Here is a 71,019-nt window from a genome sequence, read left to right on the forward strand (position 1 = left end):
TCTACGTACTACAGCCACAGTTCCTGGATCTGGGATGGTTTATATCTCATTGCTGTCTAGCGGCCACCTCTGCTCTAGAGTGACATAAGGGACTGATCCTGTGAGGTGCTGAGCTCCCTCTTTGAAATATTTTGAACTTTCAACATCCATTGATGTCAGTGGAGTCACTCCTGATTTGCATTGGCAAGTGTTCAGAATCAGGCCTTGTGCCTTTCTCATCTAGGCTGCTGGTTCAAATCTATCCTCAGCCAACAGTGACCAAAAGTCATTACCATTAGATAGCTAGTTGGTGTCTTCTGGAAGATCAGATGGAGATCCCAGTCCAGTTTCAGTGGGAAGTTGATCATACCGCCCTCCAAATACCACTCTAGCTGGCGCTGGAGTGGGGCCCATGTCGGGGTGTGCCTATGGCACCAGGCAGCTCTAATCTGGCACTGCAACACACATCCCTGTGCAAAGGAAGAAACCGATGGTGGAACTGCCACCAGCTGCTGGGAAGCAGTCCTGCTTGGGAGTAAGAACAATGAAGAGAGTGGGGGCAATGCTGAGTCTACTGCAGTCTTGCTGCAAAAGAAATGTCAATGTAAAAATAGACTAATTCAGAAATAACCATCTTCCCTTGACTAGATCTCATGGCAGCAAAAGTCCCAAAGCAGAACAACGCCCGGAGCCAGGGGTTACTTCGAAACCACTTGTAATTCGTGGAAACCAATTTGCAAAATTTTGGGTGGTTTGGGAATAAGAAAAATCACTTTACAAATCATCGTCCACTGCAGGAAAAGCAATTGTCCTAGCCCCAGATTAAAAAAACATGCCGTGGGGCTTTTTAAGCCTCCAGTCATGTGACAAATTAGAGGGACACCAAATAACATAATTTCAACACAGTCAAGCCGTGCACGCTCTGCCGGCGTGGCGATTATCCTCTCAGTTTACACAGATCTTTGCACTCCTGCGGTGCTTTAATAACATCACTTTCAAACCCTGACATTTTGGTAACAGGAGGAGCAGCGAGTGCTCACTGCACCTACAGCAATAAGTCACCGTCAGTTCCCGTCGCTGAGGTTTCTTTGCTTTCTAACTATGAAGCTGTCTGTGCAGCTTCCACTCCTTTCTCTGATACTGAATATTTCACATGGCCTGAAAGAATAACTCAAAGGGTCATTAGCGACAGCACTTGCCTGCTTGAAGCTGTGGGGGCCTTTGCAGATTATCTTGTAAGAGAGAGGTTTGCATTTAAACCCATGAACCGGGGAGAGCAGCCCCCTAAGGGTGGTCATATCTCTACCGTATTGTTTGCATTACAGTAGTGCCTAGAAGACCCCATTGAGGCTGGGGTTAAGTGCTGGATAGTAAGAGACAGCCACTGCTTACAGATATCTTAACTTACAGATAGTAAGAGACAGCCACTGCTCTGAAGAGTTCACAATCCAAACAGGCAAGGTGGGCAAAGGGGAAAAAAGGAGGATTATTATCCTCAATTTAGAGATGGGAAATGAGGCAGGAAGAAGTTAAGAGACTTGCCCAGGGAATGCATTAGCAGAGTGGGTAACTGTACCCAGCTTCCCTGAATCTTTGTGCAGGGCCTTCACCCAGGACTCTCTCTCCATGCAGCCGGGGGTGCCTTGATTATAGAGGTGTGAATCAGGAGTGACACTCCTGACGTAAGCAGGGTTACTCAGCTGGAAATCAGCGTGAGTGTAGAACCAGGCTCCAGTTCTGATCCCTGCTTCAACCTGGATCACACAGGGGCAAGAACATAAAAAGAATGAGAGGTGAGGGGATAAATAACGGAGCATTTTTAAATCTTCAGAGAAGTGGTTCAGTTTAAGTTTAGGATGACATTTGGGGGCCTTATTTTTTTTAGACCTGACTGCCCATCCCTACTGCCTATCTAACCAGCCCGCCTGGGTTCCTGATTGTATCCAGCTGGGTGCTGACTCCCACTGAAATCAGTGGTCCAGCTACCACTAATGCCAATTACAGCACTTGTGTGTGATGGTGTGTCTACCGGGGGGGACATGGGACAGATTCTGCTCTCTGTTACTCCAGTGTAAGAGCTACTGAGCCTGATTCTGATCTCAGTCATACTGGTGTAAATCAGGAGTAACTCCACTGAAGTCAGTGAAGTGACACCAATGTAAAACCAGTGTAAGTGTGATGAGACATAGAATCATAGAATATCAGGGTTGGAAGAGACCTCAGGAAGTATCTAGTCCAACCCCCTGCTCAAAGCAGGACCAATCCCCAACTAAATCATCCCAGCCAGGGCTTTGTCAAGCCGGGCCTTAAAAACCTCTAAGGAAGGAGATTCCACCACCTCCCTAAGTAACCCATTCCAGTGCTTCACCACCCTCCTAGTGAAATAGTGTTTCCTAATATCCAACCTAGACCTCCCCCACTGCAACTTGAGACCATTGCTCCTTGTTCTGTCATCTGCCACCACTGAGAACAGCCGAGCTCCATCCTCTTTGGAACCCCCTTCAGGTAGTTGAAGGCTGCTATCAAATCCCACCTCGCTCTTCTCTTCTGCAGACTAAACAAGCCCCCCAGTTCCCTCAGCCTCTCCTCGTAAGTCATGTGCTCCAGCCCCCTAATCATTTTTGTTGCCCTCCGCTGGACTCTCTCCAATTTGTCCACATCCTTTCTGTAGTAGGGGGCCCAAAACTGGACGCAATACTCCAGGTGTGGCCTCACCAGTGCCGAATAGAGGGGAATAATCACTTCCCTCAATCTGGTGGCAATACTCCTACTAATGCAGCCCAATGTGCCATTGGACTTCTTGGCAACAAGGGCACACTGCTGACTCATATCCAGCTTCTCGTGCAAATGTGCAAATGGCCCCTTCTTGCTCAGCATGCTTCTTCCCATGGGCCTTTAAGGATCAACTCACTTTACAGACCAACGCAAGGTTTCACTCCTGTCAGTCCTGCAGAGCTTATTTAACTATGGAAGCGTGAGCTGGATTCTGTTCTGCCTTGTGCACCAGTGGCAATGTTGTCAGCCAAGTTCTTTTGGAAGAATATCTATCTATCTATCTATCTATCTATCTATCTATCTATCTATCTATCTATCTATCTATCTATCTATCTACAGACACTCCCAATATCTATCTATCTATCCCCATCCACCCCCTCTATCTATCTATCTATCTATCTATCTATCTATCTATCTATCTCCATCCACCCCCTCTATCTATCTATCTATCTATCTATCTATCTATCTATCTATCTATCTAGACACCCCCTCTATCTATCTATCTATCTATCCCCATCCACCCCCTCTATCTATCTATCGATCTATCTATCTATCTATCCCCATCCACCCCATCTATCTATCTATCTATCTATCTATCTTACGAAACACCTAAGAGTCCCAGTTGTGGAGCAGGACCCCTGTGTGCTAGGCGCTGTACAAACAAGAACAACAAGAGAGTCCCTGTCCCAAGCAGCTTACATTCTAAGTATTACTAGTGTGGCTTGATCGATCGTGTAGGTACTTCTATGACACCCAACGCAACTGTATCTGGGTGCAGTAGTATCTAAGATGGGATGGGGGGAATCCTAAACCCCTAGCTGTATTTCCACATCCCAGCTTCCCAGTTTGCATTTGCAAAACTATTGATTAGGAAAATCCATCATCTTCTTGGAAGTCACTGATAGAGAATAAGAAGTGGACCTCACAATGTTATTTTACAGTCATTTTTCTGACTGCAGCTTTGCTTTAATCTAGCAAGGTTCTACTTCTGTTGAGATTCCTGCATTGAGTCCATAAGGGGCCATATGTCAGGTAGCATCTACACTACCATATTGCATGACAAGATGCAGTTTAAGGGCCTGGCCCTGCAGTCCTTCCTGATATGTGGATTCTTTACTTACATGAATTGTTCCCTTGACGGCAACTTGCTTGAATAAGGGCTGCGAGATTGGGTACACAATGCTTAGTCAGCATTATCTGCTCTCTGTTTCATTCCAATGGTGGATGGTTGGTTTTAAATATATCTTGGATGCCTAATAATTCCAATAAGAACTTTCTAAAAGAAGATCAGAAAAGCCGTCCGCAGTATTTAAATCACTATGTTAATGCGACTGAGGTCATGCGGCTCAAACATTACAAATCATTTTCAGATGCCGTCAGCGTATTTTTTTGCGCTTGTCTAGGTCTTCCTGTGACCATTGCTTGGAGAGCCATGTACACACCCAGAGGATTTGCTGTTCGGGGAGGGCTCAAATATCAAAGTGGAAAAAAAACACTTTGAAACCAAAAAGCTGACCAGAAAGCCCAGCACATCATTTTCAGCAGCAGAACATTATTGTTACTCTGCTGACAAACTTCTTTTGAGGGCAGCAGAGCTGTCCAGCACCATTTTAGATTTGTCTTGAAGCCGCACGTAACCAAAATAAATATATGGTTACATGAGAAACTCCATTACATTTTTGCGTCTGGGTTCCAAGCCTAATTGTAAAGTAAGCACAACGCTAGTACATCTGCACTTACGGATAATGCAGATCGAGGGCCAGATTCCTCCCCGGTGTAATCCAGTTGACTCACACCTGGGATAACTTTGGCCAAGAGTGTGGAAGGAAGAGGTGTATGCTTCTGGGGCCTTGTGTGAAATGTGCGTTCCTACGTCAGTAAGTGAGCTGATGTGACGAATGAGAGCAGGACAGGTAGACAAATGCACACAAAGGGTGTACTCAGGCAAAGAGCGGCAGAGACAGTGTGAATACTGAACCCTGAGATGTCTGTGTCTTCATGGAAGTGTTACAGGGTTTAAGCAAAGGAAGGTATCTACTGAATTTTAAAGATGTTATATTGTCTTTCGTGTACCACAGCTTGGTTTGAGTAACTGATGCCCAGAGGATTACATTCCCAGTATCAATTATTACTTCTTTAGCTCTATAGTATTCTAGCTGCTGTATTTTATGTAGGCGGAGATGCTAGCAACAACTACGGTTAAGATTGCCTAACACTTCTCATCATAATATCATGTTGTCAGTGGGTTTATAACTTTGCTAAGCTTTAATGGTTTGGGCTGAAATTTTTCATGCCAGGTGTCTGTCTCAGGCTGATTTTCTTTGTTTTGAAAGTTTCAGCAAAACTGGTTCCGCCATTTTGCAGAACAAGGTTAGGGGGAAATATGTTTTCTCCCTGTGGTAAAAAAAAATTGTGCAAGAGTTTCACTGCGAAACTTTAGCAAGCCAGGTCTTTTGGAGCTGGGGGCTTGATGTTTGGCAAGGGGGCCACCCTGGGATCAAGGGAGTGCCTTTTGCCTTCCTCAGGAAAATCCACCAAATCTAGCTAATTTATGAGCTACTGAAAATCTCAGTTCACACAGGTTTAGCAGAGACTTGTTAGGATTGGCCAGCTAAATTATCCCAAAAATGCTACATTCTGGGACTGTGAGGACTGAGCAAGCTTTTCTGGGGGCTGCGGTGATGGTGGGCACAGAAACTCAGATCAGGGTGTCTGGCTCTACTTTGCTGTCCTGGTGCTCAGGCAGTGTGGAGGAGAAACAGCAAACCTCCTGCCTGGAATGCAGAGGCGTGAGGAGCAGGGGGAAGACCACAGGTGGTGGGAGAGCAGCAGAGATCACGCCAGAGACAAGCTGCATGGGAGGACTGGGGCAGTGGCGTAGAGGAGATGTACTTCTGTAGTGGGGGAGGAACAGGGACAGAGGGAGAATGGGGACAAGCTCTGGGGTTTATGAGCCTTACTGATCTAGTCAAGCAAAGACAGTGAGCTCAATACACAAGTAATGAATGAAATTCTGTGGCTTGTGTTATCCAGAAGGTCCGACTAGATGATCTAATGGTCTCATCTGGCCTAAAAATCTTTGACTCTCTGCAAGGGGCAAAGGCAGAAGGGGGCAGGCAGGGGAAGAAGAGTTTATAACCACTAGAATATTTTCCCTTCAAGTGGCAGAGTGTGCTCTGGATCTAAAGGTGCCAACCTTGTTGATGTCGCATGTGCAGCTCATAGAATCATAGAATATCAGAGTTGGAAGGGACCTCAGGAGGTCATCTAGTCCAACCCCCTGCTCAAAGCAGGACCAATTCCCAACTAAATCATCCCAGCCAGGGCTTTGTCAAGCCTGACCTTAAAAACCTCTAAGGAAGGAGATTCCACCACCTCCATAGATAACCCATTCCAGTGCTTCACCACCCTCCTAGTGAAAAAGTGTTTCCTAATATCCAACTTAGATCTCCCCCACTGCAATTCGTGTGGAACTCACTATGGTTACACATGATTACACTTTTTTTTCCAGTGTTTCCTCCCCACCCAAAAAAACCCTTGGAAATTGCACCCAATAAGCCTGCATTGAAAGAACATTTTTAACGTTGCAAAGTCAAGCATTCAAAAATTAGGAAATGCCAGAATTAAGGTTGCCTGCATCCCTTCGTGATTATGCTTTATGACACAGGTTGTAATTACATGATCACATACTATTTTTTCCATGTGACCCCTGCCTCACTCAGTGCACAGAAAGGACCTGCTCTGGGGATGAATCAGGGTTATGCAGAGAAGGGACTCTTGTCTGTAGAATCCCATTTGTTGCTGATGCAGGAAGGTTTGTAGGCAATGAGATAGGGGATTGCTAGAAGAGAATTATCTTGTTTCTTAGTTGACTGGTGCCCTGGTAAATTGGATTCTCTCCCTGCCCCTACCATAGAGTTCCTGTGTGTTGCTGGGCAAATCACTTAACCCAAAATATTCACAGGTGGTCACTAACTGTGTGTGCCTCATTTTCCAGGTGCCTGACTTGAGACCCGGGGTCTGATTTGCAGAAGTGCTGAGCGCTCACAGCTGCAACTGATGTCAACGGGAGCTGTGCTCTGAGCAAATAAAGTGCTCTAATGCGAACTACTCTGAAAAATCAGGCCCTAGGTGTCTCAGATTGGGCACCCCACGTTAGTGGAGACTTTTGACCTTAGTCTCTCTGTGCCTCCCCATCAGGACCGTGGGGATTATGCCACCTCCTCACCTCACATGGGTGTTAAAAGAAATTCATTAATGTTTGGGAACCACTCAGAAACTATAGCAATTAGCACCAGAGACAAGTTCATGGGGAAATGGATATTTCTGTCTTCAGAGCAGAGTTTGAATAGTGTGCAATAAATAAGGCCTGGGGCCACACTTTGAATGATGAGGATAAAAAGAAATATTCTATAGCTAATTACGAGCAGTTAGCACAGGCCATCCTGTGCACTGAAAGAGGCCAGGGCTCTCTGGAAAAAATATGGTGTGATCATGTAACTGAAGACTGTACCATAACATGTGCACGCAAGGGGTTGTATTACAGATGAATGGGCAGCCCTTAATTCCGGCACTTCCTACTTTTGAGAGTTTGACTCTCTCAGCGGGAGAAGGATTGGCCGTCTACGGGATATAAGGTACCATCCATTGTTGGAATTAGGTACTGGTACAGTAGAGACAGTAAAAACAACAAGGAGTCCTTGTGGCACCTTAGAGACTAACACATTTATTTGGGCATAATCTTTTGTGGGCTAAAACCCACTTCATCAGATGCATGGAGTAGAAAATACAGTAGAGAGGTATAAAAATTTTGTTAAAGTTAATGTTTAAATTTAAATATACCCGAGTTAAAAGGCAAGGTACTGTACATCTGCGGTCAGGCTTGGGTTATGGGGGGTTACAGGTATCGTTTGCAAGGATGAAAAGATACATACATATCGCATAACCTGCATAGACCCAGATTGGGGTGCAAGGGTTTTTAAAGTGTCAGTGGATAGGTGGGCTCGGATACGCCACCCATGGAATGAATAAGGAGTCCAAGTCAGTATCGGTGTAGCGGATAAGTACATGGGTGGGGTGCGTCCCTGGGTCCGTCAGGGAAGGAAGTGGGTTATTTCCCTGGTCAGCGGTCTCGGTTACTCAATGTGGTATTAAATACACAAGTTTCAGAGTAACAGCCGTGTTAGTCTGTATCCGCAAAAAGAAGAACAGGAGTACTTGTGGCACCTTAGAGACTAACAAATTTATTTATTAGAGCATTAAATACACAGCATATGAAAAGATGGGCGTTGCCTTACCAAGTGGGGGGTCAGTGCTAAGGAGTCAATTCAATTAAGGTGGAAGTGGGCTATTCTCAACAGTTGACAAGAAGGGGTGGAAATCACTTGTGTAGTGCTAATGAGGTCAATGTAATCAAGGTGGCCCATTTCAAACAGTTGACAAGAAGGTGTGAGTATCAGCAGGGGGGAATTAGTTGTTGTAGTGTAGTGTTCACAATGAGCACTCATTGGGGTTCAAGACAGCTGTTCAGGTCAGTCATGTTCTGCCCCTCTCTATTTACTATTTGTGAACATCCATGACAATAGGATTTTTGTTTGGAAAATGATTGTTCTTTGTGGGTGAAATTCACCCCTATGCAAAGACCCAGCCTAAGGCCTATGTGAAATTTCAATCCCACTTGAGCCCTACAAGTCCTTGTGCTGAACCTCAGCACCGGGATGAATTTTATGATGTACAAATACCCATCTATGCATGCAATTGCTATTGGTTACTTGTCATTCCTCATTCTTTATACTTCTCTTTAAACCTCTGGGCTATGCAACCAGTGAAAAAAAAGAATCTTACATAGCATTGGCTACACTTAAAATGTTGCCAGCATTGTTCTTCCCGTATAGCTACACCAACAAACCCTTCTAATGTAGAGGCAGCTCGTACTGCCAAAAAGGGCCTTTTGCCAGTATAGCTTATGCTGGTTCCCTGAGAGAAATAAGCGATAAGTGCATCCTCACTAGGGCTTTTCTTGTCACTGCTGTGTCAGGAAGAAAACACCAAGCAAAACCCAAATGAAAACAAAACAAAACAAAACCACATCACCCCTAACTGATATGATGATGCCAGCCAAACTTTTAAGTGTAGACCAAGCTTGTGACTTAGGTGTCTAATCACATAACAGAAACAGTATCAGAGGGGTAGCCGTGTTAGTCTGGATCTGTAAAAGCAGCAAAGAGTCCTGTGGCATCTTATAGACTAACCGATGTATTGGAGCATGAGCTTTTGTGGGTGAATACTCACTTCTGCGGATGCATGTAGGGAGATTGAAGTGTTCTTCTACAGGTTTTTGTACATCTCCTACAGGATGTACATCGGCCAAACCGGACAGTCCCTACGTAAAAGAATAAATGGACACAAATCAGATATTAGGAATGGCAATATACAAAAACCTGTAGGAGAACACTTCAATCTCCCTGGACACACAATAGCAGATTTAAAGGTAGCCATCCTGCAGCAGAAAAACTTCAGAGCCAGACTTCAAAGAGAGACTGCTGAGCTTCAGTTCATCTGCAAATTTGACACCATCAGCTCAGGATTAAACAAAGACTGTGAATGGCTATCCAACTACAGAAGCAGTTTCTCCTCCCTTGGTGTTCACACCTCAACTGCTAGAAGAGGGCCTCATCCTCCCTGATTGAACTAACCTCGTTATCTCTAGCCTGACTCACTCTTGCTTGCATATTTATACCTGCCCCTGGAAATTTCCACTACATGCATCCGACGAAGTGGGTATTCACCCACGGAAGCTCATGCTCCAATATGTCTGTTAGTCTATAACGTGCCACGGGACTCTTTGCTGCTATAACAGAAACAATGAACAATTGTAAGGAGCAAATAAATTGATAATGTCCCAATGCTGAAGATAAAAGGTCTCAGTTCATCAGATAATTTCATTTGTAATGAAGATCCAACTGGTGCTAGATAAGATGCAGCTACCTCTGGGGGGAGTTAATTGGCTGATTAATGTTTGCAAAGAAAATTGAAGATGAAGAGCATTATGCAATTTATCATTTTTGTTGTTGCTCTATGTTATAATGCAGCAGCTGGTTAGCAGATTACAACATCACTACACAATGATTTAATTATGATGGGGCATCATCACTGAATGTGTTTCTAGTGGGGTCCCGCGGGGATATGTTCTTGGCCCGACGCTATTGGACAATTTTATTAATGCCCTGAAAGAAAATATAAAATCTTTACTGAAAAAGTTTGCAGATGACACAAAAATTGGAGGAGTAGGAAATAATGAAGAGAACAGGTCATTGATGCACGGCTATCTGGATCACTTGGTAATCTGGGCGCAGGAAAATAATGCACATTTTAATATGGTTAAATGTATAATACATCTAGGAACAAAGAATGTAGACCATACTTACACAATGGGAGACTCTACCCTGGGAAGCAGTGACTCTGAAAACAATTGAAAAAGGGAGCAGATAATCAACTGAACATGAGCTCCCGCTATGGCCAAAAAGGCTAATGTGATCCTTGGCTGCATGAACAGGGGAAACTTGAGTACGAGCAGAGAGGTTATTTTACCTCTGTATTTGACACTGGTGTGAGTGGCTGGAATCCTGTGTCCAGTTCTGGTGCCCACAGTTCAAGAAGGATGTTGATAAATTGCAGAGGGGTCAGAGAAGAGCCACAAGAATGATTAAAGGATTAGAAAACCTGCTTTACAGTGACAGACTTAAAGAGATGAATCTATTTCACTTAATAAAGAGAAGATTAGGGGGTGACTTGATGACAGTCTATAAGAAGCTACACGGGGAACAAATATTTAATAACGGGCTCTTCAGTCTATCAGAGGAAGGTCTAACATGATCCAATGTCTGGAAGTTGAAACTAGACAAACTCAGACTGGAAATTAGGTGTAAATTTCTACCAGGGAGAGTAATTAACCATTGGAACAGCTTACCAAGGGTTGTGGCGGATTCTCCATCACTGACAATTTTTAAATCAAGACGGGATGTTTTTCTAAAGGCCCTGCTCTAGGAATTATGTTGGGGAAGTTCTCGGGCCGGTGCTATGCAGGACGTCAGACTAGATGATCACAATGGTCCCTCCTGACCTTCAAATCTATGAATCTACAGATTAGTAAGTGAAGAAAATGTTGGTGTCCATTTGAAGTAATAGGAATGTTGGAATTTGGCCAGAATACCAGGGTAAACTTATTAAGTGTCATGGGATCTTTAATAATCACAAGTGGCCAAAGGCTTCAATTTTACATCTGAGCTATAAACACCGCAGGTGTGATTTTGAAGTAACTTGTACGGGGTAAATTGGGAGTAACGCTCCTGATCTCAGGGCATTTCTACCAGAGCAAAACTAACATAAATAAGATCAGGTTTCAGAGTAGCAGCCGTGTTAGTCTGTATCCGCAAAAAGAAGAACAGGAGTACTTGTGGCACCTTAGAGACTAACAAATTTATTAGAGCATAAGCTTTCGTGGACTACAGCCCGCTTATGCTCTAATAAATTTGTTAGTCTCTAAGGTGCCACAAGTACTCCTGTTCTTCTTTTTGCGGATACAGACTAACACGGCTGCTACTCTGAAACCTGATCTTATTTATGTTAGTTTTGCTCTGGTAGAAATGCCCTGAGATCAGGAGCGTTACTCCCAATTTACCCCGTACAAGTTACTTCAAAATCACACCTGCGGTGTTTATAGCTCAGATGTAAAATTGAAGCCTTTGGCCACTTGTGATTATTAAAGATCCCATGACACTTAATAAGTTTACCCTGGTATTCTGGCCAAATTCCAACATTCCTATTACTTCAAATGGACACCAANACCTTAGAGACTAACAAATTTATTAGAGCATAAGCTTTCGTGGACTACAGCCCGCTTATGCTCTAATAAATTTGTTAGTCTCTAAGGTGCCACAAGTACTCCTGTTCTTCTTTTTATAAATAAGATCAGAATCAGGCCCCGCAGCCCCAACTCCACAGCACCGTACTGAGGATTGGTTCAATATTGACTAAGAGGGAAGAATGTGGCTTGCTCCTTATTATTATTTATTACTATTATTGTAGTAGTATCTAGAGGCCACCAATCAAGGAACACGGCTCTGTTGTGCTCGGCGCTGTACATACATATATCATAAAAAGATGGTCTCTGGTTCCATTTCCTCCAGCACCAAGCATTGGTTGGAAACTCCCATCCAGGCCATCTGGACTCCCTTTATTAGTAATGATGGGGTCAGAGCCCAGAGTAGGATGACTAAGGGTTATCATGTGCCCCCGCCCTTTTTTGCCAGACCTTTGCCATCACACAATGCCTCATCATAATAAAACTGAAGTGAATTGCACTTTCTTAATTCTGTGGATGTAAATAAAAAGCTGTGAGTGGGTGTAGAAGAGGGTGAGAGCCAAGCCCTGTGAGGAAAGGTACTGCCTGGAACTGCAAAAGCTGTGAGGTCAGTATGGAGCGCTGATGATTTTTTCACATAACCACATATCTTTCATTTTGGCAGGTCTGTGCCACAAAGCTAAACTCTAATCTTGCATTCAATTTCATGCTTCTATAGCCACATTTGTAATTAGCTTTAAGAGTAAAATATGTGTTTCAGTGCAAAGGCATATACTTTGCTACACTTTGGCGGGTCAGTGGCTCCTTAAAAATGTTTGGCTGGATGGATCGAAAAGAGTTTATTTCAGGTAATGAACAACATCAGCACAAATGGCTACACTGGGCAAAAGAGTCAGTGTAAAAAAAAAATGTTTTTTTCCTTACCTAAACCTGGAAGACTAAACTGGTTCAATCCATGTCATCTTATATTTAGTAAGAAACCAATTCACAGTTACATGGCTCAGTGGACTGGGAATAGGCACTACTGCCTTTCGTTTCTAGGTTGCCAGTTTGACTCCACACCAGCTCGGTAGAGACTAAAAATTGCTACCATGTGATGGTTTTTTTGGTGATCTATTTGAAATGAGATGGTGTACTGTCTGTCCAGGCCCTAGAGGACAACTCCCCATATCACAGAAGCCACCATCACAATGGATAAAGCTCTTGGTAGTCTTGGCAGTGGGGCCACGAATTTGGGCATGTAGGATAGACAGTATTTTTCACTCCAAGACATGTCCTCTCCCCTCATAGTTGGGGAGGTAAGAGGAAAGCCTGCCTTGCAATCAACTCTCCTGGATTATTTATTATTATTATTATGGTCCCCCAGGATGCTTGTGATTTGGTTTCTCCCACAAGTACTTAATTTAGACCAAATGGCATTTTAGACATTGGATACTATTAATAAAAAGTCTATCATTCCTACAAAATGTTACTGACTTTGATTTTGTAAATTAACTTCACTTTGTGGGTTTTGCCCTTTCATAATCTGTGTAGCTGCAAGGAGTCATCTTAAGTGGAAGTGACACAACAAAAACCTACTTTTGACAGCTTGCAGGTTTAATAAGAGAGATCCTAGGATGATTCTTTCCTTCTGAAGCAAAATTTATCTTTATTCAGAAAACATGTGTGCACATTGTTAATGCACAGTGTATGCATTACATATTTTTGGCTTTTGTGTGTGTGTGTGTGTGTGTGTGTGTGTGTGTGTGTGTGTGTAAAGATACATTCTTATAGTCAGCTGCTCTCTGGCAATATCCACACACAGGAAAAAAAAAAGAGGTGATTTTAAAAATGATTAGTCCCATTCCATACCAGTTCAGGATCTGAAAGTGTTTCCATTCTTCCGACTTGGATTTCGAGGTTTGATATAACCCAGCCGTACTTACTTGCACTTACTTGCACTTTTGTAACTGAAAACGATAGTGACTAGATTAAAATTTTGCAGCTTCTCTGGTCATGAGTTCACGATGTGGACTTTAAAAAAGACACGAATGGGTAAAACACCATGTTTTACTAAACTGAAGAAGGCACCATACTTTAAACAATCCGAGATGGCTGACACAGCATACAAAGGTGTAATAAAAGCACTATTCAATGTTCCCCTCCAACAACAATAGCATCCTACAATGCTGGGCTAGATTCTGTTCTTAGATACATTTATGTAAATCTGGTGTGATTCCACTCCACTTTGGCATTGCTCTGGCTTTACGTTGTTATAACTGAGATCAGAATCTGGCCAACTGACTTCCGAAGTAACAGAACCACCTGCTAGGCTCTCGGCTGATGTAAATCAAGGCAGTGCCATTAACTTCTGCAGAGCTACAATGATTGATGCCAGTGGAGGATCTCGCCCAAGGTGTTTAGTTCTTTGGCATCACGTATAATAATCCTCAGATCTGCTTGAAATGGAGCTTTTTTTTTTCATGAACATTTTAGAGAAAAACAGAGAGATTTTTGCTTTCATTGGGATTTTTTGTGAAAAATTTCAGTTTTCACCAAAAAAAAAAAAAATTCAGATCATTTTGGTGGGAAAAATCCCACTTTCTCTAACTTTTTTAATTTCCCCCACTTTTTCCCCACTGGAAACCCCTATTTTTGATGGCAGATGTTTTAGCAAACATTGTGAACTAACAACCACAGTGAACTAAATCCTGGTGTTCTTACTCCATCCTTACTCAAGTGGTAGTTCACAGTGATTATGACTGCTAGGAAGCAGAGACTCTGAAAAGATTTGGGAGTCATGGTGGATAACCAGCTGAACATGAGCTCCCAGTGAAATGCTGTGGCCAAAGGGGCTACTGCAGTGTTTCTCAAACAGGGGTCGCCGCTTGTGTAGAGAGAGACCCTGGCAGGCCGGGCTGGGCTGGTTCGTTTACCTGCCCCGTCCGCAGGTCCAGCCGATCGCAGTTCCCACTGGCTGTGGTTCGCTGCTCTGGGCCAATGGGAGCTGCTGGAAGCGGCGCGGGCCGAGGGACGTGCTGGCCACCGCTTCGAGCAGCCCCCATTGGCCCAGAGCAGTGATCCGCGGCCACTGGGAGCCGCGATCGGCCGGACCTGCAGACGGGCAGGTAAACGAACCGGCCCGGCCCGCCAGGGGCTTTCCCTACACAAGCGGCGACCCCTGTTTGAGAAACCCTGGTCTAACCTGATTCACTGGCTGGAAGTTGAAGCTAGACACATTCAGACTGCAAATAAGGTGTAAATTTTAAATGGTGAGCATAATTAACCCTTGGAACAATTTACCAAGGGTTGTGGTGGATTCTCCATCACTGATCATTTTAAAATTTAGATTGGCCTGTGCTCTACATGGGGTCAGACTAGATAATCACATTGGTCCCTTCTGATCTTGCAATCTATGAATCTATGAAAAGCAGGCACTATACAGACTGAGTTATAAACTGCAAACTTTTACAGTTTTGGAGCCATGTCATTCCATGGTGATTTATGCAAAATGCCCATTGACTTTGGTGGAGTTCAATCTGTGGGATGATGGGTGAAGCTCCTTGTTGTAAAGAGGGTGTCTTCCTCTGAGATTGTGCCATGCCTGGGACTCCACTCCTTACTGGAGTCTCTGCCTGCTACTAAACTGCAAACAATAAATCAACATGAATGAATCCCCGGGAGAATATATCATTGGAATTTGCCATGTGATGGACTGAACCACACCGATGTACCCTGTCATCACGTCACAAGCTGGTGATAGCAGGAAGACTGCTTGAATGAAGTTGCCTATTCTGGAGTGCCAGCAATGCCGCAAATGCATCACAGTGGAGAGCTCCATTTTTTCCATGCAGCCGCTCATTCTGATTCTGCAACACTTACTCACCTGGTGAGCCCTTACTCACAGGAGCAGGCCCACTGAAGCCAATTTAAATCAGTGAGTAAATCCGCTTAGAAATCATGTCCCAGTGCTTTGTGTGTAGAGACTAGAATTCTTCTTCAACTTCGACATACTCATGTTTGTTCCAGACAAATGAGCAGAATTCTAGTTACTATTGTTCTTTCCACAGTAACATTGAAGTAATAATAACGTCCCCATAACACAATCAGGCAGCCCCTTTACGAGCAGGTCCTGCGAGCCCGGGCATAATTGGAGAATTGGCCCTTTAAGAGGGGGGCGCACTGGGAAATGTACACTCCAGAAGAGATTGTTGGTGGTCATATGACTGGGGGAGGGGTTAGTTGATTGGCCAAGATGATAATATAACTAGCAGCCTGCTGTTCAGGGGAGCAGGTGGGGGAGTGGAGGTGTTGATCTCAGCTTGGTCTGCCCATGGTAGCAGGCTTGGGAAGACAGAGCAGGAACGAGAAGGGCTGTAGGGACTGGACAGAGAAAGACCCCCAGGAGGGATCAGAAGGAAGTTGCCTGGGTGTTGCATGGTGTTGAAGGGAGATAATGCTTGTACTTATTTCTGGAGCCTGGTGGGGACCTGCAGCCAGGGTAGAGTCGAGTCTCCCTTCTGTGGCCCTGCACTCACAAGGCCAATGGGCTGCTGAGTCTAGGATGGGGCTAGAAGAGGAGCTGGGGTCCAGCGAGGGAGAATATATTTTGTGACCCTGTGAGGCTGCCGCTTGGGCAGGCAGGGGAAGAGCCATGGAGTCTAAGGAGGGAGGGGAGCTATTGTTTCCATTTGGTTTGATTTGTTGAGTCTGGAAGGGGCGGACTCTTGTGTCTTAGCAGATGGGCTAAGGCATCCCAGTGAGCCAACAGCGCTGGGGGCTGGAGGAGCACCAGGAGAAGACTATGGGTCAGTTGGAAGGGGGGTGGCACCTGGGACATGACACAGCAGCTAGCAAGATGATCATGTCACACGACCTACATATAGCTCATAAGATATGAACGGTGCCACCCTGAAACACCCCAAACGAACCCACAAGTCAGGCTGATGAAGGGCTAGACTGCACCACCTCAGGCAGGCGATCCCTAGCATAGTCCCATTTTGAGTAAACTCTCACCAACATGAGCAAGTGTCCGTGGGGACAAAATTCTCCTACAGCCCTGGCTGGTGAAGGCCAGTCATCTTGAAGCAGATTTAATCATTGACTTCAGCTGAGGAAGCTTAAAAACCCAGGATGCGCCAGCTCTTTTAGTAAATGGAAAAGAGGTTTGTGGGATGCTGAGTGACATGCCCGAAGAGAGGGCCAAACCTCCACTGGCAGCACATGGCGGACAATGTTGAATATAAATGCTTACACTATGGAGTAACTTTGCAGCATATTGTTGTATGTGGTATTTAGGGCCCAGTCCAACCCCCTCTGACTTCAAAGAACTTTGATTGGACTCTTGGGCCCCCTATTAACATGAATTCCTGACACACCTTGGTGAAAAGTCACCTCCAGGGATTAATTTTTTGGTTGCCATCAAGTATTAGAAGAAAATAGAACGGCTCAAACCAGTGTCTCTCAATCCTTTCAAGTTGGCAGCCTCTCATTCAAAGTCAAAAAGCTCTGCATCCCCTTTACGTTTCCTATAAAATTAAGAGTAAAAAAAAATGCATCCATGCCGATGGCAAGCCTGTCTCACTAATTTTGTGGGTTTGGAAAGTTTGACAGAAAATACTTGATCCTGAAGGATCAGGGCCTCAGGGGCGTGGGGGAGCCAGATTTTCTTCTCCTCGGATTGCTATGAAGTTTTCAACATCTCATGACCTCCTCTTCCCCATTGCCCCCGAGTTGAGAAACGCTGCATTCAATTGAATTATTTATTTTATTTATTTGCATTTAAGATAAAAGAGGCCGGTCTACGGCTCTAGGTGCTCTAACATAATTATACAGTAATACAATGAGATGAAAGGGCACCAGCATTAAAATCAGCAGTTCCACAGGAGCTCAGTCAGCCAGTCACCTACTCTCTTCATCATCTAGGAAGCGTGCACTCAGCCTTCTCCAGCAGCCCTGTCCAATAGGTGTCGTTTGCAGCATGCCCAGAAAGTCACCAGATTTGGGCTAGGATTTAGTTGGGGATTGGTCCTGCTTTGAGCAGGGGGTTGGACTAGATACCTCCTGAGGTCCCTTCCATCCCTGATAGTCTATGATTCTATGTTGGATCAGTGGGCGTGGGAGGGAGGTTTTGGAGCCTGCAGGGTGAACACCCTGCCAGCCGCTCCCTCTCTTTTATAACAGGGGGATCCAACTTGCGCTGTCTGGGACTGTGGTGGTGTGACCTGGCAAGAGAGGTGGTCCCTAGGTAGGCTGGTGCCAGGGCAGTTAGGGCTTTATAAACCTTAAATTCCACCCGAAGAACCAATGCAGACCCCAGAGCACAGGTGTCAAGATGCTCTGCTCCATAAGTAAGTTGCTGTGTCCTGGGCCAGCTTCACCCTCTGAATGGTTTTGAGATGCAGCGCCCCATGTAGAGCACAGTGCATCGCTTAATCGTAAGGTCACAAAAGCAAGGATAACAGTGGCACACTCCGCATCCGAAAGGAAGGGCTGCAGCTTTGGAACCAGACGTGGATGGGAAGAAAGTTATTTTGCAACAGACATTTCCAGTTGTGTGGTTTATATCAGTTCTGCCACATTTTGCTGTCCTCCTTGCCTTGAGAGGGAGTTATACTTTTTTTCACAGCTGGTTAAAATATTGTCCATTTCTTCTTTTATAATCATCCTCATAAGGGTAGATGGTGATCCAGTAGATTTAGTTCTGGGGCTACCAAGTTTTCAGAACAGTTTTGCAAGCCAAACACATAAGAAGAAGCAACAGAGGGTCCTGGGGCACCTTTGAGACTAACAGAAGTACTGGGAGCATAAGCTTTCGTGGGTCAGAACCTCACTTCTTCAGATGCAAGTAATGGAAATCTCCAGAGGCAGGTATATATCAGTGTGGAGATAACGAGGTTAGTTCAATCAGGGAGGGTGAGGTGCTCTGCTAGCAGTTGAGGTGTGAACACCAAGGGAGGAGAAACTGTTTCTGTAGTTGGATAGCCATTCACAGTCTTTGTTTAATCCTGATCTGATGGTGTCAAATTTGCAGATGAACTGAAGCTCAGCAGTTTCTCTTTGGAGTCTGGTCCTGAAGTTTTTTTGCTGTAAGATGGCTACCTTAACATCTGCTATTGTGTGGCCAGGGAGGTTGAAGTGTTCTCTTACAGGTTTTTGTATATTGCCATTCCTGATATCTGACTTGTGTCCATTTATCCTCTTGCGTAGTGACATAAGAAGAAGTTACTTATAAAATTTCTTCTCGTTACCTACTGAGTTTTGGTAGGGTTATAGCAAAATCCAAGCAACAGCAGTGACAAAAAGACTCTCTATTGGTCAGCTTCCTTTGTCAAATAAACAAGGGGTCTGCAGATGTTCATATCATGGATTCTCCACAAGCAGGAATTTTACGCTTCTTAAAGATTGGGACAAAGAGCACTTTGCCCTGTATGGGCCATTTTGCAAATGGAAGAAGAAGGACAGGCAATAAAGAAGAAGACAGACTGATATTTGCCTGGTATTTCAGGCTACTAAATGGGCACCATGGCTTTGCCTATTAAAAAATGTCCCTCTGCATTCACAGCCAGTACTCTGCTGCTGTTGCGATAATGAAGATAACAGTACATGCCACTGAAAGACCTAAGTCCCTATGACAGATGTACCAAACAGCCTGCCTTTCTATATACACCTAATTTAATTTACAACAGCAATAACCAGCTAATAAAAATGCACTATTTGTATTTTTTCTCTCTAAAGTACATAGTGCCCTTCTACATTCATTCCTGTAGTCCCATGAATTCCTGTTGTTTAAAGACGTTCCAGGACATCATGTTTTCTCTATTATTGGTTGCAATACTAAGAGCTCAGAGGAAAGGTAATGATACCAACGATTATTCCTCTCCCAGGAATGTCTCTGATTCTTTTTTTAAAAAACCTAGACCTTTAATTACAACCTAATCATCTCGATCCGAGCAATAAATATAACAAATGTGAGGCAAGACTGTGTGTGTGTGAGTGAGAGGGAGAGAAAGGTTTAGGGCAAGGATCAGTGGAAAATCTTTAGAAATGATGTAAGTGAAAGCAAAGGCAGGGATTGGAGTTTGGAGCCTACAGCAGAGACTATAAAAACTCTGAAAGAAAACTGAGCTTAGGGATCAGTTAGGGTGGGAGATCCCAGCAAGATCCATCGAAGTTGGGATTGCTTGTCTCCAAGGCAAGGTAAGATAAGCGAGGAACTCGGCTCGGGGGGGGGTCTGGGATTTTTGTGTGTGTCTGCTGCTTTGTTTACAGAAACTCTTTCAATATTTGCTTTATTTGTTAAGCATATGAACACTCAACAGTTTGAAATTAACAAGCAAGCACAAAAGACACACGTGCACATGTCTGATGGGAAAAGTGCAATTCCTCTTTGCATTTCGGGGTATGACAGTAAGAAGCACATCTCCCCGTAATTTGGGTATGGAAATGAACTAATAATAGAAGACAGAAACATATTTCCATTAGCTAACGAGTTAGCATTTAAACAAGAAGTGTCAAACAGCGCATCCCTATTGAAGAGGTTGTTTGCTTTTATGCTTGTGCAGTGCTTGGAAGATGTAAAGTGCTCTCTAGATGCTAGATAATAGTGGTATTTTACTGGTTTTTCCTTGATGTTTCCCTTTTGTGTGTTATGTTCTACTCACAATAAATCAAATGCATTTTATGGCTCTAAAGGAATTAAAGAGCCAATCTAGTTAAATAGCTAGATTCATTGCTTTGCTTTAATAACTAACATATGTTTCGTGACATGTTTCCATGGCTGTTACCTGGAACATGTTTTAAGGCACAAGGTGAAGAAATTAGATCAGGGAAAGCTAAGCCAGCCAACTCTTTATTCTTTTCTTTTTGTAAAGCCTCTAAGTCTACAGAAGAGCCTTAAGGATCAAGGGACGTCCTAATATCAGTGATGGGCCAGATTTGGAGTCACTCAGGTTTGCACTGTTGTAATTGTAGTCTGGCCCAGTGATTGTAATTGCGCTTTCTTTGTACTGGGCTCAAAATCTCACTCTCTCTCTCTCTGCCTCCATAACTGGGGTCACTTAGTGTGTAAATGTAAAGCACTTTCAGGTCTGCACTCTGGAGGCTGCTGAGGGAACAGGGGGAGTTTTCTTGGGGAGCCAACATGGGCTTTGTTCACTGGGGTTCAAATCTCTGCAGTTCTTAAAACACAGGAGCGTGCACTACAGGCTTATTTGGCTGTTCACGTTAGAAGCAGCATCCTCTCTAATGGGGAGAACATAGGGTTGAGAATCAGGAGGATTATTCATGACGCTGGGGCGAGTTCACTTAACTTCTCTGGATCTCAATTTCCCATCTATATGATGGAGATAATCCTGCTGGCTGTTCTTTGTAGAACACTTTGAAGTCTATGGATAAAAAAAACCCACTGTGAAATAAATTATCAAGATTATGTAAGTGCAAAGTATTACTGTTTGGAGCAATGGTGCTTATCAGTACTCATGGTAAAATCCTGCCCTGCTGATTTCAGATGGATCAGGATTTGTATAACTCGAACTTCGTCTAACTGCTAAGTGTATCTCTGAGTTCTAGGACTGTTGTTTTACTGAGCAAGTTCAAAACATGCATCAGCTGTCTACAGATTGCTTGTAATATGATTGTAACTCACCTTTATATTCTTCTGAGTTTGCCCAAAGAAATAGATCACCTACCATTTCAACCTACAATACATCTTCCCCCAGCTATCAATCTTTTCTTCACCAATAATCAGTTTTGATCTTTGTTCAAAAGGGTAATATACGTCTATCATCCATTACATCACATCTAATATTTGAGCCATTTATCTTACCACTGTAATGACATTCTTCTCTTTTTCAGAGCTGATCTTGAGAGCTTTATCTGTGTAATTATGGAAGTGTATTTTAACTGGTTGTAATGGGCACTATTCTCTGCTCAAATAACATAGTCTGCACTTATCTGTATGCAGAACTTCCACTTATGTCCGTCCACTGTTAAGAAAAGAGAAATTTCCTCTGCACGTGTGAATAAAAACCTAGTATCTACCCCTGTACGTTTCACCTCTGTGTAGATTTCCTCTTTCTGATTGTTTTAAAGGTTTATTTTCTTTATTTTTAAATGCTGAAGGCATGCAAGCCTGTGACACTGAAGCGCTGTTAGTTCTTATCCTGAAGAGCAAAGAAAACTTTTTTAAAAAGAAGTCTTAAAATGTAAATGTAACTGTGATTAGAAACATTTAGAAAAGTTGGCCTGCTTATTTGGTAAATATAGAAAAGATTTAGGAGCTGAGCATTTGTTGGCAATGGATAACAGTCTAATGAAGTTTTGTTTTCCATAGTGCATACCAAGAATGCTGTAAAGTTCCTTCAATTATCTTGCTTAGCAAAGGTGGAAATCGGTACTTCTCATTAATGGCTCTTTTCTTGTATGTTGTAAAAAATCTGCTTAGTTAGCACTTTTTCCTTAGCCTTCGAGGTGGATTTTGTCAGAGTCATTTGTGGCTGATACATTTGGTGTCCAAGCATGATTGCCTTCAGACAAAGTGCTTTTCATTTGCTGTTATTAAATGTTTGTTTGTGGTGGGTGATAGTCAGGTACAGATTGTTCTTAGCTTTGCAAGCTGTCCAAATTGTGTAACTTCTGCTAATTCCCAGGAAAACGTTCCCAGAATATCCCGCATGGACTATTTGGGCTGTACAAAATATTCAAATGAGCAAACAGGGACCATGCCTGATTATCCTCTTCCTACTGCTTTTGCATCTGTGTAACTCCATGGACTGCAGCTGAGTTACTCCTGATTTATGCTGGTGCAAGTTCAGATGTTCACACGGGGGTGGGAGGGTCTAATCTCCTCTTAAAAACCCAGGGTATTTTTTTGTAGACATCCTGTAGCACTGATGAGAATTTGACATTCTGAGAGTCAGCCCTTACTCACATGAGTAGCCCTACTGAAGTAAAGCGGCGTCTCTCATTTGTAGACCTGAAGGATCAGGCCCTTTACAAGTCCCCTAGTGAAGAGAAGCAAAGAGAATGCCTGTTGCTATTATAGGAATATCCACAGTGCAGCTGGAAGTGAGCCTTCCAGCCCAGGGAGACTGACACCTGCGAGCTCCACTCAAGCTAGTGCACTAAAAATAACAGGGCTTGTGTTCAGGGGGATAGCTGGGGCCACAAAATCCAGGCTGCTATTTTTGGTGCGCTAGCTTCAGTGGAGCTAGTTCATCTGTCTACCGCGGGCTGAGAGGCTCAGGTCAGCTGCAGGGCAGACATACCCTGGGGGTCCTCACGATGATAGACATACCCTGGGGGTCCTCACGATGATAGACTTCCAGTTGAAGTCAATGAGAGTTTTGCCTGACTAAAGACAGCCAGAGCAACCATCTACATGCACGTGTTCTCACCACATCGCCTTCTTCCCAAAGTTTAAATGCAAGAAAACGTTTAAGCACAACTGAACATTGATCAAAATAGCAGGGAAATAATTGCCAAGATGGCAAGATAACACACGCAATAAGGATAAAGCATTGGCAGCTGTGTTGTTAGAGCGAAGGTATACATCAGAGTCAAGATTTTCAAAAACGATTAATGATTTTGGGTGCTCCTCTTGAGACACCTTGAAGGAGCCTGATTTTCAGCAATTGCTGAGTACTCGCCCTCTGAAAAGCAAGCTCCCCCCCCCCCCGCCCAGATGGACCCCCAACATCGCTCATCACTTTTGGATTCTTGGCCAAAGTTCATCAATTTTAAATATGAGATTTGGAAGATCCTAGCAGATTTAAGTAGACGAAGCCTGCCGTGAGCTATTTACCTACATTCTCAGGGGTCTGAACGGGCATTGCACTAACCAGATTAATAGTAAAAGGCAGTTTGAAATGATCATAGAGAAAAGCTAATTCTGATTGCATCATATATATAATAAAAGACTTGATGTGGATTTCCAAAACTTAGAAATCAAAACCTACCCTCTGTTGTTAATAATGCATTTGCTGAAGTATCTGGCTTTTACTGTTTATAATTTATGGAATGCATTTTCCAGTAAGTCCCATACTTCAATGTCTTTTTATAATGGACTGCTTTCCGCAGCGTGTGTCATATCTCATCTGTGGGATGAGAACAAAAGAGCAATGCTAAACTATTTGTGTGCTGGATTCAGCAGTGGTCTTTTTCCCCTTCCTCGTACATTTTCATGGTATTACTGATCATTCCACTTGCATTTAAGCAAGGCTCCCCAGAACTTTGTGAAATCACTGAGATGGGAGTATCTTGGCTTTTATGGTAATGAATGCACTTGAGGGCACAGTCCTGCTTCTACAGAAATCCCTGTGAGTTTGCCCATTGACCTCAATGGGAGCAGGATTTTCACAGAGCATCCAGTGCATCTGTTAGTAGCTCATATCCTTGTTTCAGATAAAATATTCTGCCATCTGCATCTTAAGAACAATGGGTTAGACCCTCAGTGGAGAGACTCACAAAATGATACATTTAACCGGCACAGGTAGTAACAGACCATTTTTGATGGCCCCTGAGTAATTGCAGACTAGTACAATGAGCGGGTTGTTGAGCGTGCACACCACTGCCCTCTACAGGATGGAATTACAATTGCTGAGGATGATGTCAGAGGCCCTGCACGACTAACGGTAATGGAGATTCTCCTTTACCTCTAATAGTAGAGGCCTATGCTTTCTAGAGCAGGAAGATCTGAGTTTTCATGCTGTTGCCATGAAGAACCTAATGTCTATGATGCGCAGTACGTGACATTCTGTGACCCTGATCCTGCCTCTAAACACCATACATGCACATCCTTGCAAAGCCCCATTGACTTCAGGGCCTGCCTGCTCCAGGTCACTGCAAGAGTAAGGTCTACATTTCTGGAGGAGTGCAGAGATGTTACAATCTTGCTATTAAAATTTGCGTGAGAGAGTAATCAATGCACAACGGCAGGAGAGTGAAAGATTGTGGTGCAGTGTATGAAGTCTTGCCTCAAGTCTGTTGCTAACTGTCAAGCAGGAAAAATAAACCACTTGTGATTTATGCTCAGAGTAATCTTCAGAGTGGTGTGAAATATGATCGTTTGAATCGGAAAGAACAATGATGGCTGTTCACATTTTTGATAGGGAATAGTTTTGAACTCTGCGATGAATTACACTGTCTGGTTTTTGCTCAGCCATCTTGGCTTGGGGATGTCATTTCGCTTTTGTTAAAAGAAAAAAAGAAAAAAGGAAAACATATCTGCAGAGCCCTCGGGTCTGATGTTAGGGAGTGACCATGTTGTGGATGGTCAAGAGTTCTACTTTGTTTTGGCCTCGTGTTGGAAAGGCGCTTCGATGGTACGTGCAGATTTCTGACAAAGGTTGCAGCTGTTTAGCCTGTCTTGAGATGGCAGAAAAATGTTCTTTCTTTTATCTGTTTTAATTGGAACGCCAACAAAGATGATGAATTACACCAGGAATTTAAGCTTTGCTGAATTTTGAGCTAAAATATGGGTGAAACCCATAAATATGTCTAAATTTCAGACTTGCAATTTTATCTGTTGAAAGCTGGACAGTTATTTATTTCAGATAACACAGATTCTGAGACACGCATTCACATGGAGTAGCACCTTACCTCCTCATGTAGACCCAGCGAATTCAGTGGGAGTATTTGTCGAGTAAATGCTACTCAGCATGAGTAAAGCTATTGGAATCTAGCCCCCAACAAGGAGGACAAGTCCTGCCAAGAGCGGTGTTGCTGTCATAAGTTTACTCAGAGCAGTTCAGATCTAACTTCACATCTCTTTTGGAGTGGGGAGGTAGAACAGTAGTGTCCAACACCTACCCGAGATTAAGCTTGAGTCACAATTCAAGTCGAAGGGGAACAGGCATCTACAAAATCCAAGTGACAAAGGAACTGAGTGGAATTGTTCAGGCAACATCGGAATATACAATAGATGAACAACAGAAGAAAGAGAAGTAACTAGTGTAAATAGCTAAACTCCGGGAATATGGTTAAAAGTGGTGGGTCAAAATCATGTCTGACATACACAAATGTAACGCCCCTGACTTTGGTGAGTTCAGCTGAGGCCATCATCAATGGCTTGGACCTTGCTTTCAGTGGCAAAAATGATTTAGGGCCAAATCACTCACAGAAGGGAAAATCCTGCTTCCTTCTCCCACCTCAGCAGGCCCAAAATCCAGGGGAACCAATATCCTTCTCTGCTGCAGGGGAGGACAGCGTTTAGGGGAGCAGCACGCTCATTGTCCTCAGACAGAAGGGTTCAGAAGCAAGGGCTGAGGAGTGGGGGGGGGGTTAATAAGGTCTCAGGCTGGCCCAGATTTTGCTCCCATGTAAGTCAATGAGACCCTACTTTTGCAATTGACTTCAACGAGAGCAGAAGCAGGACCTTAGTCCCTACGATTTCCCCTCCTTCTAATTTTGCCGGAGTTGAGTTCCAGCTGGTTAATCAAATGTCTTTTGTGATGCAGGTGCCGTAGTGTTTATTTTGATTAGTACACCAGATGCCATTTTTAGCTCTTTGGTCTTTGGGATGAATGAATACCAGTGCAGACATTAAACCATATGAAACGGGTGTATTTAACCTCACCATTTATTTTTACTTCCCCATATCCAAATAATCAGGATGTGGTTATCTGCAAGGTGATAGACGGCGACTTTTCATTTCAATGCACAGCCAAGTACAAAAATACACATTATAAAGCACCACAAGGGGGGGGGAGGGGTACCATGGGCCAGATGCTCAAGTGCTGTAAATTGGTGTAGTTCTGTTGGCTTCTGAATCACTGCTCAGAATGTGTGGACACATCAGTCTCACCTTATTCATTCCTTTGTCTCTCTCCTTTGACTCCTCTGGAGTTATTCCGGTTCATATCAGCCAGTTCCTAAACCTTATAGACAAAAGAAAAGGGTATGAAACCAGATAACAAAAGCACATGTAAAAATAATTAAAATTAACACCATTTTTATACCTTCCTCTACAGCGTCTGGTACTAGCAAATGTCAGTACAAGGGTAATAGGCAAGGTGGCTTGTTGTTCTGATCACTTAAGGGAAAGCCCGTGTGAGAAGGAGAGAAATTAGGGTGACCAGATGTCCTGATTTTATAGGGACAGTCCCGATTTTCTTATATAGGCTCCTATTACCCCCCACCCCCTGTCCGGATTTTTCACACTTGCTGTCTGGTCACCCCAAGAGAAATGAAGACACATGTTATAGCTGGACTTTTAAAACAGGAGTCCAAACACTTTGCTTCGTCTCTCTTGTAGTGTGGGAAACAAGAGCAAAGTCAAACATTTCTGCTGGGTATATTCTGCCCGATCTCGTGAGAGATCTGCGAAAGTGAGGATAAAACAACTCTCGTACATCATCAGAATATATTTACACAGCCTTTCTATTTCTGCCGGCTCCAGCAGGAGAGTCAACAGAGAGTGGCAGAGTCAGAGTTGAATTATGCTCTCTGGGGCTGGGCATGGAAAGAAGATTAACGAGCAGATTAGCAGATTTCTTCTGGGGCTGGAGGCCCCAACCCAACTCCCATTCAGATCAATGGCAAGATTCCCAGCCAGGTCGGTGTGAGCTGGGTCAGCACCTAAGCATCAATGAAGGCAGGATCGGGCACTAAGCTATGAGTCAGGGGGTCTTCGTGGCTCTGCTGAGTGACCCTGGGCAAGTCATTTCCCCTCCATGTGTCAGGTCTGTTTGGAGCTGGCTCATCCTTGTCCTTGTAACCGCTCTCTGCTGCCCTTGTCACGTGCCCTTCCTCCTCTGTGCGTGTCGGTGGGGAGTGATTCAATAGGTTGTTCTGCTTTGCAGATGCTGCAGGTTCGGTTTGGGGTGGTGCACTTTATCCTGGCGCTTACTCTGCTGCGGTGGCACATCGGCATTGCTGTCCTCGCTGCGGCAGCTCCACAGGTAAGAGGCTATTCCTGACACTGCCGCATGCACCTTCCCTTCCTGGGGAGCTCGAAGCCAGGGACAGCTGGAGAGGCAGGTATCGCCTTAGGACGGGGCTGAGATGGGCAGCGGGCTCTAAGGGCGGTGTTAGAGTTAGACAGTGATGGAACCACGTGCTGAGTGTAAGGGGTGGCACAGAACTGCGCTGCCCCAGGAGCAGAGGAGAGGATGACGTGTGAACCAGAGTCACCGTGTCTCCCCCGCCACTCACTCGCTGTGGGGAGGAAGAGTAGGGTACTTCATCCCGCCCTGTGGAGTAACTTTCCGCCCCCCCTTGGCACCAGCTATTCTGGCCCGGGATTAGGGGAGGAGGATGCAAGGCTGGCACCCTCTCTGCCCCATCTGTGACCACTTATTCACAGTGGGGAGTATCGGATGGTGATTTGAGGAAGATGGGGATCTGTTTATCAAGAGACAAACAGGTGAAATTCATCAGATAGAAGTTGTGATGATTTACCCAGCTCCATGGAGACCGGGTAAACAGGCAAATACTTTGCTCAAATGATGGATTCCCTGACATCTTTCCAGGATCCCAAGGATTGCACCATGCTGTTCTTTAGCAGGTGCAGCCTGTGCAGGCCAAAAAGCCACATATCATCCTGCTTATTTATTTGAGTGGACTTCAGCTGGGATCAAGAAGGAGCATTGGATGGAGACCTATAGTCCTGCCATTAAAGCTGTGGGATTCTGTGGGCCACACTGTAAAACATGAATGGGGCACATCTGACCCAGAGGCCAGACTTTGGGCATTCTTTAGTAGAGGAATTAAAATACAGTAGGGCTGGTAGGGAAATGTTTTTATTTTCCATAGAAAACCAAATTTTTGGTCCAAAAATCAAAAACTGAAAAAATGAGAGCCAAAACCCAACAGATGTTGATTCAGACATGGCACCCCAGTGCCTCAGGGGAATTGTAGTTTGAGTGCCACTTGCTCTCAGTCTCTTCTGTAGGCTGGACTCCCTGGCCGGACTACATTTCCCATGATGCACCATGATCTGCCCTCTTGCTGTGCCATTGCAATGCAACATGGGAGCTGCAGTCTAGCCGGAAGACCAGCACAGAGGAGAATAGCTTCATGAGACACCCAAACAACTCCCATCAGGCTCTGAAACAGCATTTCTGAATCAATGTGTTCTGTTTTGACAAAATCAAATTTCTCTTCAGAAAGCTAACCCCTTGATAACAAAATTTGTTTAGTCAGAAAAACAATTTTGATGGAAAAATTGCAACCAGCCCTAACAGCCATCAGGAGTTTATAATTTTGAACAGGTCTCAGCTTCTAAGGATTTTGCCTTCATATCTGGCAAGATCTCCTGTTAAAGTGGGTTATATATGAAGGGTTTTAAATGGTTAAAGTTTTCAAGTTTCCTTGAAAGTTTTTAAATCTTCCTTAAAGTCTCATCAGACTAGTATTCACATGTGCAAAAGAGTTTCCTAAATGAACTACTTTTAAACCCTCAAACAACCTAATAAACACATCCTACTTGTGATCTATGTGGAGTGCATACAGTAGCTCTACATCTATATGGACTTGTAGAACTTCCCTGATGGCTTGTTAAGATCAAGGGACACCCGTTCGTTCCAGATTACACACTTTACAAATATTGCGGTGTAATGCAGCAATTCAGGAGCACCCTTTGTATCCTTAGCCGTGGGTTCCATTTCCTCATCCAATCCATGACCATCCAACCTAACGAGATATTTGTAAACTCCATTTCTTTCATGATTTCTGACTGGCTCCCTGAATGCACACAGCGGAAGCACAAAAGGAAGGAGGTTAGGTAATTCATCTGCATTTTTCAAATATAGGCCGCATGAATGTGGGTATTCTTACAGTAACTACAGAAGAAATGCTGCTACTATCTTACCTTTATATCTGAATCTGAATCATTCCTGGGATATCAGGCCATGATATCCCAGGAACCATGAACAAGACTGCCTCAGCCCCATCTTTCAGGCTGTTTGCTGGAATGGCTCCTTTGTTGTGTTTCTAACTTCACTCTTTCACAAGGACAAGTTGTTGGGCTATCACTCAATCCCTGACCTAGGGGACCAATGGCAGCTTTTCTTCTGGTCCCTATCCTTTGAGCTGTACGGCTTGGGTGGCCCTACCAGGAGTTAAAGTTCCCACCAGCATAGCTATCAGCCTTCCCACCGTGTCAAGGTGCTGTCCTCTGAGAAGGAGACATATATTGCCTTTGAAATGCTGCCTCCCTTGGAATTGAGCATAGTCACACAACAGAATAAAACCAGTGTCTAGGTCGGGAACTGAAGAAGAAGACTGTATCCAACTGAAAGTGAATGGGGAATTTGAAGTAGGCAGAGAATAATCACCTACATTATCGTTGAGCAAGACACTGAGGCTAACATCCTTAATCTGCTGAAAAGTGCCACAGACTCTTTAATGACCAAAAGTGGTCAGGGCATCAGCTTTAATATCTGTTTTTAAAAAGACTAACCATGGAGCAATATTTTTTGCCTCCTACAAAGCAGAGCAAATTGTTTCATTGTCTGTTTTTATGTCTTCGGTATTGACAGAGGCCAGTCAGTATTTGTCAGCTACCCAATATGCATAAATATAGTCTAGTAAGGGTGTTAACTCAATGTCATAAGAACATAAGAACGGCCACACTGGGTCAGACGAATGGTCCATCCAGCCTAGTATCTTGTCTTCCGACAGTGGCCAATGCCAGGTGTTTCAAAGGGAATGAACAGAACAGGGCAATCATCAAGTGTCCTAAATGAAGTTCAAAAACCATCCTGCCTATCCAAATTCCCTGTAAGTTTCAAGAGGATACGCTGTTCTTTATTTCCTGTCCTAAACGTGCATAAGGCTGCCATGCCATGTCCTACCTCTGAATTGGTAGCATTTCAGTGCTAGGTGAAATTATTTTGATGTATTCTTTGCATAACAATTTGTCAAACTTGTAAAGTGATTTGGGATGGAAAATACTGTATAGGCATGTATTACAGCTGGTCATAAACCAAAAATCAGTTTCCTGAAAATGTCAGATTTTTGAAGCTTTTTCATTTCAAAAAGTTTGAAAATAAAAATTTAATTTTCCCTCCAAAATTCATAGAATTATTTAATTGAATTTCAAAAAAATATTGAATACATTATTAAAAATATTATTGAAATGATTATGGAAAGTTTTTGTTTACCAAAAACCCAGGTTTCAGTAAATAAAAAATGTTGAGAACCATTTTGAATAACATTTTAGAGAAAATTTCAATGAAAAAGTCATGCAATTTTTTGTGAAAAATGAAGAATTTCAACAATGTCAACAACCTTACATTAAAAAAAATGCCTCTTGGAAAAGTGGCCAATTTTCAATAAGAAATATTCTCATTCAAATGATTTCCTCCAGCGTTAGTATTTGTCGGTTCTAATGTACTTATGGGCTGTACCAACCACTGTGCTCACTGTGCTGATTGAAATTCTTTACCTGAAACAGAAACATCCAGCAAACCCACCCCTCTTCCTTTGCAGCCCTTTGACTCTTCCATAGTAGTAGGCATGGAAGCACATTCCACATCCAGCGAAGAGAAGTCAGCCACTGACCTAGCAGCTAAACTGCTGCTTCTTGATGAGCTAGCGTCTCTTGAAAATGACGTGATTGAGACCAAGAAGAAAAGAAGTTTCCCAGGATTTGGGTCTCCTCTCGACAGGCTTTCGGCTAGCTCGGTCGATCTGAAAGGCAAGCAGAGGTAAGCTGAGTGATCGGATGGTATAGTGATGAGCGCTATAAAGAATATTGTTAGATAGACCTTCCAAATGCAAGCTACTCATTTTCATTAGCTAGCTAGTTCTGTGGTCGGCTGAGGGTAATTCATTTGTCAGTATATTGAAGTCACTGCTCACTACTCATCTTCTCAATGTTGCTGCAAGACTTATAGCTCTTCGGCTATGGTAAGTAATGCACTCTGCCCCTGATCTATCCTTGTAGCCCTAATCAACCTGCAAGAGACATCCAGGTAAACTTAAAAAGAACAGGAGTACTTGTGGCACCTTAGAGACTAATAAATTTATTAGAGCATAAGCTTTTGTGGGCTACAACCCACTTCTTTGGATGCATATAGAGTGAAACATATATTGAGGAGCTATATATACACACATACAGAGAGCATGAACAGGTGGGAGTTGTCTTACCAACTCTGAGAGGCCAATTAAGTCCTCCAGCGCATCCTTTTCCATTCATGTTAATGGCCCTTCCGTTTAAAAGGCTATTTAGGTAGTGAAACCGTTCAAGGAATATATACTGTCTGGGGTTTAAAAGTGAATGGGGGTGGGGGGTAAATGTTTCCAAGAACAGATGGCTGGTGAGAGGGCATCTTACACAGCAAATCTTGACTGAAACTGTAGTGCGCATACAGGTCATGGACAGTCCATGATAGGAATGGCATCTTGAGTAAGGCCTTCAGGGTCCTGGTCTATTGGTTTCACTGAGATTGGGTCTGAGCAAAGCCCTATACAGTCTGAGTCTATTGGTCTCACTGAGATTGGGTCTGAGCAAAGCCCTATCCTACAACGCACCTGTTAATATTCAGGCCTGATATCTTGACTGTTCACCTAAGAGGAGATGGGGCTTTATGTCGGAAGGAGCCAAGGAGATGAGAATTAAGAAGGTAAAGGAGATGCGTGTGGCTGCTGGGCAAGACTTGCAGGGTGTCTGCTGTTCATCGTAACGAAAAGCACTCACTGAGATCTCTCTCTTTCGCCTCCCCTGCTATTTGCTGCTGGTGACCATCTTCCCTCACCTTTCAGCCCCAATCCAGCAAAGCACTTAGTGACGTGCTTAAAGTTAGGCACTCGCTTAAGTGATTTGCTGGAGAGGGGCCTTCGTATGGATGGGTGAACAAAGTTAAGATCAAATAAAACCTGATCCAAGCCTTCACCCAAAACTCACCACAAACCTGGAACCAGAATTTTTACTGAGGTCTGTAAAAGTTTGGCTGACTATGGTTAATTTGGAAGTGAAAAATATTCACTAGAGCTAGCCAACATTTTCCAAAATTGTTTTTTTCAAAGACATTTTTGCAATTAATCAGCTTTAACACTCGCTCTGCACTTCCAGGCTCTGGCCGGTAGGGGGTGAAAGGTGAAATGATTAAAACCTCAGGCAGGGTTTTTTGCCCTTACAGCTCACTAGGAACTCAAAATGGGCCCATTTCTGTGAAAAGAAAATAACTGCGGTAAGTGCGTGGGGTTTATAAGCAAAATTTGGCTGTTTTGGAGAGCAAAAATTAGCCCTTTTTTCAAAAGAAGCCGTGGAAATTCATATTTTAGATGTAAAAATATTGATTTGATCTAAATTACAGAGAAAACAAAATATCTGAGGAAGGGGAAGAGGAAGTTTGAGAAATGGGCCAATATTTCTCATGACATTTCTCAAATCAAAACCAGTTTCATCCAGGTCTAGCTGAACTCAGAAGTGCCAGAGTATCATCAAATATCTCCTTTCATGACGTTTCCAGCCCCGGTTTCATTGCGTGGAGGAGCAGACAAGCTTTTGCTCCTGGATGAACCAAATGTTGAAGCCATTTGAGTTTCTCTGATCACTACGTTTTACACAGCTACTGTTCTACCCAGCATCCTGGGGTCACCCGATACAATGACCACACTAGTGTACAGACCAAGGGAATGCTGTTTGGTCATATAGACCAAATCAGAAATGTTTCTGAGCGTCTAAACGAGGGCAAGGGTAAACCAATGACAGAGTCTCTGCCTTCTCCAGTGGTGGGTCCACGTGGGATGACAGCCTGCTGCTGTTACACCTTTAGCTCAAGGAGGTTTAGAGATCCTGAATGTAATGGCTTGAAAAGCTCTCAGATGCTGAAAAAGACTTTACGCCCTGAATTAATACAGTGCCGTGATATACACTCACATAGAAGAAACTTACAGCGGAGATTGGGTGAAATGCTGCTAGTCCCATTGAAGTCAATGGCAAAGTGGCCCTTCACTTCATCCCGGATTTCACCTATTCTTTGTTAACATTAAGAAGCTTTGGAAAGCACAGTCAAAAGCAAGAAAGGAGGAGCTTTTAGATGAGATTTGAAGCGATGGAGACGCCAGGAAGCGTCACAAAGGCATAAATAATGTTTTTCAACAAAATTCCGTTTGCTTTGCCTGCCCAATACCAAGGCCTGCTTGGTCGACAGGCGAAAATGCACAGAAGCTCCGCAGACAGACACTCTGCAGGATGGGCTGAAAGTCCCTGGCATTGCTGCAGATGGCCACAAGAGGGATCAGCTCAGCCGTAAAACGCTTTAACTTTGTTCCCATGCTTTCGATGGGAAACATCAGACCCAAATTAAAGAATTCTGGGGTCCTGACCACTATGGAAATTGGGGGGCTCCCCAGATTCCTTAAATTGTTACCGCCCCTTATGTATCCAGCCCCATACAGACCCCCTAAATGCCTTGCACCTCACATCTACCCCTCCACCAGCCCCCAGTGATCCCGAGAGCTCCCCCACGCACTTCCCAGCACCCCGATGTACATCCCGCTGATTGCAGGCCCCAACACTGCAGCCCCACCAGCCACACCCCCTAGCATCCCCCATTCATCGCCAAAATCCCAGCCCCCAACCCCACTGCCCCATAGCCCTCACCCACTGCCCCCAGAACCCTCCTGGCCACTCACCGGCACATCCCCACAATTCAGCACTCCACTCCGGGTGACAGTGGCTCCTCCTTATCCCGGCCATCCAGGTCTGCTGGCTCCCATCGCCCACCCTATGCTCACAGGCTTGGCCTGGCCTCTCCTCCGACATGATGGAGGGGCAGCCGGGCCAAATCTGAGTGAGTGCCATTGTGATCTGGGACACCACATCATAGCGCTACTCGGTTTGGGGGGTTTTCTGGGGGCTGGGGGCTCCTCTGAGATAGGTCCCTCTGCAGGTGCACTAAGTTCACGTTGGTTAGGCTGGGTCTGGGGCCCGTGTGACAGTTTGGGTTTTGAGTTCCAGTTTTACAGTGAATTTAGCAATGCTGAAAGGCACCAGATTGACAGTTCTGGAAAAGTAAGTCCTCCTTATACCCAACCAAACACAGACAGGGAGCAGAACTGCACGCTGCCCTGATGCCTCTGATTCCCTCGCAGGGGTGTGTTGTCGTTAGGAAAAAAGGTGTGTTCTTAACTCAAGGTCAAACCCTGGTGAAGGCCAGGGCAATTAGCAATTTTCACATGTTTTAGCAGGATGAGTTAAAGACTTTGGGGGAATCCTATAGAATATCAGGGTTGGAAGGGACCTCAGGAGGTCATCTAGTCCAACCCCCTGCTCAAAGCAGGACCAATTCCCCAGACAGATTTTTACTCCTGTTCCCTAAATGGCCCCCCCTCAAGGATTGAACTCACAAGCCTGGATTTAGCAGGCTAATGCTCAAACCACTGAGCTATCACTCCCCCCTATGGTTCATCTTGATCCACTAACTTTTGTGAAAACTTCAAACTGCCTGATCTTCACTAGGATTTTACTACCTTGAGTTCAGAACATGCCTTGTTTCCTAGTGAAGACAAGGCCGAAGAGAGCAAAGAGAGTTCATTTTCCAGTCCTCCATCTCTTTGTAAAGTTTCTCCAAGGACAAAAATCAGGATTAGTCCCCAGGTGGGAATTCACGAGGTGTTTGCAGAAACACCATGGTTTTTATTGCAAAGTGGCGGTGCTTTTATGGGTGAAATGCAAGTTCCTCCACTCTCAAAACCCGTGCTCAGTTTTTCCTGCAACATTGTTTTGTTTTTCCTGCATGCATGGCCGTATTGGTCATGATGAAAGACACAAGGGAAGGTTTAGTTAGGAATAGCTCACCTTTTGGTTTTGTTTGTTTAAAAACAGTGATTGAAATCTCATGCTCATGTTTGCAGCTATTGAGTTGTCTAAACGTTGCATTGCAAACAACCGTTTTAGAAAGGAGACTGGAAAACACCTATTAGGTTTCCTCTATTTCATCCCTTCTACCCCCTGCTGGATGCTTCCCCCCCGTACCTTTCCCCCACATGACTTATGGACTCTAGTTCTAAATGTCCAAAACAATGGACCACCCTCGCCACACGCACTTCATTTCAGAGAGCGTCCCGCAAGCTAATGTTTGAAAGCTGGTGAAGTGACTACACAGCCCAAAGCTCTATGGCTACTCTCCTCCTGCCCCTGGCATTAACCCAACGCTCCTTCTGCACCGGGGGAATTCACCCACGGCCTGTCGATGCGCATGTCCTGCCCCATGTGCTGCCACAGTGTTGTCCGGGGGAGACAGGATCAGCCCCTTAATGTTTATCACAAGAAAGTAAAACACAATAATACTCAGCCCGTAGAGCCCTGCCCACCCTGGGGCTCAGCCCGGATCTGGGCCCCCGGAGCTTGGAGTCGGACCCTGCCTAAGGCATCCTCCGCTCCTTACAGCCCTTGTCTTCTAGGGAAGTGGGGAGCTGAGTTTGAGTTAACCCTTTGTTCACCCTGGCACATAGCCGTGGTTTGCAGTCAGGCCGATTTCCTGGGATTCACCCTCTATTTCCCAGCCCACCCCCCTCCCTTTCCTCCCTATGGCCTCCCTCAATAATTCTCTCTGGCCTTGATTTTCAGACCCTTTAGGGACTTGGCTCCACCTCCATCTACCTTTCCTCAGAACCCATAATCCGTCCCGCCCCATAACCTTTCTGGGCTTGGCCACCCCATACGGCAGGGGGAGGGAACATGGTGGAAGAGCTGGGCATCTGCAGAGTTTAGGGAAAGGGCAAGTGGTCTTCATGGGAGCCCCGAATGCAAGGGGCGTCTGGACAGTCAAACAGAGCACAGTTTGGCTCGGATTTAGGCTCAGATCCTGCCCTTTGTTTCGAATGAATTAAATTGGCAGCGGGGAGGAGGTGCTCTCAGTGCTAAGGCCCCCCTGGAGTTATACTTAGTAAGCTACTGACTGAGCGCGGAGCCGAGCTGCTGCCGTTCGAGTTGAGGACGGAAGAACGTGTCTGAGGAGATTTCAAAGGGCCTGGAATTCTGTGGGTTTGAAACGTAACCGCGGATCCAGCCCTCTTTCCTCGAAAGGCCTCGTTTTTTACTAACACTGGCCCTGTAACATTCTCAGCCTCGCCTGCAGGCCAAGGCAACACTCCTGTGGATTCCCCGGGGCTGCCAAAGACGGTCGGAGAAACGCGGTGCATGCCAGCAAGTGCTGCTCCTTGCTAACGGCGCTGGCACGGGTGTGCAGCCAGCAGCCTACCAGTGGGAGGAGAGGCCCGTCAGGGTTAGCAGGAAAAGCTGACAAAGTTGCAACCCTGTGAGAGAGGCAAGAGGAAGCCGGGAAGGGAGAGTGAGATCAGAGGAGACAGGGAGCGGGCCTGGAGGAAGCCAGGGGCAGGGCTGGGGCCAGACTGGGAACCTGGAGACAAGGAAGCGAAATCGGTTTCATTTTACAGGCTTGTAAACATAAACACGAGCAACATAAAAAGAGGGGGATCAGTTCAGCACTGCCATGTGGCCCTCTGAGCCACCAGGGCTGGTGCAAAGGGGCCATATGGGAGGCCTCCGTCCCCACAGAATAACCCCAGCATGTGGGGCTACTACAGCAGGTACAGAGACAGCGCTCCAGCATCTTTGCTGCAGCCCCCGGTGCAAGGGACATTGGGGGCAGAGGAGGGAGGAGGCAGATCAGGAGTGGGAGGAGGGAGAGGAGAAGAAGGCTGTAGCGGGGTAGTCACCCCGCTCGTGCCTGCAGGAGCTAAAAACAGCCCTGGCTGGGGCAAGCAGCTCCCTGGCTGAGTGGGAAGTCAGGCTCAGCTGGGGCCATGCCCCAATTAAGACTCAGCTGGTCCTATAAAGGCCAGGGCAGCCAGAAACCCAGACAGTTCTCTCTCTGCTCTAGAGAGAAGGGCCTGGCTGCCTGGAGCTGAGGGTAGCAGGGTTGGAGGAAGGCTAAAGGAGTTAGGGAGCTCTGGCCTGGGAACCCTCCAGACTGCAGGCCTAGAGTAAGGCCAGCAAGGTACTAGGGTTGCAAAGGGACAGCCCTGGGTAGGCAGGGGCAGCAGGTCCAAACCCCCCTTGCCAGTGATGAGTGGCTGATGCTGCAGTCTGCCCCAGGGAGCGGGGGCTTGATAGTGACTGGCAGTGGCCTGGTACTGAAGCGAGGTGGGGATAGTGGGAGGGGAAGGGAAACCCAGATCTATGGGGTACTGCCAGGGGGCAGCATCCCAGTAATAGGGGCACCGGGTCCTGGGAGGGGCACGGGGCCAGAGGAGAGGTGGATCACCGGCCTGCAGAGGGCGCTCTGGAGGCTGGATGAGCTGATTCCCTGAAGCAACCAGTAGGAGGCGCCGCAGGGGTGAGTCCGCACCCCTACAAAGGCGTAATGGGAGTGTACTTACCCCAGGTCGTGTAGGATGGAACATCAGTTGTGCCAACACAACACTTGTTGCTTCTTTGGCACTAGGAGACGAGTCCATCCTTCTCAATATTTTCCTGCCGTTTGCAACATTTGGAGGGACTGTTCAGTTTTGCTGCGACACATTGGCAAGGTCGGATTTGCTGCAGTGACTCAGACTGATGGTTCATTGTCTTTGGTGTTTTTGTCTCTGACAGAGGGGTAGCTGTGTTAGTCTGGATCTGTAAAAAGCAACAAAGAGTCTGACAAAGTGGGTATTCACCCACGAAAGCTTATGCTCCAATACATTTGTTAGTCTATAAGGTGCCACAGGACTCTCTGTTGCTTGTCTCAGACAGTGGATGATGCTGAGTGCTTCAGAGGAAGGTATAAAACCCCACAAAATACCTGACTGTGCACCATTGTACTTTGGAGGAGGACAGGATGACCACTTTATGACCTGAAAAATAAGGTTTCCCAGCCCTTGTAACTTAATATTTGATATTTGCCTTAATAATATCCTGCAGCAATGAGTTCCATGGGTGAATGAAACTTTGAATAAATACTATTCCTTTTACATTTTAAAAATCTTTTTCCTCTTTTTCGAATAGTAGATGAACAACTACCAAATGGGGATAATGGACCAAATTCAGCCTTTCTGTAAACAGCTGCGACTCTATGCTCCCAGCAGGGGTAGCTTTTCTTATAGAGGCTGCAGTTTATGAAATGCAAAACACCTTATTTTGAGTAACTGTCCAGAAGCTCCAGTTTTAACAGAGCTGCCCTGACCAAACCCCATTGCCAAGACTGGTGTGAAATGGAGGAAGCAAAGATGTAATCACTTTTAGGTTACTCCTGTGAAGTATCCTTACCGGTTTTTGCCCTGTTCTTTTGTGCAGGAAGGTGGTGGAGTTGCCCAAGCGACGATTTGGAATTCCTCTAGACCGAATCGGAACGAACCGTCTCGCCAGCACCAGGGGTTAGCAGATGGTGCAAGTAAGTCAGGTTCACCAAAGCAATGTTCAGGCACCACGTAGGTGCCTGGATCCAGTGCTACTCTCAGTTACAGACCCGCAAGCTCATGTGATGTCAGTGGATTTGGAAGGTCAGATCTGTGGAAAGATGGCTTCATGTCATCAGGAGAGGGGACCTGGTAACAGTCTTCAAATAGGTTAAGGTCTGTTATAAAGGGGACTGTGATCAATTGTTATCCATATCCACTGAAGATAGGACAACAAGTAATGGACTTAATCAGTAGCAAGAGAAATGTAGGTTAGATATTAGGAAAACCTTTCTAGCTCTAAGGGCAGTTAAGCTCTGGACTAGGCTTCCAAAGGAGGTTGTGGAATCCCCTTATTGGAGGTTTTTAAGAACAGGGTGAACAAACACCTGTCAGGGATGGTCTAGGTTTACTTAGTCCTGCCTCAGCGCAGGGGGTTGGACTAGACATCTTCTTGAGGTCCCTTCCAGCCCGACATTTCTATGATTCTAGATAACATTGCTTTATCTCTGTGTATTTAGCTTTGCTGCCTTAAGAAGTTAGGAATTTGTAACCCCCACAACAAATCCAATACACCTAACTTTGCTTGTCTTTCATAGACCTTTTTAGAGTATCTTTGTCTGGGGCTTTGAGGACAATGTAACTTTCACTGCTTTTTTTTCTGCAGGTGCATCTGTGCTGGATGATTGATGCTGTATCGGGAATGTCACAGAGATATGGAAGATGCTTTAGAGAGTGTCTTGTCATTGATTAATGATTCAACATTTAAGGAATTGACCTGCTGCAAAATCTATTTCACATTGCATTTTACAAACAATAACAGATTCCATCCATCAGATCAGAACATTCTCACAGCGATGTTTTGGCCTGACAATAAAAGGGAACAGAAAATGAGTGTATATAATTTCACTGCATGAACATTTTTTTTTTTTTTAACTCATAAAAGTTTCTTATCCTAGCGAGGACTATTAGAATTTTTGAAGAAAAATAAAACTTTTAGAGATGCCAATAGCACTCTATGGAAGGCAGAATTGCTTTGTAAATTTCACTCAAGAGGGTTGGTTATTTGTTTCATATGGCTAAGAGAAAGATTTACTGGTTAAGGGGACAAATCCAGCTTTTATTCAGGCAAAACTTTTACTGATGTCAGCAGGAGTTTACTGAATAAAACCTGTGTAAATACCGTAGGATTTAGCCTGATACTTGTAACAATCTTTTCCTTACCTCTGTTGTATCTATATCATGAATCTTTTCATCTGACAGACACTGAAACTTGGTGAGGCTGTTACTTCCCTTACACCTCTGAGCTGATTAGTTCCTTTCACTCCTTCTTGTACATACATGGGATGAACTGGAGATGCCCTCCAAGTAGGAGGTGACATGGCCCCTGAGCCATCTTCATAGAGCACCTGACTTTAGCTTCCTGAAGTGTTTAGGGCAAGGAGATTCCACCCCCTCTTCCTTCTCTCACCCTGCAAAACATTACAGGGAACAGAGATGTGGCTCAATCCCAGTGTTTGGATTTGCAGCCAGATCTGATTTTTTTTTCCCTGAAGCTGAGGGTATTCAGTGCTGGAATTTGGGTCCAGCCCATGACAAAGAAAGGGGAGACACCTGGATAGCTCAGATCAGGATCCGAACTCCAAGGGTGATTTGTACCAATTTGTCATCAGGAATAATCATCCAGGAAAGGAACTATGTCAGGATGGGCCATACCAGGGTCTTTCTCTTGGGTGTGACTGAATCAAGGCAGCAATGTGCCACAAACCCCAGTTTTAGGCAGGTGGGCTGTGGCCTATGTGGAGTAGTGAATTAAGCATCCACCTTCTGATCTCATATACTATGCAGAGGAGGGAGACAGGCTACCAGGGGAAAGTTGGCTGAGTAGGGAGGAATCCGGCCAACTCCCCAAGAGGAACGAATGTTTACTGACAGTTTCTACCCTCCCTCCCGCTCTGTTCCCCCTGACTGAAACTGGAGCTGGTTGAAAACAAGGAATTTTCACAAAAATCTTTATTTTTGTCAACATTTCCAGTTCAGAAAACTTCTCGATTCTTACAAAGCTGTGGCCTCAGAGGATTTCAGAGCCCTAGCCTGTCACAAATCTGTACTCCAAGGCACGTTGACCTACATAGCTCTACTGTTTGTTGTATCTGCCTTTGAATGGAATGTGGGATGGCACACACCAATTTTCTCTGTCAGATAGGAAAAGATGGGTTTGGTTGTCAGTTCTCTGCCTTTTTAAAAAAATATATGTATAGCGATTCTCTTTTAACCACTAATGTTGTAGCATAGTCACAAACGATCACAGCCCCAGACTGAAATCTGCAATGTTACAGAAAGAAAGAAGGGCTGTGCCCGAGATATGACGAGTCGCCTCATTCATTTACTCCCATTTTTCTGGGGTCTGCTGAAATGTATGTTGAATTCTGCTTATTTCTTTAAAGGTGCAGTCTGAGTGCGTTACACTCCTGGGGCAGCTCAGACTGGAGACATCCAGAGCTAATGCGTTATGTTGGGAATGCTAAAACTACGTTACAATAAAATGGACTGTGTAAGTATTGGCCAGCGTTAGCCCTTTTCTCTGTTCTAACCACAGATAAATGGTGCAGTCTACAGGCATGTACAGAAATATCTCCACTGTGGAGGAGAACGTTAAACATGGGGAAGGAGTGTTCTTTGTTGGTCATAGCATGGAACTGGGAGTCAGGACTCCTGGGTTCTATACCAATCAGCCACTGGATTGCTTGTTTTACTGTGGCCAAATCGTGTAGCCTCTCTTTGTCTCAGTTCATCCACCAATGCCTAACTTGAAAGGGTGTTCTGAGGCTTAAATTTGTTTGCAAAGCACTTTTTAAATCCATGGATGAAAAGTCCTATTTAAATAGGAAGCATTAGGAGGCCTATGAAAGATCTGTGTTAAAACTGGAGAGAAAAGAGCAAGACCGGGCACCACTGCGGTTCTCACAGACAAATCACACTGGCCAAGGTCTTTGTACGTAGCATGAAGGTTAGCAAACATGAGGTGATGATACTGTGACATGTACTGTGTAGCAATTTTACCTGTTTTCCTCTGTTCACAAAACCATTCCGATGCCTTTGGGGGGTATCTGCTAATAAATCAACACAACTGAACAGACCATCTTGTGGAAATATGTTTACAATGTCTTAGGTGTGGTCCCTGAGTATCAGGATTCTCAGAGCAGCAAATCAGCTCATATTATTGCCACGGACAAAGTGTGGTGATGGTGAGAAAACATGGCTGTCCAAGTGGCACCTGAGGGAGATAAAGATTTCTCTTCTCCAAGTTGCAGAGGAAAGTGCAAGAAACTTCTTTTAGGGACTAACTTGCCCCTGGAGGCTGTTTCTACTTAACCCAAGGCTCTTGGTGGTTGCTTTATACTTTCCTACTCACTGTTCCTTGTGGCACGATGCTGTCCTGGCAGCCTGACAGCAGCAGGGCATGGAGCTGCCAAGGGGACGGCAGGACCACAACCTGTCATTCGAGAGAGGTAGGAAGGGGGACAAGCTGCCTCCTATACACCACAGCCTCAATCTGATGACTAAGACGCATGTCAAGCCCCTCGTACTTCCCAGCCAGCTGCCATGAATGCTGGAGCCCAAGCCCCATAGCCTGCCCCATGTGAACTCGAGAGGCTGCCATTAAAGGGTCAGCAATGAACTCGATGCAAGAATCACTGGGTGAGGTTCTCTGGCCTGTACGATGCAGAAAATCAGAGTAGATGATCCTAACGAGTCCTTCTGGCCTTAAAAATCTAAATTTAGTAACATTCACCACACCACGGTATGTCATATTGATCACTGCAGCTACCAAAGTACAGGGAAGTGCTGTGGTACCTCAGATGCTGCCATGTGGGTACACACCAACTGTGTAATAGCTGCAAACATCTGATTCCCTTTGCAGACTCTCTATTCCTCATGCTGCTAAGGACACGGCCGGGCTGCAGAACCCAGCGGGCCTTTGCAACTCTGGCCATTAGAAAACCTGGCTCGTCACTGGTGAAACTGCACTCAGTTGATCTGAAAGCCAGTGAGAGGCATAAGTATAGAGCCCTGAACAGGTCCCCAAACTATTGTGACTACATGACTCTTTTAAGAGCGCTATTGCTCTCAAGAATGGGCTGTGGTTAGTCCCGTCTCTCTGGCTTTTGTGATGGTAGAGAACACCACATGAAGGCACGTTTACACAGAGGCACTGAATACGGATCCATAAGCAGCAGGAGAGTCCAAGTCCCAAAGAGTTAACTTTAGCAGCACGGTGTACTTTGGGTGTGATCAAACGGAGCTAATGTATGCAAACTGCTAATATATGCCAATGGCCTACATTCGATGTGTGCCAGCTTCGGCATCACAACAAGCCATGTAGTTCCCCTGTTCTTGAAGAACATCCAAGCTATTGGTGTAAAATTGCACCTTCTGCCAGAGCCCAGGCAGCTGATGTAGGATAATAATTGATGCTCTGTGGGGAAGTGGTGTTTTTGAAGAATGGGTCCCAGGCAACCTGCAGTTAAATACTAGGGCTAGACAGGCCTGGAGACACATGTCCAATGATAGCCCAAATCATGTCACTCATCCATACTGCAAAGCCAAATTCTGTTCTTATTGGGAATCTGACATTAACTCTATTGGCTTCAGCAGAGTGATCCTGGATTTACACTCGGGAATATGGCCCAGGGACTGGATGTATTTCATTTGCAAATAATTAATGAAATATTTTCTTCCTTGGTTAGTTGAACAAGTGCCCCTTTCCGATGAATGCCCGCAGAACCCATGGGCAGCAGCATGACATGGTGTGAATTCTATGCGGGTGGGTTTAGTTATGGGGTAGAGGGTGTAGCGGGATGGTCACCCACTTCTGCCTTAAAAGGCTTAAAACAGTCTGGGGAGAGGGCTGGGGCAGGGAAGGAAAAGTGGGGCTGATTGGGGAAAGCAGCTTCAGCTGGGGGCCGTGCCCCAATCAGGCCGCGGCTGGCTTAATGAGGGCCCAGCTGGCCCTTATAAGAGGGCTGGGGTCAGAAGCCAGAGACAGACTCTCTCTAGCTTTGAGAGGGAGGGACCTGGCTGTAGGGAGCTGAGAGATAGTACCTGGAGTGGAGCAGGGCTGGGGGAAGGCCAAGGGAGCTGGGGAGCTCCGGCCTGGAAACCCCCCATGCTGCGGCCTAGTGGAAGGCCAATTAGGTACTGGAGTTGCAGGGGGCAGCCCACGGGTAGGCAGAGGCAGCAGGTCCAAACCCCCTTGCCTATGATGAGTGGCTTTTACACTGCAGTCTGCCCTAGTGAGCAGGGGCTAGATGGTGACTGGTAGTAGCCCATGACTGAGGCAAAGTGGGGATAGAGGGTTGGGGGTTCCCCTGGGTGGGGAGACCCTGAGACTGTGGGGGCATTGCCAGGGAGCAGCACCCCAAAGACAAGGGGCACTGGGTCCTGGGAGGGACACGGGGGGCCAGCGGCAGCGGGACACTGGCCTGCAGAGGGCACTCTGGAGGCTGGAAACGCTAATTCCCCGAGATGACCAGCAGGAGGCGCCGCAGGGGTGAGTCACACACCGTCAGAGAGGGTGAAGCCAGGGATGGGCAAAGCCCGGGTGAAGTCCACCCATGGGAGTCAGAACCTTAGGTAGGTTGGAACTCCAAGCGGTTGGACCAGTGGCTTCACACGTGTGCACTTCCGTGGCGGAGATGAAGCCCTGATTCCCAAAACTGGTTAAAGGAAGCAGCTGCCACTTTTGTCACTGTTGAATACCCGGCTAGATAAACCATTGGTCTAGTCCACTGTGGCCGTTTCTATGCTAAATTCTGTGCGAGTGTGGAGGGAAGAACAGACCTGGGCCATGCTAACGAAGGAGAAAGGAAACATCAGGGGACTCTGTGAAATATAAATCAGCATTTTACCTTTATTTGACTTATATCCTAAAGGAGCCGATATTCTGGCCCTTTTCTCCTCTGAAGTAAAGACTGGAGGATACACACTGTGCACACTGACAGGACACAAATAGCGACAACACTACAAAGCTGTGGCAGCAAGGCAACAATATCCGCACAATGCACTCAGCCCGCTATTATTCACCTTGTCAGTTAAACGGCAAACACATCCCCGCCCAGCTCCAGGCCTGCCACCGCCACAGGAGATGGGTGGTGCCATTGACCTGGGCCCAGGTTTAGAAGGGGAATGGGACCCCGGACACCACAATGAATAGCAGCTGCAAAGAGTGGTGCCTATGGGGCATTCCCCTCCCACACTCAGGGGGACTAGGCGAGGGTGAGGCACTAGGAGGACCTGGAGAAAAGAGGAGGCGAGGAAAAGTCAAGGGATAAGACCAAACCGGTGATAGACTGGAAGGAGACAGGGCAGGAAGATGCTATACAAAATGGAGGGGGAGGGAAGTATGAGGGAAAAAGGGATGAAACGTGGGCGCTTCCTGGTCTTGTCCGAATTCCCATCAATCCTGCCTAGCTCCTCGCTGGGAAAAGCACCCAAGGGAGCAGCACGATGAAGGTACAGAAGATACGTTAACACGGGGACACCACAGCGAGGCGATTCGGGGCCGTCCTTCTCTCTCTCTCTCCCAGTCCCAGCTGGGCTTCACACGCAGTATTTCCAAAAGCAGGCTAGGGAGGGCCAGGAGAGAAAGCGAGATGTTAGGTGCAAGCTCATGTAAAACTCGACTGGCAGTAGGCAGGGGGAGTGGGCGGAATGACATCTTAGATCTTGGCCACCTCTAATTCACTGTATTCTTGGTTAATTTCCATGTCCTTCCTCACTGTCTCTCAGCCACACAAACAATTGCTCTTTGTTTTGCCCATACGCAAGAGAGCAGTGACCTTGGCAAAGGGGACACGTTTTCACTATCAGCTTGTGTAATGTGGGCGGACAAAGGGGTTTCTGCAGAACGGAGAGCCAAGATGTAGCAAATAACCCCATGCCCCCTCCTGAATGAAAAGAGACGTCTGCTGCAAGGCTGCCTGAAGTTTCCAAATGGATTTTAGAAGCACTTAAAGGATCCCTGGAGTGGTTCCAGTTGCTAAAATTCCCTTCCACATGAGGACCTTTAACAGAGCTATTCCTTACAGCCTGGGTCCACAGTTCCTTTATGAACCAACAAGCTCTTAAAAGCTTCTGATTTTCCACCAAAAGGGACCAAAATAGGACCATTTTAGGATGCTGCCAAAGCCCCTTAAAGTATCAGAAGCAAATGGAAATGTGGCCAGAAAGCAGCCAGTCAGCTCAGGCTAGAGGGAGATCCTGCTGCTAGTGCAGTCAAGGAGGCTGATTAATTAGCAAGCAACGGCAAGGCCCATAGATGCCCTGCTGGTCACAATGGATGGCTGAGCTCTGTGGACCTTGGGATTCTCAGCATATCCGCTATAGCCCGCGTGCGTGTAGAGAGAATGCCCTAAAGGGGCAGGCGGGTAGGAGGGCTGCAGGCAGATAGATTCCAAAGGCTGTTCTAAAACCAAAACCCACCGCGTTTGTCAGGGTGTGATGGCAGCAGGCCTGCCTCGGCGTAGGCCTCTTCAGAGCCTTCCCCAGCCAAAAGCTGCTCCTTTAACTTCTCCAGCTGTTTGGAACAAGCACAAGGTTAGATTAACCTCTCCTGACCCACCCCCAGCCTTCTCCCGCAAGCTTAATTAACTGTAGAGGTGAAGCCAGGAGATCGCTAGTTAAATAACGCTGGGAACTCAGCAGAGGGAGGAAGACCCAGGAGGGAGGAACAAACAGGATAGCCTGAGGAAATCAGGCTGAGTGTCCCCATGGAGCAGGATAGGTTCCTGTGGGGGGATCCCTGAGATGTGGCCTAAAAGGAGTAGGGAGACCCTCTGAGGTAAACTGTTGGCATGCATGGTAAAGGGAAGCCGGGGGGCAGTCCAGCTGGGGAAGAAGCAAGAGAAGAGAAGCTCTGCAGGAATCAGGAGAACTTCCGTGGTGCCCGAGAGGGCCAGAAGCACTGCTAGTCTGGGCCTTTGATTTGGACTTTAAGTTGGATGGATCTTTGGTTACCCTGGAAAGGGAGGGAACTGTCATGTGATCTGGCCGGAGAGCCAAGCCTCAGAAAACAGAGAGGGAGAGGGGAGAAGACACCGGCTGGGACTAGCCATCACAGCCACGGGACTGGCCACCGAGGGGTAAGAGACCAAGTTCCCTGCACTGCTATGTCCCTAGAGGTGAGGGCACACGTTTATACCGGCTTTGTCTGCTTAGACCCTCCGCTCTCTGGTGCAGGGACTGTCTCTCACGGTGGGGTGGATCACCCAGCAAAATGGAGACATGCTCCTGGAGTAGGCCTCTAAGTGCTACTGCGACACAAACCATCATAATAGAGGACCTGGGGAAATTCAGACTGGGAGTAGGACTCTGTGCCGTGGTCCTGGCTCTAATCTGAACCAGTTCCCCCACCCATATCTCCTTGGTGTGACTGAGTGATGGGATTAAACACGACAAAACAGTAGCACCTGCCTCTGTCGCTAGCCCCTTCTACCTCTTCCCTGGGAAGGGTTTCCCTCTTACAGGAACTTTTTTCCCCAGCGTGCCTTTCCAGATGGTGGCCCTTTAAATATGGCAGAGATAGGTCACTGCTGCAACCTAACCAATGTTATTTCCTATCTTGTTCCCAGTGCAAAGCTGATGGTGGATTCTCCATCACTGGCCACTTTTCTATCGCGATTGGATGTTTTTCTAAAATATCTGCTCTGGGAGTTATTTGGGGGAAGTCCTAGGGCCTGGGCTATGCTAGCGGATCACAACGGTCCCTTCTGGCTTGGCAATCTAGGAATGTGTTTCTTCCATCTGATGAGTGTTTTAAACCCCTGTTGTGCTTTCCTCTTCCTCTTCCCGAGGAGATGGCCCGTTCTCTCACTGGGGCACTGACATTGATGAAAAACAGGCCAGGGATCGCAACGTACCCACTAGTTCAGTCTGGGGATTATTGACTCACTCCCGGCTTTTGTCTGATTCATTCTATATCAATGCATGCACCTCTCACCTGTTCAAGTTCTTCAAATTTCTTTGCCAGCTCCAAGTCTGGAAGAAAGAACACAGATAGTGTAAATATCTGTACTGCTTCCTGAAACCCCCATGAGAAGGAATTTCCTCATTCGCCCTTTATACGTGCAAGGCCTCTTTGCCATTGAAATCCTACTTAGCCCTGAAAATCTAGGTTAGTTGAAAGCCCAGCAGAAGAGTTGGCATTCTCTACAAGTTCTACAGGACTTTCCCTTAATGCTAAATAATAAAGGGGGCAGATTGTCATGTTTGTTTTGTAACTTATACAACATACCTGACGGGTACAAATATAACAGCTAAAATAAGGGCATGTACTGGCCAATGCCAACTCAGCAGCTCCCATCACCGTGGTTGGGCAAAAGCCAGAACAAAGGGGCCTAGCCCCATGCCCTGAAGGCCGGTAACTCAGGCTTTGTCAGACTAAAGCATCAGGGGAATGATGTCTCTATGATTAAGTGACCAGAGCAGGAGAAAGCCAATGCAGTCGTCGTTACGGTTATGCTGGAGAGTGTTGGTGGCTCCCAGCAGGCATGCCTTTGGTTATTGGCAATCACAGACCTTGCTGTGGGTGAGCCACGTCGAACCGCCCTTCACTCAGGATCAATGTAAGTGTGAGGGGGTGTCCACCCCACACAGGACTGGAAGGAGTTAAGGTGCCCAGGCAGGCCTGTTAACTCCATAGGCTGCACCTGGAGGGAGAGCCAGGGAGCAGGGAGTTGATTGCAGGCAGGTTCAGCTGGGCAGGAACATGTGGGGCCTATCAAGCCAGGAAGCTGGCAATAGGCCGGCTGCTGCTGGGAAAGGCTCAGTCACTCCCTGGGAAGAGGGAGGAGTGTTTGAGCAAGAAGGGGAACCAGGAGTTGTTGGATGCAGTCCAGGAAAGGAGCAGTGAGGTCTGGGAGAGGAAGGCCCAGGACTACTGGGTGTAGGACTACTGGACTGGAATCCAGAGCAGTGGGTGAGCCCGGGTTCCCCAACCAGCCACCATGGGTGTGGCATAGACCAGGCAAGGGGCAGAACGGGGGAACACTGAGTGCCCCGGCCCGAGGGCTGAGTCACAAAGAGGATTCTGCGGTGCCTGGTGTTATGGCATGTGACCCTGGAAGGGTCGTCAACCTTGAGAGCTAATCCCCAGAGTGACCAGGAGGAGGCACCAGACAAGCCGTGAGTGGTGCGCCCCGGGACAGTAAGAAGCAATTAAGCGCCTTGATGGAGCAACATAGCTAACACAATAGAAAACACCGCCCAAGGGGTGAGGCTACGTGCAAGGCCAGGCAGAAGCTGAGGTGGTTTCCGGGGTGTTCAGTGCAAACACGGCAGCTGTGTGGGGCCCATCTACAGAGCCTTTGCCCGTACAACTATGCCAGCAAAGCCCCCTCAGGAGACGCGGCTTATGCCAGTGAAAGGAGTTCTGCTGGCCTAGCTCCACCACTTCCCCAAATGACATTAAATATGCTGCCAAAATCACTCTTCTGTTGGTACAACTGCATCTACACTGAGGGTTTTTTCCCACTCCTAGATAACCTGGCGATGTCAGCAGAGCTGTGAGAAGCAGAAAAATGGCCAGAAAGCCAGGAGACATCCAGGGAAGCGCTGGTAACATGGCCTTGAGAGGAAGCCAAGAGACAGAGCTTCTTTTGGGCAGAGTGCTGGCTGGAAACATGCATGGAACCGTGAGCCCGGAAACTATCTGCTGCTGTTTGTTCATACTGCATTCAGGGAAACAGGCCTTTGTACAGTCTTTGTAAATAAACAGCATGCACCAAAGAAACACCCGTTTCCACCATCAATTTCTTCTCCTAATGGAGACAGCCCGCAAGATGCAGAATATTGGCTAACTGCTTGGGCCAAAAGGGGCAACAATATACATAAAGCCAATACATTATATCAGTCTTGATTTAAAAGATAGCATGGTCCAGTGGACAGGCTGGGAATCAAGAGAGCTGGCTTCTATTCCTGGCTCTGCCTCCTGTGACACCTTGGACAAATCCCCTTCAAGGCTCTGTGACCTGCTTTTCACATCAGCAAAACAGAGATTGCAAAAGCACTCTGAGATCTAGGGATGAAAACTGCTACCTAAGCGCTTACAATTGTTACTGCACACACATCCTCTTCCTGCGGCATTTCTGGCATCTGCTTTGGCTACAGTTCCACAAGTCAGCGGGCTGGCCAAGGACTGCGGCATCCCGAAAATGAACAGCAGCTGACATTGGAACAGACAGTCTCAGGGGAGAATAAAAAAGGCTAATTTACCGACGACACTTTGCCTTGGTGTAAACCCTCTGCCTATGCTTCCCTTGGAGATTAATTGTTGGCAGTTGCCCGGCATAAAATGAAGCCTGCCTCTAGGAGTAATAAGTACACTAACCCATAAGCCTGTTCTTTCTTGAATGCATCCTATTTGTAAGCTGAATCCCTTCATTAGCAGAAGAACTTGATTGATTAGATTTGCAGGATTATTCAGCCATTCAGAACTACGGCTGCCTCACTGAGTTTAGCAGAGGGAAGGGTGGAGACCCTTGCAGTCCTTGGGGCATTTTGTCACTGCTTGTCCCTGTGCTGTCCTGTTTGCATCAGAATTGTCACTGTGAAGAGAACACAGCACAGTCGTGCTCTGAAGACCTACGCTGCCAGTGAGAACCCATCCATTGACTACAATGGGCTTTGGACTGGGCCTTCAGTGGGCAAATGTTATCTCCTGAATTTGAATGATGCTCCCTCCTTTTGTGCCAAGAGAAGTCTCAGGGTACCCTGCCACGTTCTGGGGCTGGGATCCTGCTGAAATCGACAGGAAGGCCCGGAGCCCTTAGAATTGCACTCTCTGATTTTTGGTCATGTCAGATCTCGCGGGTGGGATAAACTCCCTCGTGATAGCACAGTGCCTCCAGGCCCCACTAAACCAGAGCTGCAAAGGGATGGAGCAGCAAGAAAAATCCATTGGCTGAACTTTCCCCAACTTTAACAATGTCAGGTTCTGATGGGCGTTCCCCCTGGTTCTTAGCTCATCCAGAGAACCCTTACTAAGCGTGAACTCCGGCTGAGACCAATCACCTCTTTGCTCTCTGTAAAACAATTACCCCTGGATATAAATGATGATCAGCTATTTGTATGAGCTCCTGTTGAAGGCATTGCATAAGTTTTAACATTCCAGCCAGACCCTGAGCTGCCTCTGAGGGCTGCTAGCTGCAGAGTGCGTGTGTGTGTGTGTGTGTGTGTGAAGTGGCTTCCCGCCCCCCCGACCCTGGGCTTGCTCTGAGCTGGACCCGTCTGCTGGCACAGGATAGAACTCGTTCCAGCAGCCAGGGATTACTGGGGTACAGGGACACTTCTGTCAGTCTTCCTTGTCACTAGCCATGCCACTTGTGTCTGCTACGGGGATATGGGGGACTGGAGCAGCTTCTATGACAACTCAATGCCACCTGCGAATTCCCCTGTGCTGCGGGAGCCTCTGGGGGCCAGCTAAGATGGCTTTAGGTCAGGCTTGCAATGGAAAAGCAGCATCAAGTAACCCCTGTATACCAGCCAGTCTGATCCACTGTGTGTAGGTCCCAATCCTACAAGGTGCTGAGCGGTCTCCACTCCCCTAGCAATCCGTGGTAATTAGGGGGCTCAGCCCTTAAGGATCAGGCCCTTAGTATTCAAATAAACAAAGCTGCCTCCAGGGATGTGGGGTGGGAAGCTGGAGACGGGATTGATGAGCGTGTCGCCCACCCCCTCACTTACTGCTATCCGCAGGTTGCCTCCAGCCGAGGTTTTTGTTAAGCAGCAGAGTCAGCAGTGCGTCTTGGTGATTGGTGTCTCCTCTCTCCGGAAACCCGGGGTTTTCTGCAGCACATAAAACACCTCTCTCAGGCTGTGATGCCGGGATGGATGGGTTCCCCGGCACAAGACCGGAGGAGGGAAATATCTCGCTGTCGCATAATGGCAGGTTAGGAGGGATGGGGGAGAGGGAGACGTACTGTGGGTGGGGGGTCTCCCATGGGTGGGGGGGTTGCAATCCTCACCCTCAGCCCCAGCAGAGCTGCTGCGTGGCTGCTCCTGCTTATAACAGGTCCAGGTCAACATGGTCCCTCCCTGTTACGCAGAGGGGAGTCAAACAGTTGCATTGCCTAGTCCGTCAACAATCCACTGGGGACTCCCTTCTCCCCTCCACCCCCCAGCTGTCCCCACAGAATCATACTGGGGCTGGAGAGGAGCTGGGAGTCCGTCCAGCCTGTCTCCCCGAGACCAGCACAGGGGTGATCCCTGGTGCACACTTACTGGAGTTCCCTCCAGCCTAGATGTAAGAGCCCCCACCTCTGGGCTAATTCCCCTGCTGTGCTTCAGATACACGCACAGGTGACAAAAAACCTTTTGTGTTCACCCTGTCTAGAGCCAGCCAGGGGGCAGTCATGCCTGTCCGCCCATGGGGCCACGGACTGGTCCAGCTGCCAGGCAGGGCCGGCCTGTATGGATGTCCAAGACACACCTTTATTTTCCTGGGAAAGCCCCCTGTGCTGACTCTAGGCCACCTGGGGATTCCCTGTGCACAAGGGGAATCCTCCCAGAACCTGTTAAATCAACTGCCTGCTGCCAGAAAGGGGACAGGGCCCTCTGTGAAACCCCCAGACAGAGCGTTCTCCGTATTGTTCCCGTAGGGAGGGTGGGGAGTCACTGCTCCCTGGAAAGACTGCTCCCCAAACCCCATGGATCCACCAGTATCTGGTCACCGGACAGTCACCATAGTCCAGGGCCATATGCACCGAGACTCTGTAGAGACCAGGAGCTCCCAGCTCGGCCCAGCCAGTCTCTTATATAGCCTGAAACGAAGGGTAGGGCACACAGTCAGCGTTAACTTTTGTGGGGCAAGCGGGGGGGGGGGGGATTCATGGAGAGTGCCCAGGCTCCCAACCCATTTCAGATCCCAAAGCTCCTGTAGAGACCACAGACAGGCAAGAATGGTGCCCAAGGAACAGCCCTCTTCTTTTCCTGATCCTCCAGGCTTCCATTCCCTCCACGCATGCAGGTGCAGGGCAATCATTTCACCAAAGTGGCTTCACCCTTATCTAACCCTGATGGGCTTAAAGCAAAACATACACACACAGGGGGCAACACATTATTATTATAGCTGATCTCATGAACCTAGTGGAGCTTAGGGGACGTCTGTTTAGACACAGCTGCATAAATCTGGGGGAACTGGGGAGCTGAGGCGCTGTGCCTACTCTGATGATCATAAATGCAGGCCAAATTCATCCCTGGCGTGGTACCTTGACTGGTGTCACTGGGCCCGATCCTGATCTCAGTTACAAGCAGGAATTAACCCCCTGGAATTTAGCGGCATCACAAGAGGGATGCGTTTATCATGGTGAGTTTAAAGATGATTTGAGTTATGATGGTTTTGAAATGTTGGTGGTTAGGCATGTTGGAGTTTGCTTTAGAAAAAAAATATAAATGCACAATCAAAATAAAAGGCATTATTACAAAACCAACCAGGCAATAGAGGAGGAAAAATCAATTTAAAAGCAATGTTATTTTCTAGCTTATATTTGGCTGCTCCTGTTTCCCCCTCGAAGGCTCTGTAACAAAGATTAATGACACCATTTCCCTGCAGAATAAGAGCAAGCCAAGACACACTTAAGTTACTAAAAGAAGAACATGTAAAAAAGAAGCCTCCTTGGATAAAATGTCTAGTGCGGACACTTAGGAGCTGTCCGACCTCGTACACTCTGTGTCAGGACCATCACTGGATAATACCAGGGCATTTTTTTTCCTAGGAGATTTTCTTTATGAATAGCAAGAGACATTCTCATCAGACACATTCTTTCTGATGTGACAGGGTCACTGTTAAATGTGACGTATTATACAACCAGAAACGGACATAGGGATGGTTGTAGGTCACCCTAATATAATGAGGCCTCTCGGTAGCTCACTGGTTGGTTAAATGTTTAGTACAGTGAAGTAGTAATGGGTAACCTTATTTCCTTCCCATGTGAAAATCAGTGCTGTAGGGTTGGGTCAAGCAGAAAGGAAAATCCACCAACCAACCAACCAGCAGAGATAAGTACCTACCTGTGTCATCTAGGCTGAGTTTCAGCTTACCTTGTAGTGCAAGAGGTTTTCCATGTGCAGACGGTATCAACAGCATTATGGAGAAAACAGTTAGGAGCCCAAGGCAGAGCTGGACCGAACAGATTTTGTCCATGTTCCCGCCACCCAAAAGAACTCTTCCTTACGCTCGATGGAGGACTTCAGTGCAACCCGGCTCCAGAGGAGCTCACTTTTAAAAGCCAGCGAATGTGCAATGATTACAAATGGTCTTTGCAGGAGGGGGAGAAAAAAAATCTTCTGAAATATAATTCAACCTGTCAATATGATTCACTCCTTGGATAATGGACAGATCAACCCAGGAACAGACGTCATAAGGAACCCGGTCAATATGTCTCTTATCTGACCAATCCAATGACTGTTCCCTCTCTCTCACACACACGCGCGCATCCATATACAGGATCTGTGGCTCTATTATAGAAATGTATTCCGTGAGCTGGCTCAAAGGGAGTTTTGCAATTTATTATTGCACTCTCCAGCGCTTGTGCTAATTAACCTGAGATGTAGAAAGTGCCAGAATGGTGGAGGGGAAGACAGGGCTGTTCATTTAATTTAACTGATTGCTGGCACTCCGGTGCATTGCTCCATCCCAATGACTTTGTTGAGCATCAGCTTTATCATCAACGGGCAAAATGCTGCATTTGATTTCAGGGCAAAGTACGGGCTGGGGGTTAAATTTGACATCAGATATGAAATTCATCGAAGAGGAGTCAGATCCCTTCAGTTTTGTCCATTCGGGAGAAGGAAGGGTGTTTGGATGACCCATTTTATTGGCAAAAGCCCATATTTTATTCAGATAAAATGTGGTAAGATGCACTGTAAAACCTTTCAGTGTCTGTTTTAGGGGTCTGGCTCCATCTTGTTTAGCTTGTATTTATTGCCTTCCCATCTATCTCAATGATCTGTCAGGAATTTTCAATTACAACTTTATGATACCCAGAGAGATGCTACAATAACAACCGTCCTGGTAAACTCTGTTCTCAGCCCCTGCTACTTTCCGCAAGTGACGCTGCAAAGATGAGCTGCAGAACTGAGTCACTCACAGCCTCCACTAGCAACAAGCTGATCTCTACGCACGGTGCCACTGACTCACCTGATATTCTTGGCTGCCGCAGCGCTGTCCCAAATTGCCCATCTCACGCCGCCTAGTGCTACCTGCAGGTAGCCTTAACTGGAAGGCAATAGTGACGTGGAGTTGGGATTTCTGGGGTTTGTTTCCCAGCTCTGCCAACGACTTGTTGTGTGACCTTGAACAAGTCACTTTTGATGCCCCAGCCTTACCCAGCTATACAACGGGGACTAAATAAATTAATGCTGGTGAAGCCCTTTGAGATCTTTGCGTGAACGGTGCTATTTAAGTGCAGAAAATGACAGCGATTGTCATGAGAATGAGAGACAATAGGCCTGACCCCACAAGATGCTCTTCTGCAAGGTGCCAATGGGCTTCAGCTCCCAATGGAAGTTGCATTGACAATGTTCAATGCATCCTTGCAGAATTGGGACAATAGCCCACGAAGGCCGTGTAGTGCCCATTTCCCTCTTGATCTTGATTTGCTGCACCCCGCTTCCTATACCACTGCCCAGGCTCACCTGAACAGACATGGGCAATCGTGCTGGATTGCACTGAAGTTCTGTGACGGGAAGGGCACGATGATAGCTGGGAAGGCAGCATATTCATTTTCAGCTGTGTCCTATCCCAATGCAATCAGCCTTCTAGGGCATGTGCAAACCATTATCCTCTAGCCAAATGAGGTGCAACATGACACACTGGCTTTGGCGGTACTATAAAGCAAGAGGAGAAATCAATCTGTCTTTTGGGGTGCTGACAGGAGGTAGTGAGTAGGCTAATTTCCAAGCCCAGAGAAGCTGAACGTTATCCTGCAACTCAATAATGTTATGAGTGTGTTTAGCATCTTATTAACTGGACACCTGGAGGCCTAGAATTCAAACAAGGACAATGCCGATTACAGCTGCTTGAATTTCTCTCTTTTTTGTTTGGTCAAAAAGTAATTTAAATGAAAATGACATTTGGTCAAAATGGAGATATTTCATTTTTGATGAAATTTTCTGAGTTTGTTTCAATGAAAATTACCAAATGCTGAAAAAATGTAGGTTTTCAATTTGGAGTTTTCAATAACAAACAAACAAAGAAAAACAACCGGCACAAATCTGAAAAATTCCTGCAAGAAAATTTTTCAAAATGTTTCAAAACTTCCTGCAAAATATTGGTATTTTCCCACTAGCTCTAATTCAGATCTTTCAGAGACCAAACAAACCAGGACTTTCTCCGTCATCAGAAGTTAGTGCATCAGCTAACTCTAATATCTATCGCCTCACTGCCTCTGAAACTATTATTTCATTCAGACATGAGAACTCCCACATTCTCCTGGGAGCACGTACCTCCTGATAACATGCAAGTTAGCATATGTCACCAGTTTGACTAAGATCAATTTAATACATAACAAGCGCTTCTCAGTCTGAAGTAGTAGCACCTTAAGCAGGAACTCACTGTGGATGTTAGCAACCTCATCAATTATAGTTCACACTCAAACCACCCTTTTAGAGGGAAGGGTCAGCTACAGAAACACTTGCAGCAGCTGGGTTTCTGACTCCCTCTCAGCTTGTCTCCAGACCCGGTGTAGAACTGAGTCTTGTATTGGTATTGCTGGTGGATGCTGCTCTCCTGGTGATAGATCTGAGTAAGGGGTCGCTGCTGAATCCATCTGTCAGCAGCCCTTGGTACCAATGAGGCTTTGTTGACGTCTTGTAGTATCTTGTAGAGGGATGCTGGAAAAGCTCCTCGCTGGGGTTTGCTCTTTCATTGCAGAGAAATCCCAGGGGCGTAGCACTGGGCTGATGTGACCGTTCAGCCGCACAAAGTGTCCTCACATCTATTGTGTCACCACTCCAACATGATGGGCACGTGAGGTCTGGTGCTGCAGTGTGATCACAGTGCAGACATGCTCATCTCTCCGTCTCCTTTCTGCCGGGCTCCGATCCTCCAGCGTCACTTTTCCTGGTGTCTAGCCAAATGAAGGACCTGAATGAAGACGAATGGGCAGCCATTCTGCCTGAGAAGACAGATGTGAGATGGGCTGGTACAGAATGAGGTGGTATCTAGAGGAGTAGGGGGGATCTGTACATCCCTGCCTGTTGCCAAAGGTCCTAGTGGGTTCATTGCTGCTGTGGGATTATCGGATGGCAGTGATTGGCCTTAATGAGAGGTTTCCCTGAATGAAAGGGACTCTGCGTTTGGCCCATTAATCCATCTGGGAGAAGCTTTGTCAAGTTGCAAAATGTTGACAAAAAATGGCACTGACATTTCAATTAAACAGAAACAAAATTGGATGAAATATTTGTAATATTTTTCTTGTTTTTAAAATCAGCTCCAGTCATCAATAATGTCTTGCACGTCATCTGTTGAAGGACTGTCTCCTGTCCTTGCAGGCAGCGTCTAACATGAGTTCTCCAACTTTAATCTTCATGGTCCTTATCTGTCATGGCCGCTTCTCATGGGCACAAGCTCGTGAAGCTGTGCTAGCATAGCATAATGTATCTGGTGTCAAAGGGGAAATGAACAACAATGGACAAAACCCACCAGTCCATATTGTTGGGAATATGCAGACCAGGGGCATGCTGGCTGGATTCCACTAAACTCAGAGGAGCTGCTTCAACATGCACCAACTCTGTGTATGGACAGATGAGGTTAACCTCCTCCATGTAATCCTACCTCCATGTCTTTATGCATTCGGCTCGTCTCTCTGTGCCCCGGCGAAGACCCTCTTGGTTCTTGTGTGATCAAACCGTTCAATCATGAGAAGTGCCATCAATGGAGCTTTGCCATTATCTTCAATGGAGCCAGAATTTCACCCAGTAGCTACCGGATGAAAGATTGAGTCTCCAAGTAGCCTCACCTCAGATTCATCCCGAAGCAGCATTCACACCTCTGGAACCAACATCCGTCAAAGAGAATTCAACGCATGCCTCAGATAACTGTTAAGACGTGACACCAGCCTTGGACTGATGAGAGGGAGAGAACGTGGAGGGGCTGGAAAGAGAAATCTTGTCTTTTCACGGGCACTCGGGAGGCTCTGAAAAGCTTCCCGCTCCATGTACGTCCCCTGTGAGCCGGAGCAGCGTGCTCTGGATTTGCCCGGGCTCTTGTGTTCTCCTCTGAGCTGCCACATGCTGGATCCCGGTGAAAACACCCTGCGGAGTATGCGCCTCCCGTCAGGGACATGCCATCGCTGCATCCCCCAGGCCGTAGCTAATGACGGTGGTCGGCTGGCGTCACTGGCCGGGGAGAAGGACGCCTCCCCTGGCGTAGCTCCCGTTGCGTGTTGAGCAGTAGCTTCAGAGAGACATTGGCCTCGTGCCCACAATTCCTCTGTTTATAGAGGCAAGGGGCGGGGGTCAGGGGAACGTTTCCTCGGAGCAGGGCCACTGTTCCTCCCATAGGGCCAGACTGTCCCCACTGGCCCCCAGTACTCCTCCTCCTCCCCGTTCACCCAGCCAGGTTTCCTCACCCCCAACTCCAGTGCATCTTCCCCTTCCCCCCTGGACTCCTCTTCCCATCCGACTCGCCTCATTCAGGCGTCTCCCCCAGGCCTCCTTCCCCAGCTCCCTTTCCTCCAGTCGGGTTCCCCCCTTGGCGTTTCTCTGCCTGGCTCCTCCCACCATGCCAGTACTTCGCCCTCCCCCTGCCCAGCTGCCTCCCCACCCCACCCAGCCCCACAGCCTCACCCGTAGCTATCCTGTCAGAGTCAAAGGGGAAATGATGGAAAATCCCCTCCCCGCTCCCAGCTGGACACGAGCGTCTCCCCGTTTCACACACATTTGCCCCCTGTGGCACAGTGTCCCCCGCCCTGTGGAAGGGGGCGATTCTCTGTGTGAGGGAATGAAAGGACCGTGCCCCTGGGCGTGTAGAACACCCCTCCGCATACACACACTCTCTCCTGGGAGCGGCCCTCCATGGGGCAGGAGCTGTAGTTATTAGAAAATGAGACTTTCTGTTCCCCAGGGGCCCGTTAAAGCCAGTCAATATTTATGAAGCTTTTAGTCTGACTGATGCAATTTGTTCCTTCGCGTGCTTGTTGCTCAGCCCATAATGACTATCAAATTAGACACTCCGGGTTAACCGTCTCCTGGCAAGCTCTGCTAAGAGAAGTGGAAGGGAGGGGTCCAGGCTGCCCCACACTCTGGGTCTTGTTCTCCCCTCATTGCACCGAGGTAACTAACACCAAGTTGGGGCACTGAGGGAAGGACCTGCCTGCTCCCCACAGGGGTGGGGCATATTGGAGAGGTGGGAATGAAAGGAGCTGGGTTCTCATCCTGGCTTTCTCCCTGACTCGCTGGGCGTTCTTGGGCAAGCTACTTAACCTCTGCCTATAACGGGTATAGTGATGCACACCTACGCCCCGGAGGGTAATTACCGTTGATTAAGTGCTTTGAAATCCTCAGCTGCAGGGGACCAGATAGGTGCTGAGCTATAAATACAATGATACAAATGCACTGGAATTTCAAGAAGGCCGCTCTGGTTAACGGCACAGCAGCTGTGCTAGCTACCCCATCAATGTCCTGACCTGGAAGCATCTCCTCTAAGGGGCAGAAGGGGCATGGGTGTCTCTATTGAGACTGACAACGGGGAGACGGGTGTACTGCTCCCTCCCACTATGACGTGGGCGGTGACACCCCCACCCCATCCCATTCCACAGGGCACTGAACACAGCGTTCCCTCGTCCTGATGCAGAATGACCAACGTGGGGTCTAGGTAGCACTTCCATGAACCCTGGGCCCTGAAAAGAGGCCCTCTTCTGCTCTCATTGACACCGGTGTAAATCTGGAGTGACGCTGCTAAAGGCAGTGAAGCTATTTCCGACTGTCAGGCTGGTACCCACTTAGATCAATCTCCGTTGTGACAAGACTCCTATCTGCCTTGGGCCCAACCCCAGTCCATGGAGCAGCTGCAGTTTCTGACCTCTGAACACAGCCGATTATACCAGCAGGATGCCATGGAAGTCACGGGAGTGACACCAGATGTAACAAACGTACACGCTGCTGGCACCAGAGACAGCATCGCTAGAACATCCCCGCCACAAACGTAGGCACCAGCCGCGTGAGCAATGGGTGATCTCCCTCCAGCGATGGTAGTTGTAGGTCTCATCATCCTTTCTGTAGGCCGGCTACCAGAGGGCAGCGTCACTTGCTCTGTCGTGCATACGAAGCCCATACGTCACACGGTGCTGTACCCAGCCCTTGATCTTCCAAGGAGTTTTCCATAGGGCAAGCTAAAGGGGAGGCCAAGGGAAATAAAGGCGTTTTAGGATCCTCATGGGCTTTCCAGCCCTCAGGATGTTGCTGGTTTCAGAGCACAGTGTCCTTCCAAAGGCACCCTTTAGTTTAAAATCCTTTTCATCTAAAAATGCATGCCCCCCACTCTCTCTCCATCTGCCCCGCCTGTTCCTCTCCCCACCCATTGCTCTGACCCTCAGGAGTCTTGAGTTTTTAGCTGATTGGCTGAACATTATAGCATCAGCATCTGCTCCGAATGGACACTGAATAAACCGATTCTGGAGGCAAATCTGGGCCATTCCCCTGTGTAAACGCTGCACGTTGCTTTCCCACTGTGTCCTCCGCAGCAAGGGGAAGCTGGTGAGGTTCGGGTTGCAAAATTACAGTGCGCACATGCTCAGTCGAGACTTACTAGAAGGGGGCAACTGAATTCTCCACGGCTTTCGTGCACTGAACATGGGCTGCAGGAGCTGAACAGAAGCTGCAACTGTTCCTCCCATGTACTGTGGGTCATTCTGGTGCCAGGCACCAGAACTGAGAGCCGGGAGACTCTCTCCTGTGCCCTCAAGGCTCCCTTTGAGGGGGAAGCATGACTGGACTGCAATGGGAACAAGACATAGACGTGCTGGGGGCCGGAAGGAGTAGAGTGACTCTAAGAGCCTGGGAAGGAGACTGGGGTGAGGAACCTGAGGAGGGAGACTGGGAGTCAGGGTGGGGAGGATTCTGACACTCTCGTGGGGATCCTGGAGCGAGAGACTGGGACTGGTAGAGCAAGCAGGCTGGTCCTGGGTGGAGGAGGACTGGGAGGAGGAGCTGTGATTGGGAGAGGTCTGGGACAGGAAGAAACTAGAGGGGCCAGGGCCAGGAGTCAGGGGTAGGAAGATGTGGTCCTCATTTTCTGGGTGCCTGACTTTAGATCCTGGGGTCTGACTTGCAGAAGCGCTGGGCACTCACAGCTGCAACAGACGTCAAGGGGAGCTGGGAGCTGGGCTCTGAACATGTGAAGTGCTAGATCAAGGTAAGGACTCTGAAAAATCAGCTCCTAGGCCTCTCACATTAGTGAGATTAGTGAACACGCTTGACCTTCGTCTCTTTGAGCCTCAGTTCTGCCCCCTGTAAAGTGGGGATAATAGCACCAATTTATCTCCGGGTGTGGTGAGATAATGAATTAATGTTTGTGAAGCATTCGGCTCCTATAGTAGTGAGCACCATAGAAAAGCCAAATTAGTCGTCCTACATGCAGAGCAGGGTTTGATGCGGCTAACATCCGTCTGTGACACAGAGGCCCATTGGTGCTGATGGGCAAACTGGGTTTATTGTTCTTTACAAGCAAGTTCTGTTTGAAACCGGGCAAACTCAATACACCTAAAATACCACGTTCATGGTATTTATCGGTGAAGGGTAGCATGTGAGGCCTCTACTGGAAGCTTGTAACTTACCAATACTCATAATCATTGTGAGATGTGTGTGTGGGTAATGTTTTTAATACAGTCACAAATTATGCCTTATGGCCTTGGAGTAAGCCACCAGGGAAGCATATGTCTCGTGATGAACCATCTAAGTGGGAGGGAGTTGTTACCCCTCCCTGGTCAGCTGGTGATGTCATGCAAGGTTCAGTTGTCTTGCCCCATCCCAGAACAGTCAATGGAAAACTGTCAAAAACAGTTGCAAACAATCAAAACCACTTGGAGGTAAACAGGAGCATTACAGGAGACGGGGATCTCCCTGTGAGTGGATAAAGGCAAAAGATGGGTTCAGTATGTCACAGGGTGGAGAAAGACTCTCTGCACCCATTTACTGAGGAGACATCCTGTTCTGCGGGGATGTTTCGTGAAAGACTGATCCTGATTCCTGGGAAGCCAGCCAGCTCTGTAACAGATTGAACTCGGAGGGTGTGTGTGCAGGGGGAAGATCTTCTTTATGAGATAGGAAAGGTCACTACTGATAAACCATTTGTTTCCATCCCTCTGGGGAGTAACTGCAGCACTTCACCCAGACGCAACTAAGGCCAGGTCTACACTACAGACATATGGGTAGAACTATGTCGCTCGGGTCTGGATTTTCCACACTCCTGAGCGATGTAGTTATACCGACCTAACCCCCCGTGTAAACAGTGCTACGTTGGGGGGAGGGCTACTCCCATCGACACAGCTACCGCCGCCCGGGGAGGTGGATTAACTACGCCGGCGGGAGAAGCTCTCCTGTCAGCATAGGAGCGTCTTTGCTAAAGCACGACAATAGCGCGGTCCATGAAGACAAACCCTAAGATTGAACAGGGGACCAGTGGTTCCAATATTTCGCTTGTAAGGTGCTTTGGGATCCTGCAGGATGAAAAGCACTACAGAGCCATAAGTTGTGATTACAATGCTGCTGGCAGTCTGTAGCAAACTCCGAACATCAACCTGTTTCCTTGGTACTATTTAATTCATCCCCGCCTGCAGGCCCTCTGGGGTCATGTTCTCCACTATCTCTTAGATTTCCTGCGCATTCCAGATGATTAGTTCCCTTTTCCTTTCTCAAAGGTCTTATCTAAATATATATTTCAGCGTCCAGTGCACATGGCTGCCCGCAGGTCAGAAAGAAGCAGGACACAGTTGCAAAGGAAATGCTTTGTTTCGCCTGCCGGATGCAGCCCGAGAACGTATTATTTCCTGATGTCCTTCGCAGTGCCTTGTGTCACCGCGTCAGGTCTCTGGGGGTCTCTGCAGATATTATATCCTTGCTACAGCAAGACTTGTGGGATCAAAGCTGTTGAGAGTGGATGTAAAAAGTTGCACCAAGGACGCTAGGCCTAGTGCATAGATTATATGGGTTCTGCCCACCCCAGAACTATGCTACATAACTTCGAGCTCCAACCAATGGCACTTTATCTATTACTTATTTACATATATACAGGCACAGAGCACTCTTGTCACAGGCCTAAGTCACTTCAGGGCCCAGTGGCACCAATATGGCAGCTGTTGACAGCAGGTAAATTAGCTTTTGATTCTTTTATGTTTATGTTTTATGTTGGTATTTTGGGCCCTAATCCAGCAACTGGCTGGCCCCTTGGCTTCATGTGGCCCTAGGAAATCAGTGAAGACCACAGCAGGAGGGTGTCTCCATGGAACAAGTATCAGAATTGTGGACTTAAAACAGTGCTGTCCCTTTTTGACCTGAGTAGCTGGTCAAAGTTCAGGGCCTGCGGGTGTTTCAGATGGCTGCAGGAGCTGATGGAGTCTGGCATGCTCTTTGACGCAATCTTGTTATTGACAAGGTATGTACTGAATTCTGCTTCTCTGAACACAGAACAATAAGAGCAGTTTCTTAGCATACAACCCACAAGCTTCTTTAGCTACCATCACACCCCAAAGCGCTCTCTCTAGCTTCTTCGAGGGTCACACTGTGCTTACAGGCGCCTGCTTGTTTGTCTTGCCTCTCCCTGTCCCTCTGTTCTTGTCTGCTCTGATCTTAGGCTTGGTCTGCGCTAGCAACTTATGTCGGTATAACTCCGTCATTCAGGCGCATGGAAAATCCAGGCCCCTGAGCGACACAGTTATACCGACCTAACTCCCAGTGTAGACAGAACTATGACTAAGGCTTCTCCTGCCAACATTGCTACTGCCTCTTGGGGTGGTGGATTACCGACGCGGACAGAAGCTCTCCCGTCAGCGTAGGTAGCGCGGCTGCATCGCTGCCACCTTTTAAGTGTCGACAAGCCCTTAGTTCTTGTGGGATCTCTCCTCCCACACACACCTACCCAAACCAATGTGTAGGCAAAAGCTCCTGGATCGGCTCACACAGAAGCGGCTCTAGCTATACGCAAGCTAGGAAGCTGTCTAGGGCTGCAGATTTCAGGGTGGCTGGTTAAAGCCACAGATCTGAGTGGCATTGCGACCCCGTGCTCCAGGTGACAGCTCCACTCACTCAACTTTGGCCTGGTTCCCTGTCTGTCATGGCGGGTGGGCGGTTGAGCCAAACCTGAGTGGCATGACAACCCACTGAAGTATTGCCTAGCGCGGCAGATTGTCTTGAGTGGCCTCTGGGTTCACACACCTTTTGTCATAGGTGGGAGCTTATGCTCACAGTTATGTTAACTAAAGGGTGAGTTCACACCTTTCAGTCTCAATGGGGTTTTAACTCACCCCATAACAAGCTCATAACAATAGCAACGACCTAAGCACCATGTTTGCAGGTGTCACTAAATATAAATAGCCTTGGTAGAACTTGATTGTATTTGATCATTTTGATGGATACTATCAATGTTTATTTGTAAGCAGTTTTTCTGATCTGTTCAATTTAAATTTTCAGTTGTGGAAAATCATGCAAGGGGGTCAGACAGTTATTTAATGTCAAAAGATGCTGAGATTCAAAAAGTTAAAGCTTTATAAACTGCTCAAAACAAATTGGCAACATCACGATGTCAAAATACACAAGGTAACTATCCTTAACCCAACAAATCACACCTGTTTTCACCATTCATTCACTAGTCCATTTGTAACAAGCAATATTTCAAAAGTCTAAGTCACTGGATTTTGATTCTAATAAGTTCTCAAGCAGCATTTCACTTCCTTTGCTTATCTGTACATTTTGATTCTTATCAATGGAAATGTTTTGTCATCAGTTTGTGTGTGTGTGTGTGTAAGGTGAAACTGATGTTTACCGACGTTTACTGATAAAAATCTAATCCTTCCAAGTTTCAATATAAACTTCAGGCTCTTTGCACGAAAGCTGCTGTATAAGGCTAAAACCTTCAACTTCGTAGTTGTGCTGTGGTTCTGAATTAACTATATTATATTTATACAGGATGGGAACAAAAACACAGTCCAATTTTGGGAGCGTTTGGATCAGATCTTTGTTGCCTCTTGTGTTCCTTATGTCTCTGATTTATCTTTCTGGTTGCTTGCCCCTCCGGTCTTTCCTCCTAGTCTTGTTCAAACAAACAAACAAACAAAACCTAATCTAAAGCGGCAAACCCAGAAAACCAGCCCGTTCTGATGACTGCAAACCAGAAAAAACTGTGCTGTCATTATCAGCCACCTCTGGACCCAAATGCTCATTTATAGGATCAAAAATCCAGGTCATTCACAGATAGGGTGACCAGACAGCAAATGTGAAAAATCGGGACAGGGTGTGTGTGTGTGTGGGGGGGGGTAATAAGAGCCTAGATAAGGAAAAGACCCCAAATCGGGACTGTCCCTATAAAATCTGGTCACCCTATTCACAGACCCTGGTCCCTGACCATTTGCCTTGTGCCCCACTGGGCAGCCACCCACGTGCCGCTCTCCTGGGGGATTTAACTCGGAAGGGAAAAGGCACCAGGCGCTTTGCTGCCCGTTGCGGTTAGGAACCTGCCGCTCCCCGCGCCGCTTTCTGTCCCGTCTCTCGCTCCGTACAGAACACACAGTGTCCGTTTCCTGGCTCCGGTTACATTGTAGCCATCCCAGGAGGAGGTGTTACTGTTACTAGCTGTGGAGCGAAGGAGGCGGCGGCTGGGCACTTTCTGGGGGGGGTTTGGTGGGGGGAGGGGGACAGATCAGTGGCTGTGATTGCCTCCCCTCCCCCCGGCTCCAATCGCTGCAGCCAGCGCTCAGCCCCCAGCGAGAGCCCCCGGATCGATCCCCCCGTGTGCGGATCGCGGGGCGGGGCGGGGCGCCCCCCCCCCCTGCCCGCCGCCGCTGGAGGAGGAGGAGGCAGCTCGAGATCCCAACATGGCTGAAATCAGCATTGATCAGTCCAAGCTACCTGGCGTCAAGGAAGGTAAGGCGTGTCTGGGGCGCTGCCCCGGCCCCCCCCCCCCCCCCCCCCCCCGGGGGGGTGGGGGTGGGGGTTTCCCCCCGCCTAGGAGAGCTGGCGAGGGGTCAGCGGGGGGGGGGGGTTGATCCCCCACCCCCTGTGCCGGGAGTCGGACGTCCCTGGGAAGCGGTGGAGTTTCTCCCTGTCTGTGTGTGTCCACACACACAAACTACACACACTCATCTATAGGATGGGAGGGGGGGTGTTAATATTTCTGCGTGCTAAAACTGGGGGAGCGGTCAGGGATGAATGGAGAGTGTGTGTGTGTGTGTGTGTGTGGAGGGCGGGGGGGGTCAATGTGTGTCTTGTGCTGTCTGTGTTGTGAAATGTGACTCTCTTCCCTCCGGGGGTTTGGCTGGCAGGCCTGGGAGCTGCTTGCTGGTCAGGAGGAAAACCCCAGCTCCGCCACATGCAGGGCAGGCGTCCAGCCACGAGGCCTGGGCAGAGGAGATGGACTAACGCAAAAGCTCTGACCCTTGAGTCCCACGGGGCGGGGGGGATCTGATTTCTGAACTCTGTCCGTGGGCTATAACGTGGCTTGCGGAACCCCTCTGACCTGACAGTAACCTGGGGTGTTGCAGTCTGGTTAGATTAGATGCTCCCGAGATTGAGGGAGCCTGTGTGGAGATCCGGCTTTTTGCTCAGCCTTTTTTTTCCCCCATCTGTATTGGTTTAAACTTATGTGGGATGTTTTTTGCCGGTCATAAAACGGGGGAGGTCGGAGGGGGGGATGGGATGCGGCAAAGGCAAATCCAGCGACACTTTCCGTTTCCTAGAGATCCGCATGTCACTTGCAATTTCACCGTCCTCAGTGTGCGGCCAGGGCCAGGGCCTGGCAGGAGACAAAAGCAGCCGCACTTCTCCTTTTGTGACCTCCGCAGAGCTGGGGAGAGAGGGCCGGAGCTTTTGTATCAATCCGGCGGTATGGCTCAGGATTAATTATTGTCCCCGGGGGGGGGGCTCCAGCACATCTGTAAGCATGGCAGACAATAAGCCGTGCTAGACAATAGCTGGGAGCCTGTTCATGCTGTTGATGTGCAAATCTGCTCTTCACAGCCCTTGCCCCTAGCAGGTTAGGGCTGAACCTTGGGAACAGAGGGGAAAGACAAGAACTGCGGAGGGCGAAGAGGTTAATTCATCTTTTGGGCCCATGTATGTTGTCAAATGAATGGTGCCCAGGCACACTGTGGTCCCATGCCTGCTGTAAGATTCAACCACGCTTTAATGGTGCCCCGTGTGTCACGGTTCAAAGACGTGGGTGAAACATGGGTCCGTCCTGCCTCGGCTGCTAGGCCAAATGTGTTTTTGACTGTGTCTGGACTAGCCACATGGTAACCCGGTCCCTCAGTGTCACCGATTGTATCTGTGCTCGGATGTCGTGGTTATGAGTGCCGGATAAATATCTAATTAGACGGCAGTGTAGCTGGGATTTCCCTCTTGGGGCTTTCTTGGGTTTGCGTTGTTCTAGAAGGAAAACCACCATGTTTTTTGCTGAGAATTACAGTTTAACCCCTACTCAGAGTGGGTGTGATCTAGTAACTGTAGCAAAGGCCTGGGAACTGGGCGTTCTGGGTTCGGTGCCCAGCTCAACCAGGCAACGTCTCAATTTCTCCATCTGGAAAGCAAGGATTACGATACCTGCCTACTTCGAAAGGGTGCTGTTGGGTATTAAAAAGTGCTCGGAGGTCTGCCGATGAAAAGTACTATTTACGGGGCAGATTCCGTTCTGGCTTACAACAGAGTAAATCTTGAGTAACTTCACTAGCGAAAGGAGTTACACTGGGTTTACGCCAGTGTTACTTAGAGTGGTGAATGTTAGAATTACTGTGTACATCCATTCAAAACATCTGAGACGTGTTTCCAAGTCTGTAGCTAATAGTATTTTGTTCACAGTTAATACAAAAGAGCAAGCATACACTTGAAGATCCAGTTTAGTCTTAAACACTTGAGGAGATGGAGGGGAAACAGGCCAAACCCTAAGAATTTTGGGTTAATGCTCCTGTTTGTTGCCTATGGAGAATGGTAGCATTCAGGTGCTGAAGATTTAGGGTGAAATCTTGGCCCACTTAAGTTAATGGCAAAACTCCCATTGATTTCAGTGGAGCCAAGATTTCACCCTTAGTTCCAAATAACAATTTGATTAGGGGAGTGTTACAACATGGCTAAAATGTGCAGGGTAGGTGGAGCCTTTGTGTTCTGTAAAGTCTCAATCGAATACCTTTAATTTACTGGGAACATAATTCATCAGGTTTATTCTGATGGAAAGTGTTGAACCCCAATTGTGCTTTGTTTAGATCTCTTCATTACTGACCTACCTGTTTCTAGCATCTGCTTATGACACCACACAAAGGGAAGAAACAGAGCAGCTCCCATAACCAGGGAAATATTTGTTCCAGATGCAGAAAATCACTGTCCGTCCTTTTGGAGAAATGTCCACTCTGTTTATTTTGGACAAAGGTCAGTTTGGTGATTCATTAACGGTTTGGAAGACCATTTTGCTACTCTTTGCTTCAGTTTCTTTATTTCTTATTAACGCTCCCTCAGATGAGAACTATCACTGCGGGGCTAGTCATTGTGACAAGAAGATGGCATGGTACTTCTTGGAAGAATAAGGGTATCGTCGCTGTTTTAGTGCTGCAGTCATATAAAATCTCATTTCAACTAAGAAATGTTAAGCTGATTCTGTCCTTGGATGGATAATCTAAGAAGCGTAGCTAGATGCTGCAGGAAGTGGTGCTGGTTATTCAAATCTGCAGATGACTTCTTATTAAAGCCAGGTCTACATGTAAACTTTTGCCGGTATTTTTGTCGACTCTTAAAAAGAGTAAATGAGATGATCTGGGTAATTAAAATGAGATGATCTGGGTAATTAGAAGCTTGTCTGTCTGACATCGATCCTGAGCAAGATAAGGGAGTGGTTTAGATAGGGCAGAATTAAAGGAGGATAATATAATGAATACCAATCAACATGGGTTTATGGAAAATAGGAAGCTAGTTTGACAGGATCTATTTTTTTTTTTTAAATGAGACTACAGATTTGGTTGATGAAGGTAACAGTCTTGGTGCAATATACTTAGACTTCTGCAAGGCATTTTGACTTGGTACCCCACAACATTTTGATTTATAAAACTAATTTGGCACACATTAAAGGAATTAAAACTCTCTCAAAATACAATTGTAAATGGGGAATTATCATCGAGTGGGCGTATTTCTAGTGGGGGTCCCGCAAGGATCTGTTCATGGCACTTATCAATGCCCTGAAAGAAAACAAAATCATCACTGAGAACGTTTGCAAATGACACACAAATTGGATGAGTGGCAAATAAGAAAGAGGACAAGTTGCTGATACAGAGTGATCTGGATGGCTCGGTAAGCTGGGCGCAAGCAAACAATATGCATTTTAACACAGCTAAATGTAACTGTGTGCGTCCGGGAACAAAGAATGTAGGACACGCTTGCAGGATAGGTGGTGCTCTCCTGGGAAGCAGAGACTCTGGAAAAGATCTGGGAGTTCTGGATAGTCAGCTGAACATGAGATCCCAGTGTGATGTTGTGGCCAAAAGGGCTAATGTGAACCTGGGATATGTAAACTGGGGAATCTTGAGTAGGAGCAGATGGCACTAGTGAGCCTGTCCCTGGAATACTGTGTCCAGTTCTTGTGCCCACGGTTCAAGAAGGATGTTTAAATCAGAGAGGGTTCAGAGAAAAGCCGTGAGAATGATTAAAAAATGAGAAAACATGCCTTAGAGCGACAGACTGCGATCAAGTCACCCGTAACCATCTCTTTGTTAAGCTAACTAGATTGAGCTCCTCGTGTCTAGCAGTACCTAGATGGGGGAACAAATATTTAGTAACATGCTCTTTGATCTAGCAGACAGAGGTATAACAAGATCCAGTGGCTGGAAGTTGAAGGTAGGCTATAAGGTGTACGTTTGGAACAGTGATGGTAACTAACCACTGGAACAGTTCAAGGATCATGGTGGATTCTCCATCACTGGCAATTTTACAATCAAGATTGGATGTTTTTTCTACAAAACCTGCTCTGGGAATAACTTTGGGGTTGCTCTCTGGCCTGTGCTCTGCAGGAGGTCAGACTAGATCAGGGGTGGGCAAACTTTTTGGCCTGAGGTCCACATCGGGGTTCCGAAACTGTATGGAGGGCCGGGCTGGGAAGGCTGTGCCTCCCCAAACAGCCTGGCCCCTGCCCCCTCCCACTTCCCATCCCCTGACTGCCCCCCTCTGAACTCCCAACCCATTCAACCCCCCCCTCCACTCCTTGTCCCCTGACCCCCCCTCCTACCCCCCGGGACCTCCCACCCCTAACTGCCCCCTGGAACTCCACCCCCTATTAAACCGCTCCCTGTCCCCTGTCTGCCCCCTGGGTCCCCCTGCCCCTTATCCAACCCCCGCTCCCTGCCCCCTTACCATGCCGCTCAGAGTACCAGGACTAGCAGCTGTGCCGCACAGCTGGAGCCAGCCACGCCACCACACTGTCTGGCAGGAGCTCACTGCCCTGCCGCCCAGAGCGCTGGCGGCACGGTGAGCTGAGGCTATGGGGTGGGGGGACAGCAGGAGAGGGGCCGGGAGCTAGCCTCCCCGGCCGGGAGCTCAAGAGCTGGGCAGGACGGTCCCGCAGGCCGTAGCTTGCCCCTCTCTGGACTAGATGATGACTATGGTCCCTTCTGGTCCCTAACTGCAGCTATACCAGCCAAAGCACTTCTGTGGCGGTGTAACTTATTTCTTTTGGGGAGCTGGTATAGGCTACACCAGAACTCTCTTTTTCGGTAGAAGCTGCCTCTACCTATCTATCCTGGCAAATCTTTTCCAGTGTAGACTAGGCCTCAATGCTTCAGCCCAGTATGAGAAGCCACTTTGCTGCTGGAGTTGCCATCTGTTAGGCGAGATGCAAAGTGAAGTTTCTGACCATTGTGGTCAATAAGGAAACCATAATAATATTTATC

The 71,019-nt window shown here is 47.0% G+C and overlaps 3 protein-coding genes across 4 annotated transcripts in view; 2 read left to right on the top strand and 1 right to left on the bottom strand.

The window, feature by feature from the left end:
• The first annotated feature begins 19,722 nt into the window (after positions 1 to 19,722).
• On the top strand, positions 19,723 to 42,026 carry OSTN (osteocrin). Its single transcript, XM_034782692.1, has 5 exons — positions 19,723 to 19,795; positions 27,397 to 27,495; positions 31,028 to 31,245; positions 38,787 to 38,883; positions 39,555 to 42,026. Exons 2-4 carry the CDS (start codon positions 27,397 to 27,399, stop codon positions 38,869 to 38,871), a joined length of 402 nt encoding a protein of 133 aa, XP_034638583.1. The 5' UTR covers positions 19,723 to 19,795; the 3' UTR covers positions 38,872 to 38,883; positions 39,555 to 42,026.
• Positions 42,027 to 44,781: 2,755 nt separating this feature from the next.
• UTS2B (urotensin 2B) lies at positions 44,782 to 54,168 on the bottom strand. The gene is made up of 5 exons (XM_034782136.1): positions 53,987 to 54,168; positions 51,632 to 51,733; positions 47,889 to 47,926; positions 46,373 to 46,466; positions 44,782 to 45,516 (listed from the first exon to the last, which is right to left on the bottom strand). The coding sequence occupies exons 1-5, from the start codon at positions 54,087 to 54,089 to the stop codon at positions 45,491 to 45,493; spliced, it is 363 nt and encodes a 120-aa protein (XP_034638027.1). The 5' UTR covers positions 54,090 to 54,168; the 3' UTR covers positions 44,782 to 45,490.
• An 11,505-nt stretch (positions 54,169 to 65,673) lies between these two features.
• Positions 65,674 to 71,019, top strand: part of CCDC50 (coiled-coil domain containing 50) — a 55,114-nt gene continuing 49,768 nt past the window's right edge. The window contains exon 1 of one of the 2 annotated variants that reach the window (XM_034782724.1): positions 65,674 to 66,022. In XM_034782724.1, coding sequence (XP_034638615.1) covers positions 65,974 to 66,022 — 49 coding nt within the window. In that variant the 5' untranslated portion in view covers positions 65,674 to 65,973. The remainder of the gene's footprint in view (positions 66,023 to 71,019) is intronic. The other variant, XM_034782725.1, reaches the window with a different exon arrangement.

The sequence above is a fragment of the Trachemys scripta genome, chromosome 9 (genome assembly GCF_013100865.1).
Source record: "Trachemys scripta elegans isolate TJP31775 chromosome 9, CAS_Tse_1.0, whole genome shotgun sequence".
NCBI lineage: Eukaryota > Metazoa > Chordata > Testudines > Emydidae > Trachemys > Trachemys scripta.

Bases quoted from the DNA above. Each gene is read 5' to 3' on its own strand.
- OSTN (XM_034782692.1), top strand. From the start codon at position 27,397: ATGCTGCAGGTTCGGTTTGGGGTGGTGCACTTTATCCTGGCGCTTACT. The intron at 27,496-31,027 runs GTAAGAGGCTAT...CTTCCTTTGCAG, and splicing joins TCGCTGCGGCAGCTCCACAG to CCCTTTGACTCTTCCATAGT. The intron at 31,246-38,786 runs GTAAGCTGAGTG...TCTTTTGTGCAG, and splicing joins GATCTGAAAGGCAAGCAGAG to GAAGGTGGTGGAGTTGCCCA.
- UTS2B (XM_034782136.1), bottom strand. From the start codon at position 54,089: ATGGACAAAATCTGTTCGGTCCAGCTCTGCCTTGGGCTCCTAACTGTT. The intron at 46,467-47,888 runs GTGAGAGGTGCA...TGTTCCAAACAG, and splicing joins AATTTGAAGAACTTGAACAG to CTGGAGAAGTTAAAGGAGCA. The intron at 45,517-46,372 runs GTGGGTTTTGGT...GGCCCTCCCTAG, and splicing joins ATCACACCCTGACAAACGCG to CCTGCTTTTGGAAATACTGC.